The sequence below is a fragment of the Pipistrellus kuhlii genome, unplaced genomic scaffold (assembly GCF_014108245.1).
Source record: "Pipistrellus kuhlii isolate mPipKuh1 unplaced genomic scaffold, mPipKuh1.p scaffold_m20_p_25, whole genome shotgun sequence".
Lineage (NCBI taxonomy): Eukaryota > Metazoa > Chordata > Mammalia > Chiroptera > Vespertilionidae > Pipistrellus > Pipistrellus kuhlii.
The window spans coordinates 10370197-10442285 of record NW_023425524.1 but is presented as its reverse complement, the minus strand read 5'-3'; the positions used below and the strand labels follow the sequence as shown (position 1 = coordinate 10442285).

Genomic DNA, 72089 nt, shown 5'->3' with positions numbered 1-72089 from the left:
GTTCCTGTTATTAGAGGGAATGATTTTAGTTTTTGCCCATTGAGTATAATATTGGCTGTGGGTTTATCATATATAGCTTTTATTATGTTGAGGTATGATCCTTGTACTCCCACCTTGTTGAGAGTTTTTATCAGGAAAGGGTGTTGGATTTTATCAAATGCTTTTTCTGCATCAATTTATATGACTATATGATTTTTAACTTTCAATTTGTTTATGAGATGTATCACGTTTATTGATTTGAGGATATAGTACCATCCTTGCATTCTTGGAATAAATACTACTAGGTCATGTTGTATGATCTTTGTGATGTTCTTCTGGAGTCGATTTGCTAGAATTTTGTTGAGGATTTTGGCATCTATGTTCATGAGGGATATTGGCCTGTAATTCTCTTTCATCGAGTTGCCTTTATCTCGTTTTGGTATTAGGGTGATGCTGGTTTCATAGAAGGAGTTTGGAAGTGTTCCTTCCTCTTGGATTTTTTGGAATAGTCTGAGGAGGAGAGGTTTTAGTTCTTCCTTGGATGTTTGGTAAAACTCTCCTGTGAAGCCATCTGGCCCTGGGCTTTTGTTTGCTGAAAGCTTTTTGATGGCTGTTTCAATTTCTTCCCAAGTCACAGGTCTATTGAGATTTTTAGATTCTTCCTGATTGAGTTTTGGAAGTTTGTATTTTTCTAGGAATATGTCCATTTCCTCCAGGTTGTTCAGTTTGTTGGAATAGAGTTGTTCGTAGTATTTTGTAACAATCCTTTGTATTTCGGTGGGGTCTGTTGTTATTTTACCTCTTTCATTTCTGATTTTGTTTATTTGAGTCCTCTCTCTTTGTTTCTTGGTTAGCCTGGCTAGAGTCCATCTATCTTGTTTATTCTATCAAAGAACCAGCTCTTGGTTTTGTTGATCTTATGTATTGTTTTTTTTGGTCTCCATGTCATTTATCTCTGCTCTGATTTTTGTTATTTCCTTCCTTCTGCTTACTCTGGGCTTTTCTTGTAGCTACTTTTCTAACTCTTTGAGTTGTAGAGTTAGATCATCTGTTACCATTTTTTCTAGTTTTTTTTTTTTTTTTTTTTTTTTTTTTTTGCAATAGGCTTGTAAGGATATGAACTTCCCTCTCAAAACTGCTTTTGCTGTGTCCCATAGATTTTGGATTGTTGTGTTTTCATTGTCATTTGTTTCCAGGATGCTTTTAATTTCTTCCTTGATTTATCTGCTAACCCAGTCCTTGTTTAATAGCATGCTGTTTACTCTCCATGTGTTTGATTTCTTTGGATTATTTTTATTGTAGTTAATTTCCAGTTTCATGCCATTATGGTCTGAGAAGATACTTGATATGATTTCTATGTTCTTGAATTTGCAGAGACTTTGCCTATGTCCCAAAATTTGGTCTATCTTTGAGAATGTTCCATGTGCTCTTGAGAAGAATGAATATTCTGTAGCTTTGGGGTGGAGTGTTCTGAAGATGTCAATTAATTCATCTGGTCTAGTGAGTCATTTAGGATTGATATTTCTTTGCTGATTTTTTGTTTAGATGATTTGTCGAAGGGTGACAGTGGGGTATTAAAATCTCCTACTATGATTGTATTGCTATTATTCTTTCTCTTAATGTCCTCCAGCAGTTTTTTTTTTTTTTTTTTTTTTTATTTGATTGCTCCTGTATTGGGTGCATATATATTTACCAGGGTTATATCTTCTTGTTGAACTGTTCCCTTTAGTATTATGAAGTGGCCTTCATTATCTCTTATTATGTCCTTCACTCTGAGATCTAATTTGTCAGATATAAGTATTGCTACCCCAGCTTTCTTTTCATTTCCATTTGCCTGGAAAACCTTTTTCCATCCCTTCACCCTCAGTCTGTGTGCATCTCTTTTTCAGAGGTAGGTTTCTTGTAGAGAACAGATGTATGGGTCTTGTTTTCTTATCCAATCTGTTACTCTATGTCTTTTGATTGGAGCATTTAATCCATTTACATTTAAGGTTATTATTGATAGGGATCATTTGACGCCATTTTTATTCTATACTCGTGTTCCTTCTTCACTTCCTATTTATTTATTTTTACAGTAGACCTTTTAGCATTTCTTGCATTGCTGGTTTGGTGGAGATAAATTCCTTTAGTCTTTTTTTGTCTGTGAAGCTCCTGATTTCCCCTTAAATTTGATTGATAGCCTGCTGGATACAGTATTCTTGGATTCAGACCCTTCCTTTACATGACTTTGTATATTTCATCCCATTCCCTTCTGGCCTGATAAGTTTCTGTTGATAAATCAGTTGCTAGTCTGATGGGGGTTCCTTTGTATGTAACTTTCTGTCTCTCTCTGGCTGCTTTAAGATTCTTACTTTGTCATTGTTGTTTGCCAATTTAATTATAATGTGCCTTGGAGTCTGTCTTCTGGGATTCATTTTGCTTGGGACTCTGCGAGCATCTTGGAATTGTGTGGGCTTTTTCTTCTCTATTTCAGGAAAGTTTTCTGTTATTATTTCTTAAAATATTTTTTCCATGTCTACCTCAGTTTCCTTTCCTCCTGGAACCCCTATTATTTGAATATTATTTTGTTTTGTTTTGTCCCAACGCTCCCTTAGGCTCTCCTCCTGCTTTTTAATCTTTTTTTCTAGAAGCTGCTCTACTTGGGTATTTTTTTCCATCTTATCTTCTAGATCACTGATGCGGTCCTCTGCTTCATCTAGTCTACTCTTGATGCATTCTATTGAGTTCTTCATGGTAGCAATGTCATTTTTCATTTCTTCTTGGTTCTTCTTCAGTTCCTCACGGCTCTTCTTCAATTCCTCATGGTTCTTCCTCATTTCTTCTTGGTTATTGTCAAATTTCTCTTCCATTCTTTTTAGCCATCCTATGATCATTACTCTGAATTCTTGCTCTGGTAGGCTGCTTGCCTCTGACTCGTTTACTTCCTTTTCTGGTGATGCCTGCTTTTCTTTCATGTGCGGACTATGTTTTTGTCTCCCCATGGCCTCTCTTTTCAGGATGTCTGGTTATGTGGTATTCCTTCTCCTGCGTTGATTTAAAGGTACCAAATACAACACTACCAGGTACAACATAAGAGGCACCTAACAGGAATGTATTTACAATATTAATAACCTCTAATAAACGTGACCACTAGAGAAAGGCAACTTAGGGGATAGGAGAGAAGGAAGAAAGGTAAAAATAAAATAAAGAAAAATTTAAAAACAATTAAGTAAATAAAATAAAAAAGAGGGATAAAGAGATAGAAAAAGAAGAAAAAAGTAATGACAAAATGAAGTTGGAAAACAGGAAAAAAAGAAAAGAGAGAGAGACAGAAAAAGAGAGAGAGAGAAGAAGAAGAAGGAGAAGAAGAAGATGAAGAAGAAGAAGAAGAAGAAAACTAAAAGAGAAATGGAAACAAACTATATATATATATATATATATATATATATATATATGTATATATATATATATATATATTGATAAAATTGCCATAGAACAACCACTGAACCCAGCCAATGCCAGTAACAATACTTGGAGATTAATACAAACTACAATATCCACTATTATTAAGTAAGGCTATGATATACAGAAGTAAAAGAAACAAACAAAAACAGAGGATTTAAAAAAAAATACAGAGCAACAATAACAACACAGGAATAAGCATAACAATTTCACTAAAATGCATAAAAATTCACAATAATCAATCTTCACACAAACAATGTGAGAAGGATAGAGGGGAGAAAAATTTTTTTTGTTTTGTTTGTTTTTTAACTAGTTAATATAGTGCAGAGATTGGTATTTATACACTTGGATCAGGGGGTGGAACTTAGGTCTATAAGTATAGTGAGAGCTTTAGCAGGGGGAATACATAAAGAATAGAGGAAAAACTAAAGCTGGAAAGGAATAGGTTAAACTGTAGACTAAAAGGGTAAAGTTTAGTAAGAGAGTGATGGTGTAAAAGTTGAGTTGAGATAGGGTTGAATGATGCTATAGTAGACATTAAAATAGAATGAATGTTACTCCCAATGTAAAATAAAGAAAAAATAAAATGGTACTGGAGAGGAAAAAAAAAAAAGAAAGAAAGAAACAAAAATTGCAAAATAGCAGTAGTAATAGTGATGATAGAGACTGAAAAATGTAATAATTGGAAAGGTAAAATCAAGTAAGGAAAAAAGGAAAAAAAATTGTTTCTTAAGTAAAAGATATACAAAAATGAAAATTAAATAAAAGATGTAAAAAATGAAAATAAAATAAAGAATAGTAAAATTAGCATTAAAATGTCCAGTAGTGGTCATTCACTTCCTCTGTTATTGTATTTGGCATGCCTGATTCTCGGACCAGAGAGTCTTGCAGTTCCCAGCATTCCACTGCACCTCAGTTTTGTAAGATAATCCTTAATTTTAAGTAGGCTCTATCTTAGTTATTTGCGTCCATTTATTTTTTATTAATTAAAAGAACAAAGAAAAGGGGGGAAAAAAAAAGGCAGTTTGTAATTCAGTTCTTAGGTGTCAGTGTTTCGGGTTTGACCTCCCAGTCTTTTTGGTTGCTCTGGTCTTCTTTCTCTATGGCTCTAGCTGGCAGCATGCCAGCTGGCTCCCAGACTATCTCTTCTGGCTCTGATCCCTTGTTTCCAGGAAGGCAATTTCCCCCTTCAATTTCCCTGGATATGCCCAACTAGGCAGACCTTCCCTAGTATTTCAAAGCTAGGGGGTGAAGGGGATCAGGCGCCAAGGTGTCCAGATGTTCCGCCCTTGGCGGAACAGCAGCAATTCTTAACACTCTGTCCCGTGTCCCTGGCGTTTTAAAAAAATTCCCGCTTCTGGGGAAGCTTACGTCAAACCCAGCAGTGAGTGTTGCTGCAGCCTTCTTTGGGCTCAGCTCAGCGTGCGGTAGTGCAGTGCTCCTGGTTACAGTGGAGGCGGGGCCTCGCCGGAGCTCTGGCTAAGGCTGCCTGTGCAACAAACTCTGACCTTTCCATGGGTGACTGAAGAACTCCCTTGAATCCATGTGTTTGCGCCGATTCGGCATCTCAGCTGCTCAATGGACCTCTCTGCTGTGTGTTTTCCAGGCCTCAGAGAAGCTCCTCCTTTCCTGGTAAGATGGCGCAGCCTTCCCACCAAGCCATAGCCAACAGCTCGCCGCTGCTGCTGCCGTGGCAGTGCTGGCCACCCGGCCAAGAAATCCTGTCCAGTGGACTGCTCCCTACCTTCCTTGAGAATCCCATTGCCCCTCAGCTGCCAATAAACATTCCCTGAGGGACTCAGACGCTACTTCTATCTGTTCTGGGACCAGAGTCATAACAAGTCTGACTGTTTGGTTGCCATCTTCAAGCTCCGCCCCCTCATTTAGAGGTTGTTTCTTTGTCTGACTATCCGTTTGAGTTTGTGACTACATATTAGGGGGGGTCCTCTACACCTCTCAATCTCTACTGTGGGGCAGTGTTAAAGACTGCTATTGACTAATTAGATCAGGCACAGACTCAAAGCCTCCAGAGACCATCTCTAACTATAGACTGATAGGATTCTGACTTGAACTGATCCTCAGACAAGCATCCTCAGGTATGATGATAGGTGTGTTTTTTTTGTTGTTTTTTGTTTGTTTTTTTGTTTGTTTGTTTGTTTTTGTTGTTGTTTTGTCCAGTAGTGTGAGGAAGTGGCTTCTGCCTGTAGGCTAATTCTTATTTTTAATCTCTTAACTGTTATCAGACCAGGTGTTTTCCAATAGGGTGTGTTTACAATTGTCCTCTCAGGCAAGGCAAATTTCTATGTGGGAAAGATGTCCTCTGCTGCTTGAGGGAATGACAGCCCAGGAAACTTGGAATGTTTGCCTTTTGAGCTCTATCTCCCAAGACCTCTGCTTTCAGAGCTCCAGTCCATTTCACCCTCTTGTGCTGGAGCCCAAGGTAGGTGGCTCTACAGGGAGTTTAGTGTGTTGACCCTTTAAGAGGGTGCCAGAATTTTTAGCTGTTACTCCCTGGAAGACAGCACTCCACTGTATTTCACAGCCAGATGTCATGTGGGTAACCTTCTCAGTTTTGGTGCTCTCTGCTTTGTGGCCCAGGTTGGGGTTAGATCCCAAAGTTCTTAGTGTCAACCTCCCACAGCTGATATATCTCTCCAAGACTTCAGTTGCTGTCTGTAAGTGCCTGGTTATCCCTTTCACACCTCTAGCCCTCCTACCAGATTCTATGAAGTCTCTACTTTCAGTTCTTGGGTATCAAGGTTATCTTCTGCAAATTTTCCTTTGACTATTCAGGACTTTTTTCTGTATTTTAGGTGTAATTCCAGTTTGTTCCTGGGAGCATGACTGTGCAGTAAGCATTACTCTGCTGACTTTTTTTTATCTCCCCATATTTGTAACTTTATGTCGGAAATTATGTGACTGTGTCTATAGCTTCTTGTGCAAAATCTTTGATGTGCAAGCCCATAGCCTATGGCAGAGACCCCAAACTAATTACATGAGAGATAATAATGGCTTTAAGGGTAGATGAAACACAGAATAAAAGCAGTGATCATAAATAGGTACAACTAAAAATCATTCATATGTTGAAATGATGATACAAGGATTTTTACCTGTTTTCTCAGTCTAGTGTTATCAGAGGGATCCAAAGGGAGGTGAGTGAAGAGAATTCCTTCCATAGAATTCCTCACAGGAAAGGACACTTCAACATAGGGAGGAATATCTCACTCCCCTTCCCCTGGAAGGTCAATGTAGTCACAAGGTACAAGGCTCTCCCACAAACATATAACATCCTTAATGTGTAATTTATATATTCTCATATCAGACATATGATTTAGAAATCTATTCTTTATATTTATGTTTGTGTTTTGTTTGGCCGAACAAAAGTCTAGTTTAAACCAAATCTAATTTAATGATATTTTCTTTAATTGGCTTTATTTTGGGTGATTTTATGAAGAACTCCCCAGAAAATGCAGAACCTCCACTGTCCATGTGGATTGGCTACAGCAGCCACAGGGACTAGAGCAGGTTCTGGTTCCAGAGCAGAATGTTCCTGGAAACTACCTGTAAATATGAACATGACCGAGGAAATGGGTAAGGGGACAAAGCTGGACTTATTTTGAATCACAAGAAAGAAATATGCCTGATGTTCATAGACAGAGAGTTACTGGAAAAATGGATTTAAAGCCTCCTCCAGTGAAGACCCAGAAGTCAGTACAGGGCATGATAGAGACAGCTGAATAATGATTATAAGGAGTTTGTTAGAAATTGAAATGCTAAAAATTCTGCAGGTAGGGATCAAGAGATATAAGGAAATATCATTTCAAATTAGTGGGAAGGGAGCCCTTTTTTCATACATAAACACTCACATATTGTCTGTTCTAGAAGGTAACACCTTCCCAGGTCCAGAAGATCTGCACTTGAACAACCTGGGGATATTACTGACGTGGTCTTACTTTGAATCACCCAAGCTACCTAATGCATTGGGGTCCCGATTATGAATATCATAACATTTACAAGGAAGAGTGGACAACACTCACCTAGGAGCCATGGTGATAGTGTGTCTGTATGAGGAGTCATAATTTCATTGGATCAAGACCCATTCTCAGTCCGTTGCCATCATCTCAATTATCATGATCATCCTCATAATCATCATCACTATTATCCCATTTATTTATTTACAATCATTCTTCTCATTTTCTATATACATGATGCTTCTCTACACACAATGAATTTATATAGGAAAATAAACTGGGCATCTCCTATTTTGATATCATTGGAAAATTGAAATCCTAAAGGTTCAACTCTGTGTTGACACAAGGCCTTCTAAAAACTGTTAATCTTGAATTAACTAAAAACTCTGTCCAAGACATTGGACTATGACCTCTGTCCAAATTTATCATCACCATCATCACCTCCACCACTATCATCATTATGATCTCATTTATAATCATCATCCTCATTTACTTGCTTATTATTATTCTCATTTTCTGTAGACCTGGTTTTCAAACATACCTAATGACATTTTATGTAATGTTTGTTCATTTTGTATAGTTGTTAAGTAAAATAGATTGTCATACTCTATTTCAATTTTTGATTGACTGCTGACAACTGATGGCTTACTCTTGCCTCTTCTCCATTTACCACATGTAATAAATCATGGTTTTGCCATTAGAGATCAAACAAGTTTGAAACCACAGAAGCCCCTGGAAACAGAATTTCTCCCCATTCCCCATCAGCTCAATAAAATAAATTCCCTGAGCCAGCCTCTTTCCTGGCTCCATTAAAGCAGGTCTGACTTGCTGGAAGGCCTTTCCTGTGCTTCTCAGAGATTTTAACTACCTGTGTAATAAGCATTGCATGTCCCCTTAGGGTGAGTGTTTCTCATAAGTCTGGACATCTGCACCAAGCTGTCCTGGTATCTTCTACTCTCAGTGCTATGAACATGGTAAGTCAATGATTTTCACCATCAGGGTCCTTCTTCTATAGCTTTGGGGTCTCATGTCCTGGGTGTCCCCTGTCCAGGGCACTCATGTCCTGATGGCTGGCTGGGCTCCAGAGCTGTGTGGGGCTGAGTCTGCAGAGCCTCTGGTCAATAGATTTGTAGGACTTTGGTCAGAAGATGTGATGTTTATTATTTGGGCACCAGAGTGTCTGAAAGGGACTTTTTGCTATTGGTCCAGCTGAGAAAGTTGCCCCGGTTTACAACATTCTTTCTAACTCAGATACATCAGAGGTAAGTGCAGAATCAGGAGTACAGAGAGGTTCCCTGAGGGAAACTGTTACATGAAGAGGAAACCACACAGGAAACCAGCCCAAACCTCCAGCTGCACTTGCTACTGTGATGGTCCTTGTGTTCATGGACCCTGAGTGTCCCCTCGTGGTCATAGGTCCTAGCTCCTCCCTCAGGGAGGTTTGTGTCTGAGCTTAGGGAGATTTTCCCCTCACTGTGTTTGTTGCATAGTAATAAACAGCTGTGTTCTTGGTTCTCAGGCTGTTCATTTGCAGATGCAGTGTATTCCTGGCATTGTCTCTGGAGATGGTGAATTGGCCCTTTATAGATGGTGATTGGCACAATTTGTGGTACCACCATTAGTATTAACTATAGTCACCCAGTCAAGTCCCTTCCCGGGAGCCAAGTGGACTCAGGTTATATGGAAGCTACTAAAGGTGAATCCAGAGACTGCACAGGAGAGTCTCAGAGACTCCTTATGTGGCACTAGGCCTCCCCCAGATTTCTCAAAGCTGCACCTCACACTGCACACTTGCAAACAAAAAGATGCCCTGGTTAGGAAACTCACACATCCACTGTTTCTTGCACGCATATCCACTCATATACTCATTGTCTCTTGTTCTCCATGAATTGCCTCTTAAAATAGCAACAAGGAAGCAAGTTATAAAGTTAGATAATTTATTACTAGTTTTTCTTGTTGTTTGAGATAGTCCTGTAGTGTTATGAACTACACTCTAAGGATTGCTCTCACAGTTTCCCAAAGATTTTGGATTGTTGTGTTTCCATTGTCATTTGTCTTCAGAATGTTTTTTTTTTTTTTATTTCTTCTTTGATCGCTTTGGTACCCCATTCATTGTTTCATAACATGCTATTTGGCCTCAAGTGTTTGATTTTTTTAATTTTTATTGTAGTTTATTTCTAATATTATGCCATTGTGATCTGAGAAGATGCTTGGTATGATTTCAATCTTCTTGAATTTGAAGAGACTTTGTCTGTGTCCAAATATGTGGTCTATCTTTGAAAATGTCTCATCTGCACTTGAGAAAATATCTATTCTGAAGCTTTGGGGTGTAATGTTCTGAAGATGTCTATTAAGTCCATCTAATCTATTGAGTCATTTGGGATTGCTGTTTCTTTGCTGATTTCTTGCCTAGAGGATTTACTGAGTGATGTCAATGGGGTATTAAAATCCCCTACAAATATTGTATTGCTATTTATCTCTTCCTTGATATCTTCCATAATTTTTAATGTATTTGGGTGCTCTTGCATTAGATGCATATATATTTATCAGAGTTATATGCTCTTTACGTACTGATATTTTTAGTATTACGAAGTGGCCTGTAGAAAGATGCAGGAGAGAAAATTGTGAAACAAATTAATATAGAAAGGTGTAAAATTATAGATGCCTTTGACAGTTACCAATCTTGACAACCAAGAAAAATCAACCCTCACAAATTCACAAATCGAGTAAGTAAAAGTGCAAGAGGTTCATGTTCAGGAATCAGGAAGATTCATCCTAAACTAAGAACAGAGTGTGAACCTGGAGCCAGTGGAGTAAGTGTTGTGGGAGATTGGGTTGTCTGTATGGGTCCCTGGGCACCAGAAGCATGAACTATAGAGACACAGACAGAGCTACTGGGTCCTATTTCTTCAAAGGTTTTTGGTGCTGAAGGTATAGCAGCTGCACTGCCTCGCCTGTATTTATTCTCTAGTGTCTGTTGTAGATTCAATTTCAGATTCAGTTTCATTGGGAAATAGAAGAATATCTGTCATATGTGTTTAGTGGAAGATGTGGGTAATGATTTAGGAATAATTAAGTTTGAGGTTATGAAAGTCTTTCTATTGGAAATTGGTGTCTGCATGTGACCTTGGAACCACTATTACCATGTCCTCACATGATGGAGTCAACTATAACCTGCACCAAGTTACAATGCCACATTGGGGGGAATCTACCTAGAAACATGTTGGAGGATTAACAAGACTAAGGACACACACGTCCAAGGTTCTTGCTTCATTAGGTTGTCATCTCCTTGTTGTTAAGCTCATTCAAGTTTTCTTTCATCTCTTTCCTCTGAAACAGCCCCACATATTTCCTAGAGTTATGAAGGCACTTTATTGTGTTGCAGAAAGACCAGAGAAAAATCAAGCCATGTTTAGAGAAAGGTAGTTACATTTTATTATGCACAGGCACAGAGAAAAATGTGTCTTTCAAATGCTGGACACCCAATATGTAGGCAACTCTTTTTATTGTATTTATACTTTTTCTAGTTCTTTGTCTCCCAAATTTGAAATGAGACTTCCAGACTTTCTCAGAAAGAAGGCCTGCATGCTGGGGAGGGGCCATGAGACCATATCTCAAGGCCTGGCAGATGCCAGCACAGACAACTCTGTCTAGGGCAGAGTTTATGGTCTCTCTGGAATTGTAGTAGTCTTATTTTCCTTATTATTTAAGCAAGCAAGTGTTTACAGAAGCCAAAATAGCAGTGTGAAAATTTCAAACAGCAGTTTTTATATAAGATGGATGCTTCAGTTGAGCTAGTGCAGGGGCACAAGACATTTGTGTGTAGATTTTTTACATTATGTCTTTTCTGAGTTCACTTCCTAGTTCTTTCAGTTATCTGGTGCAGTTTTTAAGGTTTTCTTTAAATAAGATTGTGTCATTTGTATACTTATAGAAAGGGGCATTTTAACTTGTTTTTTTCTCATATTGATAGTTTCTATGTTTTTCTTGCCTAATTTTTCAGACAAACACTTGTATTTTTTTATAATAAATGTATTCATGTGTTGGTCCTGATATTAGAAGAATAATGTTCAATGTTTTCTGTCTGTTATTATGATACTTGTAGGTTTATCAAATGTGGCCTTTGTTATTTTGAGCACATACCTTGTATAACTACCCTGTTTGCCTGAAAATAAGACAGTGTCTTATATTAATTTTTTCTCCCAAAGTTGCGCTAGATCTTATTCTCAGGGGATGTCTTATCTTTCCATGGGCTAAGTTTTATTTTCGGAGGATGTCTTATTTTCGGGGAAACATGGTATTTATTTTTACTATTTAGTAATGAAATGTTTTTGGATTTCTTTTTCTTTTTTATTTCTATTTATATGCAATATTTTTTGTTCTTCGTTCTAAGGGCGAAGTGTATCTCAGTTATTAGTTACATACCTTGAGCCATTCTTGCTTTTTAAGATGATATCTCACTTCATGATAAAAGAGCTTTTCAATGTGCTGTTAAATTTTCTCACATATTGTAAACTTTGGAACTTTGTTAGTGGAGGATGCTAGCTAGACTGGTTTTGAGACACAGGATAGATATATGGTTGATTTTAATAAAAAGAGTGTTACTAGACATATGGCCTTAAAGCCTCCTGCAGTGAAGGCCCAGAAGAAAATATAGGTAATTATAGGTAGAATTTATATAATCTTTGAAAATACCTACATAACTATGAATAGAAGGTAGTTAGAAAGAAAAACATTAAAATCATGCAGATAGGGATCAAGAGTAATAAGGAGCATGTCATTGCAAACTGTTGAGAAGGGAACTCCTTGTTATGTACATGCACATTCTCATAGCATCTCTGTTCTAGAAGGTAACATCTTCCCCGGTCCAGGGACTAGAACTAGAATACCTTTGAGATCATTATAATTCTAGTCTCAGCATGAATTTCTGAAACTTCATAATTCATTGGGGTTCCCACTATAAAAATCTGTCCATACTTAAAGGGAAGGGCGGACACTCCTCACAGGAGGAGCCATGGTGATGATGTGTCTAAATGAGGAGTCAACATTTCATTGGACAAAGGCCCATGCCTCAGTCCATCCTGGCCATAATCATTTCAATTTGCTTACTTTAATTTTCTTTTTATTTCCTGTAAACATGGTGGATGTCCATACACAATGATTTTTTATTGCAAAATAAAGCTGGCATCTACACTTCAGATAACATTGGGAGATTGAATTCCCATAGATCCAACTATATATTGACACTAAGCCTTCACAAAAGCTGATGATCTTTAATAAATTACCTATTTCCATCAAGACATTGGACCAAGACTATTTATAATTCTATCATCACCATCACCACCAACACACCATCATCATTATCATCATCATCATCACCATCATTTGCTCACTTATAATTATTATTCTAATTTTCTTAGCCCTGGTATTTGTGCGAACATAAGGACTCTTTACCTCAAATTTTTGGACATTTTTTTTTTTTATGGTTGTAAGAAAATTGGTAGCCTCAGTCTATTTCCTTTTTGTTCAACTTCTGACAACTGATGGTTCATTGCTGTCTCTTCTTCATGCTTCCCACATGGGAAATTGAGCAATGCTAATAAGTCATAGTTGTGAGTGTGTGTGTATGTGTGTGTGTGTGTGTGTGTGTGTGTGTGTGTGTTTATGTCATTGTGCAATTAAAACCAAACAAGTCCCTATAAGCAGAATTTCTACCTCTCACAACCACAACCACCTTGACAAAATAAAAGCCCCGAGCCAGTCTCCTTTCCTAGCTCCATCAAAGCACATCTGACTTGTTGACAGGCCTTTCCTATGCTTTTCAGGGATTTCAACTATGTGCAGAATAAACCATGTAAACTTGATGTGTGTATTTGTCATCAACCTGGATATCTGCACCATGCTGTTGTTTTCTCTAAATGATCAGGTGTGTTTAGATGAAGTTGTTGGTAAAGATCAGAGAGGGTGCCCTGACTGGTTTGGCTCAGTGGCTAAAGTGTCAGCCTATCTGGTGTCAATATGGTATCAACTATTCTTGTTTTGTTTTGTTTTGTTTTGTTTTTTTGTTTTTGTTGTTGTTGTTGTTTTATTGTTTTTTTAATATATTTTATTGATTTTTTTTTTTTTACAGAGAGGAGGAGAGAGGGATAGAGAGCTAGAAACGTTGATGAGAGAGAAACATCGACCAGCTGCCTCTTGCACACCCCCTACCGGGGATGTGCCTGCAACCAATGTATCAATACATGTCCTTGACTGGAATCGAACCCGGGACCTTTCAGTCCGCAGACCGATGCTCTACCACTGAGCCAAACCGGTTTTGGCTGGTGTCAACTCTTCTTGGTGCTATGACCATAATGACAATAGAATGAGTGTCACCACTCGGGGGAAGAGGGCCTTTCTTATTTTGCTTTGGGTTCACATACTTATGTCCGCTGTCCAGCATTTAGGTGAGCTGCACTGCTGTGTCCGCAGAGTTTCTTGTTAGATTTAGGTGTTGTAGGTTACAGGATTTGGTGATTAATAGTCATTTAGCACAAGTGTGTCTGAGATTCTCTGCCATATGTCCCCGTGAGAAAGTTATCTGTTTACAACAGATGTTTCTATCTCAGAGACTTCACAAGTACATACAGAGTTAAGAATCCAGAGATTCCTGGATTTTCCCTGATGGAAACTGTGACATGAAGAGGAAACCACACAGGAAACCAGCCCAAACCTCCAATTGCACGTGCTGTTGGGATAGTCCTTGTGTTCAGGGTCCCTGAGCATCCCCTGGTGGACACAGCATTTTCTGCAGGGAGGTTTGTGTCTGGGCTCACACTGAATTACCCTCACTGTGTGTGTGTCTCTTACACAGTAATACACAGCAGTGTCCTGGGATTTCAAGCTGTTCATTTGCAGATACAGCATGTTCTTGGCATTGTCTTTGGAGATGGTGAATCGGCCCTTCACAGAGTCAGCGTAGTATGTGCTACTTCCATCCTCATTAATGTGTGAGACCCACTCCAGCCCCTTCCCTGGAGCCTGGCGGACCCAGTTCATCCTGTAGCTACTAAATGTGAATCCAGAGGCCGCACATCTGAGTCTTAGAGACCCTCCAGGTGGCACCAAGCCTCCCCCAGACTCCTCCAGTTGCACCTCACACTGGACACCTGCAAACACAGAGATAACCTGGTCAGGAAACTCTCACACATTAACTGTATCTCTCACTCATATCCACTCACATACTCAGTGACTCTTCTTCTCCATAAATTAACTCTTAAAAGAGCCGCAAGAAAAATCCAGCTGAGCCCAAACCCCATGGTGAGTGGTCTGTGCTCAGTCCTGATCAGGGAATGGGGGGAAGGGCTTCTGTCTCAGAGCTGAAGGGTCAGGGCTGGGCTGGTCTTTATGAGCAGAGGGGATCCAATTTGCATGTCTGCCTGCTATATAGGGAGCTCTGGGTTTTGACACTGACATAGGATATGTCCTGAGTGTGACATGTCTAAATATACTGTCTGTTAACGATTACTTCCCATATATTGGCCTGTGCCCTCACCAATAGACTCAAATGCTCTAGGAGAACCATACAAGTACTTGGGAAAGAACATTTTTCATAAAAAGAAAGATAGTGGAAACTGGTTTGGCTCAGTGGATAGAGCGTCAGTCTGTGGACGGAAAGGTCCCAGGTTTGATTCCGGTCAAGAGCATGTACATTGGTTGCAGGCACATCCATGGTAGGGGGTTTGCAGGAGGCAGCTGGTCGATGTTTCTCTCTCATTCATGTTTCTATCTCTCTACCCCTCTTCCTTCCTCTCTGTAAAAAATCAATAAAATATATTTTTAAAAAGAAAGATTAAATTGTGTAAATGAGAGATGCCTTTTATAGTAACTAGTAATAACCCAGATAAATCAACCCTCACAACCCAAGAAAAAAGTAAAATTGCAGGAGAACCATGTTCAGAAGACAGAAAGTTTCATCTGACATCATTTCCTCTATAAAGTGATCAGAGGATAAAGGAAGACCAGAGTGTGAGCCCAGAGACAGTGAACCAACTGCTGTGGAAGAGAGGAATGTTTGTGTGGGTCACTGGGAACCAGAAGTAGAGACACAGAGCTCCCAGATCCTCTTCCTTCAGGGGAGTTTGGTGGTGGACTTGTAACAGTTGCACTGCCTCCTTTGTGGTGTTTATTCCCTAGTCTCTGTTGTAGATCAAGTTTCATACATTGGGATACAGAAGAAAATAATCATGATCAGGAGGTGTGTTTAGGTGAAGCTGTTGGTAAAGATCAGAGAGGAATTATGTTTAAATTTTGGACATTTGATTATGGAAAATTTTGTTTCAAATCACTGATATGAAATAACAGATATAAATAAAATCATTTTTTCTGTCCATTGATTACAGAATGAATAAATCATTCAGATAACCTCCCATTCCTGGAGCTGATGTATCTAATTTCTTAGAATACTGGTCAGTATTGGCTATTCTGCCTTGTATTCATTATCCTGGTCTGTGTCCATGAAAGCATGTGACATAGTTCTAACCTGGGAGCAGAAAAGCATGATGGGCTTTCCTGCTTCATCAGTAGCTCATTTCAGAAGCACCATTTGCTTCTTCTCAAGTTCCTACTCAAGTTTACATGTAGTCCTTGGCAGTGCCTTCACTGTGTCCATTAATGATGGACATCCTCTTTAACCTGAAGTCCCTTCACTGGATGGACCATGGGCCCAGGATATGAGTTACCATGGATGGGAATTCATCAAATCTGAGCAGACGTATCTGTAGAATTTTCCATTTATTGTGTTGTGATTTCTTCATTGTTTACCCAGTTCAATGTGTCTCCTTTTTTACTGAAATAGCAACACATAATATCACAGAGAAGTTTGTGTCTGGTCTCACAATGACTTCCCTTCACTGTGTCTCTAGCACAGTAATGCATGTCTGTGTCTTTGGTGGTCACAGAGATTAGCTGCAGGGAGAATTAGTTCTTGGACACGTCATTGGAGGTGGGGATTTGACTTTTCATGGAGAGACTGTTGTAAGTGTCTCCATCATAATACTTGCACCCCATTCACTCAGTCTCCTTACCTTGGGGCTGGCAGATCCAGCTCCAGCAGTAATTACTGGCGATGGAGTAACCAGACACAGTGCAGGTGAGGGAGAGGGTCTGCGAGGGCTTCACCAGTCCCGGGCCTGACTCCTGCAGCTGCACCTGGGACAGGACACTTGGGGACAAGGAGCATCAGTCTTCAGTCACCTGCACTCACAGCCATCCCATGACCCCGGTCTGACCTGTGAGACCTTCACCTTGGGGGGGCTATCACCAGGCATAAGAGAAGACCCAACAGTCTCTTCTTCTAGACTACAGCTCTGCCTTCCCACAGACCTCAGCCCTGTGTGAGGAGAGAGCTGTGAGGCTGCACAGCCCACTAGAGGATTTACCCTGGAGCTTGAACAAAAATTTGCATGTGGGGCAGCACTTTTCTTATAAGTCTAGGGATTGAAGTTAGTCTGCCCTTGTCATTCTGAGGATCCTCTTTGGGTATCTCTTCCCTTAATCTCACTCAGCATGTAAGTCAAGGACAGGGGAATAGCTGGATCATGAAACACATTGGAATTAGGTCAAAATATGGCCTAAACTTTCTAAGCATAAGAAGAAATGGTGGACTAGATGAGTATGTTTCACTTTTAATTTTTCATGCATGTTTAAAATAGAATTAAATTGAATTATAATTTGTTCAAAAATTTATGAATGTCACCTCTCTTAGTGTGTCCATAAGTTTCAAATTTTATATTATAACTAGAAGCCTAGTGCACACAATTTGTGCATGGATGAGGGGTGTCCCTCAGCTCAGCCTGCACACTCTCCAATCTGGGACCTCTCAAGGGATGTCTGACTACTCATTTAGGCCCAATCCCACTGGCATCCCTCTCACAATCCAGGAATGCTGACTCCCAACTGCATGCCTGCCTGCCTTCCTGATTGACCCTAACCCCTTCTGCCTGCCAGCCTGATTACCCCCTAACCACTCTCTTGCCAGCTTAATTTATGCCTAACTGCTCCCCTGCCAGCCTATTTGCCTCTAACTGCCCTTCCCTGCAGGCCTAGTCAACTCTAACTGCCCTCCCCTGCAGGCCTGGTCCCACCCATCTGCACTCCCCTACAAGCCTGATCCCTCCCCCTCCAACTGCACTCCCCTGCAGGCCTGGGCTGCCTCCCTCACCTGCCCTCCCCTTCAGGCTTGATTGTGACCAACTGCTCTCCCTTTCAGGCCTGGTCCCTCCCAACTGCTCTCCCCTGCAGGCCATCTTGTGGTGGCCATCTTGTGTCCACATGGGGACAGGATCTTTGACCACATGGGGGCAGCCATGTTGTGTGTTGGAGTGATGGTCAATCTGTACATAAGTCTTTTATTAGATAAGATAGAGGCCTGGTGCATGGGTGGGGGGCAGCTGGTTTGCCCTGAAGAGTGTTCTGGATCAGGGTGATGGTTCCCTTGGGGTGTGAGGTGGCTTGGGAGAGGGATCTGTGGTGGTTTGCAGGTGAGCCACCCTGCCCCCCCCTGGGTAACCCCAGCATAGGCTGGAAGTAGTTATCTGGGATTTATGTATCTTCTAAATGATTGAAATCTTGAGTGGAGCCAAACCTCCATGCTTGCTCCATGGTGGCAGCCATTTCTGTTGGGATTTATGTATCTTCTATAATTGAAAATTTGTAGCTTTAAGAGGAGGCCAAGGCATGACAGGACTTCAAAAACCTAGCTTTCTCTATTGCCAGTGGCAACCCAAGCCTCCTGTTCTTTCCAGCTCCATGGATGCCACCATTTCTGTTTAGATTTATGTATCTTCTATCATTGAAACTTTGTAGCCTTGAGTAGAGGCCTAGGCCAGCAAGGGCAGGCAGAAAGCTTGGCTTCCTCCATTTCCAGGGAAATCCAAGCCTCCCTCCTGCTCTCTGTGGCCATAGCCATCTTGGTTGGGCTTACTTGCATATTCATTCCTGATTGGCCTGTAGGCATGGCTTGTGGGCATATTTGGTGGGTGTAGTGGAGGTGTGGTCAATTTGCATATTACTCTTTTATTAGCTAGGATTTCAAACAAATGATTTCTACTATCTTGCAAAATATTAAAAGTTATAAACATCCACTATCAATATCTTATATATTAATTTATGATGTTATTTTGACCTGTGAAACTACCTCCCAAACACAGGTAAATAGGACATTCTTGATATTGGAAATTTTGTGACTTTGTATACAAACTCTTCCATATTTATGAAAGAGAACCCAAACTAGTTACATCAGAAATAATCATAGTTTTAAATGAAGAAAAGACAAGAAATAAAAGCAGTGATCATGCAGGTGTACAACTCAGAATCATTCATATGTTGAAATGATGATGGAAGCAGATTGACCTATTTTCTCAATCTAGAATTATCAGTGTTGCCAGGGTTCAGAGGGAGCTGAGTAAGAGAATTCTTACTATATAATTTATCACAGGAAATTACATTTCAACACTGAGAGGATTCACTCATCCCAGCCTCCCTATACACTTCCCTTGTGAAATCTCTGTGGTTACAGCATGCGGGGTTCTCCTACATAATGTAATATGACCTTAATGTGTAATTTATTAATTCTTCCATCAGACATATGATTTGCCAATGTGACATCTGATAAGGGTTTAATCTCCAAAATTTATAGGGAACTCATAAAACTTAATAAAAGGTAGATGAACAATCTAGTTTTTTTTTAAAGGCAAAGGACCTAAATAAATACTTTTTCAAAAGTGGACATACAGAAGGCCAAGAGATACATGAAAAATGCTCAAAGTCACTAATTTTAGAGAGATGTAAATCAAAACATCAATGAGGTACCATCTCGCACATGTCAGAATGGAAATACAATTTTTATGTGTATGTTTGCATTTTCATTTGTGCAATGGAATATTTGATGGGGAAAATGTCTTTAATTTTAACCAAGGTTAATTTAACAATATTTTTGATGATTCCTGTTTTGTGTGATTTTTACAAAGAACTTCCAAAAAAAAAAAATGCTGGGCCTCCACTGTCCATGTGGATGGGCTACAGCAGCCACAGGGACTGGAGCAGGTTCTGGTACCAGAGGGGAGTGCTGCTGGGAAACTACCCATCAATGTGGATGTGACTGTGGGACTGGGGGAAGGGAGGAAGCTGGACTTGATTTGAGTCACATGATAGAAACGTGTCTGATGTTTATGGACAGAGAGTTACTGGTCATATGGACTTTATCCCTCCTCCAGTAAAGGCCCCGTAGGAAGTGCAAGGAATGATAGAGAGAGCTTATATCATTATAGGAAATACCAGAATAATTATGAGCAGTGTCTTTTGAAATAGAAACCTTAAAGATTATGCAGGCAGGGGTTAAGAGTAATATGGAAAGCGTTCTTGCAAACAGGTGGGAAGTTGATTCCTGTTTCCTACAGGCACATTCTCACAGTTCTCTGTCCTAAAAGGTACTTCTCACATGCATGGGTCTGTACTTGGATCGCTTTGGGGACATTACCCACATGGTCACACCATGAATTACCTAAGCTGAATAATTCATTGGCTCTCATTTATGAAATCCCTCAACATTACATGGAAGAGTGTATACCCCTTACTGGAGAAGCCATGGAGATAGTGTGTCAATATGAGGAGCCTTCATTTATTTAGACCAGACCTCTATTTCTGTCCATAATCATCATCACCATCACCATCATCATCATCACCATCATCATCATCACTATCAATTGCTTACTTATAATCATTTTCATATTTTGTAGATATGGTGGTTATCCACACACATTGTCTTTTTATCAAATAATAAAAGCAAGAAATTTCTCTTTAGATGTCATTGGAAATTGAAACCACAATGGACACACGTAAAAGTTGATACAAGGCCTTCCAACCAGCTTATGATTTTAAATAGAGGAGATATCCCTTTTAGGACAATGGACCAGGACCAGGACCCTTGTTCAATTCTATGGTCATAAGAACCCTCATCACCACAACCACCATTTTCACCATCATTTTGTTATTTATCATCACTTCTCTCATTTTTTTATAGAAGTTGTTTTTGTACCCACATAATGACCTGTTTTCTCAATATTTGCTTAATTTTTGTAATTGTTGAGTAAAATAGGTAGCCATATTTTACTTTATTTTTTATTTATTTTTTAATACATTTTATTGATTTTTTACAGAGAGGAAGAGAGAGGGATAGAGAGTTAGGAACATCGATGAGAGAGAAACATGCCCTTGACCGGAATAGAACCCAGGACCCTCCATTCCACAGGCCAATGCTCTATCCACTGAGCCAAACCTGTTTCAGCTTATATTATTTTTTGATTGCTTGTTGGAGACCGGGTGTAAGCTGACATGGTCCTTGCACCTGAAGGGATTAGCAAGGCTGGTCCCCTACCCACACAGTTTTCCCAGACTTGTTTGGATGATGGTTGTCAGTAGAATGAGAGTAACCTTTGTAGAATGAGAGCAACCTTTCATGGCTTACTAAGAAGTCTGTAACTATTTACTGAGATTTGCTGTACTGAGAATCTGCCTGATTTGCTGTACTGAGAATTTGTCTTTCTGCTCTGTCTCTCCCTTAGAGATTAAGAACAAAGAATACATTCCTCTTGACAAATCTCCTGTTCAGTATTTTGTGTATAAAAGGCATTATGCAGTTGGTTCTCCTCTCCAAATGCCAGTAAGAGGTTGAATCTACCTAAAGCCTGGAAGAAGAATTTCTTCTCCTCCACCATCACCGAGACAAAATAAAAACCCTCAGTCAGTCTGCTTTCCTGGCTCCATCAAAACAGGTGTGATTTTCTGAAAGGCCTTTTCTGTGATTCCCAGAGATTTCAACTATGTGATTAATCAACATCCCATACTCCTTGGTATGCGTTTTCATTATCACTCTGGTTATCTATAACAAACTACCATGGTTCCCTCTGGGTCTGCCTGGTGTCACCCATTCTTGGTGCTATAAGCATGATGAGAAGGCAATGACCTTCCCTACCCACTTCTTTATTCTCTAGCTTTGAATTCATAGGATTCTGTTGCCCACTGTCTAGAACACTTATTGTGTTGCTGGTTGGCTGGGACCCTGAGCTGTGTGAAGCTGAGCTATTGAGTCAGGAGAGACTCTTGTTAGATTTAGCTGATGTAGGTTAGAAATTTGATGATTTGTCATTTGGGCTCAAGAGTCTCTGAAAGACACTCTCTAACTGCTGTCTCCATGGTGACGTTGTCTCTATTCACAGTAGAATTTCTAACTCAGAGACATCAGATGGAAGAGTAAAGTCAGGAATCCAGAGGTTCCCTGAGGGAAACTGTGACATGAAGAGGAAATCACACAATAAACCAGCCCTATCCAGCCCAACTGCACCTGCTGCTGGCATGGCCCTTCTGTTCAGGGACCCTGAGCATCCCCTGGTGGTCACAGCCTCTCCTGCAGGGAGTTTTGTGTTTGGGCTCACACTGCCCATAACAGTCTGATGTACAGAAATTCATGGCCATTTCCTTGGCTCTCTGGCTGTTACTTTGCAAATACAGCGAGTTCTTGATATTGTCTCTGGAGATGATGAATCTTCCATTCACAGAGTCTACATAGTATGTGCTCTCACCATTAGCAGCAATATCACAAATCCACTCCAGCCCCTTCCCTGAAGTCTTGAACTCCTGTGGACTCAGTTCATGTAGAAGTTCCTGGAGGTGAATCCAGAGGCTGCACAGGAGAGTATCAGAGACCCCCCAGGCTTCCCCAAGCCTCCTCCAGACTTCACCAGTTGCACCACACACAGGACAAGTGCAAACATGAAGACATCCTGGTCAGGAAACTCTCACACTTCACTGTTTCTCTCACTCATATCCATTCACATTTGCAGTGTATCTTGTTCTCCATAAATTATAGCCTCAAGGAAACCCAGCTGAGCCCAAACCCCATGGTGAGTGTCTGTGTTCAGTCCTGATCAGGGAATGGGAACATCTGAGGATCCTGGGGTTGGACTCCTGTCCCAGAGATACAGGGTCAAGGCTGGACTGGTTTTTGTATGTCCTCCTTCTATAAAGGAAAGTCTGGAATTGAACTCTGAGATAAAATACATGGTTCCAGAGTGAGTGTGATGCATCCAAGTGTGCTGTCTGTGAAGAATTATTTCCCACATCTGGAAATATGCCCTTCCTACCTGCTCCTGGAGACCTGTACAAAGATCCAGGTGAGAAAATTGTTGTACACATAAAAAAGAGAAAATTATAAATGACTTATGGCTTTGACTTTCATCAGTAACAATAACCAATATAAATCAATTATCACAACCCTAGAAAGTACTAAAAGTGCAAAAGGTTCATGTTTAGGAGACAGAAAGTTCCATCCAAACTATTTCCCCTATAAAGTGATCACAAGATAAAATAAGACCAGAGTGTGATCCTGGAGCCAGTGAACCATGTGTTGGGGAGAGATGAGCATCTGTGTGGGTTCCTGTGAATCAGAAGCATGAACTATAGAGACACAGACAGAGCTCCCAGTTCCTATTTCTTCAGGGAGGTTTGGTGCTGGACGTGTAGCAGCTGCACAGCCTCCTTTGTGGTGTTTATTCTCTAGACTCTGTTTTAGAACCAGTTTCATACATTAGGGTGTATAACACTATTAATCATAACCAGGTCTATTTAGGTCAGTGGTTCTCAACCTTCCTAAATGCTGTAACCCTTTAATACAGTTTCTTATGTTATGTTGACCTCAACCATAAAATTATTTTCGTTGCTACCTCATAACTGTAATTTTGCTACTGTTATGAATCATAATGTAAGTATCTGATATGCATGATGTCTTAGGCAACTCCTGTGAAAGGGTCATTCGACCTTCCAAAGGGGTCGAGATCCGCAGGTTGAGAACTGCTGATTTAGGTGGAGTTGTCAGTAATGGTGTAGGAGTACTTAACTTTACATTATGGAAATGTTGTGATTGGAAATCTAATTGTAAGTATAGAAAAAATGTCTTTCTTATTCTTTCCTGTGACCACCGCAATGTATGAGAAACACCTGATAATGAGACCCCAAAAACGTTATATTTTCCAGTCCAAATAGCCCCTCTGTTCAATCCAAGGGAGAAGATAGATATTCTCAACAAGGGTCTATTGTTTCATTTCCCTCCTCCCTGCTGTTTTCAGGGATACTTCACTCCAGTGAGTTATTTTTTTTTTTCTGATTTAGACTCTTTAAATTTTCTTTTCTTTTTAATTATTCTGACAAGGACCTCTTGTTTTGAGGAATAGAAGCAGTCACAGGGGAGCCCTTGTCTTGGTCCTGATGTAAGAAGAAAAACTTTGACATTTTCACTGTGTGGCGTGATGTCAGTTGGCTTTTCAAATGTGACCTTTAGTACACTGAGGTCCATCACTTCTTCACCTAGTCTGCTAAGGATTTTAATTCTGAAGCAATTTTTAATATTAAAAACTTCATTCTATTTCTATTTATATGATGTATATTTTATCCTTCATTGTGTGTATGAGGTGTATCACAGCTGCTGGTTTACATACGTTGAACCATACTTGCATGCAAGGATGATATATCTTTTTAGATCCTGCAAAATGATCCTTTCAGTGTAGCATTAAGTTTCCTAGTATACTGTTGAGGTTTTTGCATGTATGTTCAGCAGGGATATTGACCTGTCATTTTTGTATGCCTTACTTGACTTTTATATGAGATTAATGGTCACTTCAATAAATACGTGCTCAATTTCTGTAATGCTTGGAAGAGTTCAAGAAGAGTTAATTTTAAAATTATCAATTCTTATTTGAAATTCTGGTAGAATTTACCATTGAGTCTATTTGGTTTTTGGCTTTCATTTGATGGAAAATTTCCACTATTATCTCTTTTTCTTTTTTAATTTTGTAGCAATCTAGCAAAGTTTGGATCAAATTTCTAATTTGAGCTCCAAATAAGTGGGCTGAGAAATACAACTGTTGAATTCTATATGGTGTGGTTAATGTTGAAATAATAGTTGTCTGCAGACCACATATTTATGCCATATGGAATCCAAGAGAATGAAATATAACCACATTTTCTTTCATAGGATTTATAAAGTACAGTGTGTAATGAAATGAGTGGTTTTATATCACTGCACATGTGTGAATGCATGTCTTTTCCAGAATTAAAATATGCTACTTTGTGAATGCGTGAATGTGTATTGTGACAGTGTGTATGACTGCATGTGTGTGTTTGTGTGTGTGTGTTTGTGTGTGTGTGTTTGTGTGTGTGTGTGTGTGTGTGTGTGTGTGTGTGTGTGACTGTTTGTGATTCTGTGTTACCTGAGCAAATAGCAAGAGAATGGTGTGGATGCAGGGGTTCCCTGGATACTTCTCATCTTCCAACATGCTCCTGACACACATCTCACCACAGTGAAGCTATTGTAGAACACCTTGGATCCAGGAGGGAAGGTGGAGGAGGAGTTCAATCATGCACATCCCAGCACTCAGGGTCACCTGTCCCCACTGTGAGGCTAGCACAGCTTCCTCGTGTGGAAGGATGTGGGGGTTCCTTGTATTTGGTGCACTGAGCTGACAGCTCTTCTGGGGTCAATGTGAACTCAGAGAGGATGGGTGAGGTCCCTGAGACCTGACTGCACTCAGGCCTTTCAGCAGAAGTAGGGCCCTGTGATCTCCCTGCAACCAGAAGGGAGAGAGTACACAGAGTGTCAGACCCAGAGGGAGGCTGTGACCCCTGAGAGATGGATGCAAAGCTGTGCACACAGCCCAACCCCAGCAACCCACCTGTGGGGTTCACACTCATCAGTGAAAAACAGAAGCATAGTGAAAAAAGTCACTTAGAATTTGTGAAGGAGCCTTGGTTAAGGAGAAGCTCCCACACTGCCAGTATGTCACGTGAAAACAATGTCCCTTCTTTCTTTGTTGTATGTGGTGAGAACATAGAAAGAAAATGGTCCCTGGTTACAGTTGAGAACTTGAGAGGAAATCCCTGTGCCCAACAGGAAGCCCCTTCCTCCCCACCTACCTCTGCCCCTGCTCCTGGGGTTGCTCTCTGTGATTTGGGTCCTGAGCACTCCCTGGTATTCTGAGCACCCCCTACAGTCCAGCGCTGATGTCTCCTTCAGAGAAGTTTGTATCTGGGCTCACACTGACTTCCCTTCACTGTGTATGTTTTACAGCAATAGGCCACCGAGCCCTCAGCTTCCAGGCTGTTCAATTGCAGATGCAACATGCCTTTGGTGTTGACCCTGGGAATGGTGAATCGGCCCTTCACAGAGGCGGCATAGTTTGTGGTACTTCCATCAGGATTCATTTGGTGTAACCACTCCAGCCCCTTCCCTAGAGCCTGGTGGATCTTGCTCATCCAGGAGCTACTGAAGGTAAATCCAGAGGTTGCACAGGAGAGTCTCAGAACCCCTACCCCCCTGGGGGGAGGCATCAAGCTTCCCTCAGATCTCACCAGCTGCACTCACACTAGACAAAACACACATCCTGTGAAGGAAACTCTCACACATCCACTATTTCTCTCACTCATGTCCACTCACATACTCAATGTCTCTCATTCTCCATAAATTACCTCTTAAAAGAGCCACAAGGAAAACCCAGCTGGGTCCAAACCTCATGGTGAGTAGTCTGTGTTCAGAGCTGATCTGGGATTGGGAATACCTGGGGATCCCTGGGCTGGGCTTCTGTCCCTGAGTTTCAGGGTCAAGACTGGGCTGGTTTTTATGAGCAGAGGGGACCTTATTTGCATGCCCCCCTATTATATAGGGTGCTCTATAGAATTAGATACAGACATTAGGACATGGTTTTATAGTATAACATGTCCAAGGATGTTTTTTATTCAGAACTAAGGGTCCAGTGCATGAAATTAGTGCACGGTGGAGAGGGGGCGTGTTCCTCAGTCTGGCCTGCACCCTCTCCAATCTGGGACCCCTCAAAGGATGTCCTACTGCCTATTTACATGGATCAGGCCTAAACCAACATTCAGACATCCCTCTCACAATCTGAGACTGTTGGGTCCAGCCGCTCACTTGCCTACCTGTCTGTCTGATTGCCCCTAACCACTTTGCTTGCCGGCCTGCAGGCTTCAAACTGCCCTCTGCCTCCAGCTTGCTTGCCCTCAAATGTGCCCCTGCCAGGCTGACTCCCCCGAATTTCCCTTCCCACTGGCCTGCTCACCCCCAAGTGCCCCCCTGCTGGCCTGCTCAATCTTAACTGTCCCCCCTCACTGTCCTGATCACCTCCAACTGACACCCATTGTTGGCCTCCTCACCCCTAACTAGTGCCCCCCTGCTGGTCTGCTTACCTCCAATGCCCCCTCACCAGCATGATCACCCACAACTGCTATCCCATCAGGGCCTGATCAAACCCTGGTGACCCATACTCCCAACCCTCATTTTTTTCTTTTCTTTTCTTTTTTTTTTCAAGGCCTCCTTGAGTGGAGGCCAGGACTGGCTGGAAACAAGTATCAGGGATTTATTTATCTTCTCTAATTTAAACTTTATAGCCTTGAGTGGAGGCCAGGCCAGGGCGGGTGGAAAGCTTGACTTCCTTCATCTCCAGGGTCAACCCAACCACCTAGTCTCTCTCCAGCTCTCTGGCTGCCACCATCTTGGTTGGGTTAATTTGCATATTCTCTCCTGATTGGCTGGTGGATGTGGCTTGTGGGCATAGCAGAGGTATGGTCAATTTGCATGTTTCTTTTTTATTAGTGTAGATTACTCCACATATCTTTCTCTGTGCCCTCCCCTCTGGACTCATATGCTACAGGAGACCTGTACAAAGAGCCAGGAATAATTTTTTTTTTCATTAAAAAAAGAAAAGGTTTAAAATGAGAGATGCCTTTGACAAGTCACCAGTAAATATAACAAAGAGAAATCAACCCTCATAACCAGAGAAAGAAGTAAAAGTGAAGGAGGTTCTTGTTCATGAGATAGAAGTTTCATCTGACACTATTTTCCTACAAACTGGTCAGAGGATAAGTTAAGATGAGAATGTGAGCCTAGAATCAATAGATTAAATGCTGAGAGAAGAGGAGCATCTGTGTGAGTCCTGGTGAACCAGAAGCGTGAACTAGAGACACAGACAGAGCTCATGTGTTCTATTCCTTCAGGGCAGTTTTGTGCTGGATGTGTAGCAGCTGTACTGCCTCATCTTTCTGGCACCAGGTGTGCCTGTCAGAGGAAAATGTAGGGACAGACGGACCTGTCAGAAGGTAACAGAAACAGGTGGGCCTGTGGGGAAAGGGGGCCTGAGTTTAGCACACAGGGGCCTGGGCTGCGCTGGATCTCTCTTGGTGGGAGGGTTTCCCAGATCCAGGACAAGGAGAATGCTGAGGATGGTCTCCTTGCAGAGAAAGAGGAATAGAAATAGAAAATACAAAGACTTGCAAAGGAGAGACCTCATCACTGCTGACATGTCACCTGCAAACAGACAATGTGCCTTCTCCATTGTTGTTTGTTGTCTGCGGGGAAAATATAAGAAGGAAGAACCATCCCTGGATACAGCTGAGATCTTTAGAGGAAATCCCTGCTCCCAACAGGAAGGCCCTTCTTTCCCCCACCCCCACTTCTGCTCCTGTGACTGCTTTTTGTGCTATGGGCCCCGAGCACCCCTTGGTCTCCCCAGTACCCCCTTCAGCCCAGCCCTACTGTTTCCCTCAGGGAGATTTGTGCCTGGGCTTACACTGACTTTCCCTCATTGTGTGTCCCTTGCAGAGTAATAAACTGCTGTGTCCTCAATGGTCACACACCTCAGCTGCAAGGAGAACTGTTTTCTGACCATGTCAGCAGTGCTGGAAAGCTGGGTGGTACTATGTGCTCCTGAACAGTACCTTATTCACTGTAACCCTTTCCCCAAGGGCTGGCAGATTCAGCTCCAGTAGTAACAGCTGGTGACTCAGCCCCCAGACAAATTGAGGTGAGGAAAAGGGTCTGTGAGGGTTTTACTAGTCCTGGCCCCAACTCCTGCAACTGCACCTGGGACAGGACACCTGGAGATAAGGATCATCAGTTCCTGTCAGTCACCTTCAGTCACAGCCATCCCATGACCCCGGTCTGACCTGTGAGACCCTCATCTTGGGGGGCTGTCACCAGGCCCAGGAGAAGACCTAGCAGTCTCATCTTCTTCTCAACCACAGCTCTGCCTTCCCAGAGACCTCAGCCCTGTGTGAGGAGAGAGCTGTGAGCCTGCACAGCCCAGGAGAGGATGTACCCTGGAGCTTGAGCAGAAATTTGCATGGGGGGTTAGCCCTATTCTTAAAATGTAAGGCCTAATGGTAGGCCACCATGGTCATTCTGGAGCCCCTTTTTGGGCATCTTTTCCCTTGACTTCACCCAGAATGTAAGTCAGAGACAAGGGACCATCTGGGTCATGAGCTACATTGGAATTAGGTCAAATTCCTGAGTCTAAAAAGACATGTAGGAATTGATGAGTAGGTTACACTTTTTACTCTCATTCATCTTTCAAACGGGTGTACAAGGGATTAGCATTTGTTCATATCATTTCTGAATCTCAAAATCTTATTGCATCCAAAATTCCCACATTTTAAATCAAATTTAATAAAAATAATTCATAGCTTTGTAAAAAAATGTAATTACATCCATTTGCAATATCTTATGCCTTAATTTATTATCTTAATTTGATCCAAGAAACTACTTCCCAAGCACAGTAGGTGGCACATTTGTGATTTTTGATGTTAGACATTTTGTGATTGTGTCTACAGCTTCCTGTGCGAACTGGGTATGCTGAAACATCCATCATATATAAAAACTGATGTTTAAATTTTATCCCTGCTCTTTGGCTTCTATAAATGCTTACTTGCTTAAATAATAAGGAAAATAAGACTACTCCCACTTCAGAGAGGCCATTAAACCTTCCCTGGATGAAATTATCAGTGCTGGCACCAGGACAGGTCTTTGGTAGATGTCTCAAGGCCCCAGCACATAGGGGCTCTTTAAGAACTTGCAAAGGAGGTCAGAAACACCCCATATTTGGGAGACAAAGAAGTTAAAAACATATAAATAGGGAAAATTTCTCTATGTTGGGCCCTAGAATTTGAGAGACATTTTCCTCTGGACCTGCACATAATAAATGTAACTCCATCTCTCTAAGTGTTCCTTGGTTCTTCTCCAGTTTTATGTAACAATGCAAACTCATGGACTATGGCAGAGACCCCTAACTAGTTACATCAGAAATAGTCACATCTCTAAGCAAAGGAAAGACAATAAATAAAAGTAATGATCATGTATGTGTACAACTAGGAATCATTCATATGTTGAAATGATAATGGAAGGAGTTTGACCTGTTTTCTCTGTCTAGAGTTATCAGTAATGTTGAGAGGTGAGAGAAGAAAATTCATTCCATAGAATTCTCACAGGAAAGGAAACTTCAACCCTGAGAGGAATCCCTCCCTCCCAGCCACCCTCTGCCCTTCCCCTGGGAAGCCACTGTGATCACTGCAGGGCTCTCTCACAAGCATATAATATCTTTAATGTATTATTTATTAACTAGAGACCCAGTGCATGAAATTCATGCATGGAGGGTAGTTCCTCAGTCCGGCTTGCACCTCTCACAATCCAGGACCTTTCAGGGGATATCCACCTGCCCTTTTAAGCCTGATCCCACATCAGGTCTAAATGGGCAGTTGGACATCCCTGTCACAATCTGGGACCACTGGCTTCTAACTGCTATCCTGCCTGCCTGATCGCCCCTAAACACTCATCTGCCTGCCTGATCACTCCTAACCATCTTTGCCTACCTGCCTCATCACCTCTAACCATAGGTTGCCTTCATTGCCCCTAATCACTTGCCTGCATGCCTCATCTCTTCTAAACACTTGCCTGCCTGCCTTATTGCCCCTGTCTGCTCACTGGGGAGTGGGGCTTGCTGGGGCAAAGGGCCATAGTCGATCTGGTCTCTGGTCATTCTGCCATTTTGGTCACAGGGCTTTTATTATTGTATATAAGACTCTCCCATAAGACATTTGACAGAGAAATATTTATGTTTATGTTTTAATTTACTCAATAGAATCTTTGGTGGGACAAAACTCTTTAATTTGACCAAGGTTAATTTAAGATTGTTTTCTTTACTGGGATCTTTTTCTTTGGTAATTTTACAATGAACTCCCCAGAAAATACTGAGCCTGAACTGTCCATGGGGATTGGGGACAGCAGACACAGGGACTGGAGCAGGTTCTTGTACCAGAGGAGAGCACTGCCTGGAAAAGATGTTAAAATCTGGACGTGAGTGTGCAACTGAGTAAGGAGAGGAACCTTGACTTGATTTGAGTCACATGACAGAATTATGCCTGATGTTCATGGATAGAGAGTTACTGGACATAAAAGTTTAAAACTTTCTCCAGTGAATGACCAGAAGGAAGTACAGGGCATAGTAGAGACAGTTTGTATCATCACAGGAAATACCAGAATAATGGTGATCAGGAGCTATTAGAACAGAAACATTAAAGATCATGTAGGTAGGGATTAAGAAAGATAAGGAATATTTCATTGAAAACTGGTGGGAAGGGAATCCCTGATTCCTACATGCACATTCTCACAATGTCTCTGTTCTAGAAGGTAACACTTCCCTGGTCCAGGTAATTAGGACTTGGACAGCTTTGGGGTCATTACTCACATGGCCTCACAATGAATCGAAGCCTCCTCCCACTGGCTGCACTTCTGCGTGTCCTTCAGCTTCCAGTCCTCTAGCCTGGAGCCTGGCTGCACGCGGTCCTTGCCGTGCTCCTTCACCTGCATGTGCCCCTACAGGGACTCACTCTGTAAGTAATAATTGAGGAAGTCATTGTCAGTCCATCTGCACTCACACACATACAGAGGAGCATGGTTAAAAGGCCATGCCCTGCCAAGATGAGGCCTGGAGGTGTGGCCGCGAGCTCAGATCCAGAGCCTAAACCCTTTCTATTTCTATGGAGTTAGTTGTAACTTCTCTTCCCTTTCATATATATATATATATATATATATATTTTACATTTTGTTTACTAGAGGCCCAGTGCATGAAATTCATGCACAGAGGTGTGGGGATGTGTCCCTCAGCCCAGCCTGCACCCTTTCCAAATTAGCATACCTCTCACAATCCAGGCCTGCTGGTTCCCAACTGCTCACATGTCTGCCTACCTGATTTCCCCTAACCACTTCTGCCTGCCAACCTGATCATCCCCTAACCACTCCCCTGCCAGCCTGATCAATGCCTAGCTTCTCACCTGCTGGCCTGATTGCCCCTAACTTCCCTTCATGCATGCCTGATTGCCCCCCAAATGCCCTCCCTTGCAGGCATTGTCCCTCCCAACTGCCCTTCCCTGCTGGCCATCTTGTGGTGGCCACCTTGTATCCACATGGGAGTGGCCATCTTTGACCACATGGAGAAGCCATCTTTTGTATTGGAATGATGGTCAATTTGCATATTATCTCTTTATTATATAGGATTTGTGTGCACTATCTTTTTTTAAATATATTTTTTAAATATTTTCAGAGAGGAAAGGAGAGGGAGAGAGACAGAAATATCAATAATGAGAGGGAACCACTGACCACCTGCCTCTTGCATGTGCCCCACTGTGGACTGAACCCCTAACCCTGGCATGTGCCTTTGATCAGAATGGAAACCAGGACCCTTCATTCTGCAGGCTGATTCTCTATCCCCTGAGCCAAGCCCTCTAGGGGTGTGTGCTCTATCTTTTTTTTTTTTTTTTTTTTTTTTTCTTGACTAGTCTGTTCAAAAGTTTGTCAATCTAGTCTATCTTTTCAATGAACTAACTCTTTGTTTCATTAGTTTTCTTAGACTGTGTTTTGTTTATTTCCTCTATGATCTTCATTATTTCTGTCCTTGTACTCACTCCAGGTTTTTTATCCCAATTCCTTTAGGTGTAGTGTTAGATTGCTATCTTTGTTCCTCTTTCCTGAGGCAGGCTTGTGCTGATTTGGATTTCCCTATTATAACTGCTTGTACTGTGTCACTTAGATTTGGGTTGTTGTGTTCTCATTTTAATTTGTTTTATGGTAACTTTGACTTCTTTCTTGATCTCTTTGATAACCTATTTATTCTTCAGTAACATGTTCCTTAGCCTCAAAGACTTTGTGTGTTTGTGTTTTGTTTGTTTGTTTTGTTATGTTCTATTTATAATTTATAACATTATAGTCAGAGAAGGTGCTTGATATAATTTTAATCCTCTTAAACTTATTGATTTGCTCGTGGACTAACATGTTGTCTATCCTAAAAAATGTTTCATATGCCCTTGGAGATAATGTACATTCTGCTCCTTTGGGGTAGAATGCTCTAAAGAATTCAATTAAATCCATCTGCTCTAGTATGTCATTGAAGATGTGTGTTTTCTTATTGATTTTCTGTCTGGAAGATGTCAATTGGGTGTTAATGTTCAGTACAATGAACATAATACTGTAAATCTCTCCCTTTGTGTCCTTCAATATTTGCCTTCTTTAAATGTATTTTTTATTGATTTAAGAGAGGAAGGGAGAGGGAGAGAGAGAAAGAAACTTCCATAATGAGAGGAAATCATTGATCGGCTGCCTCCTACATACATGGTACTGGGGAGTGAGTCTACATTATGGACATGTTTCCTGACTGGAATCCAACTGTGACCTTCTGGTTAATAGGTCAGAGCTCAATCACTGAGCAACACAGGCCTGCCTCAAGATTCTCTTTATATATTTAAGTCCTCCTCTGTTGAGTTCATAAATGTTTACCAGACATATCAGATTTATAACCTCTTGTTGGATTGTTCTTTTTATTATTATGTAGTGTCTTTCTTTGTCTCTTCTATAATGTGTTTCAAAGTTTATTTTGTCAGATGTAAGTATTACTACCCCAATTTTTTGTTGTATTTTTTTTAATTTCCATTTGCATGAAATTTATTTTTTATCCTTTTACTTTTCTCTGTGTGTATTTTTCATTCTGGATTTTATTGGTTGTGGTAAGCATATATAATATGTTAGACTTGCTTTCTTACACAAATAGCTACCCTATGTCCTTTGATTGTGGCATTTAAGCTATTTACATTAAAAGTGATTATTGGTTGGTATATATTTATTGCCATTTTATGCTTTTGCTGTATTTTTTTTTTCTTAATTTTCTTTTCCCCCTCCTCTTCCTCTTTATTCCAGCAGACCCTCTAACATTTCTTGTAATACTAGTTTTATGGTACGGGGGGGAGAGACAACAAAACTCCTTTAGCTTCTTCTTGTCTGGAGAAATCTTTATTTCATCTTCAATTCTAAAAACATTGCAGGTAAAGTATTCTGTTTGTAGGTTCTTGTTTTTCATCACAATGAATATTTCTGCAAATCCCTTCTGGCCTGAAAAGTTTCTGTTGAGAAATCAGCAGACTGTCTTATGGGAATGGCCTTATAATTACCTACCTTAAAGTATTTAAGTAACTTTCTCTTGATACTCTTAAGATTCTCTCTTTGCCTTTAATATTTGTCATAATTATGATGTGTCTTGCTGTTGTCTCTTTGAGTTCATCATATTTGTGACTCTCTCTGCTTTCTGGACTTTTGTGTCTTTTTCCTTTACCAGTTTAGGTAAATTTTCTGTCATTATTTTATCAAATGGTTTTTTTATCACTTGCTCAGTGTCTCCTCATTCTGATACTGAACTGATGCAGATGTTTCATTCCATGTTGTCCCAAATTTTCCTAAAACAATTTTCACTATTTTTTTTATTCTCTGAATGACTGTTTTCCCCTTATATTTTCTCCTAAATCACTGATTCAATCCCCTGCTTCATCCAACCTACTTTTAGTTTTATCCACTGTATCCTGATGGCGGAAATGATATTGTTAATTTTCAACTGGTTCTTATCAGAGTCTCTATTTAGTATTCATGTCACTGTATTTCCCACCAAGTTCATTGAACATTCTTATAACCATTACTTAGAACTCTATATCTGATGAATTGCTTGCCTGCATTTGATTTAGCTTGTTTTCTGTAGATTCTTCTTGTTTGTTCTGGGCCTGTTTCCTAGCATCCCCAAAATGGCAGTCTCTTTGTGTTTCTTTTTATATATTAGATGGAACTAAAATAACTCCCAGTCTTTGTAGGGAGGCCTTATGTAGCAGGTGTCCTGTGAGCTTCAATGGTGCAGTCTCTTTGCTGTCTTGAGATGGGTGCTCTGGAATGTCCCTTTGTGGGTTATGTGGACTTTCCTGTTGTAATTGGGTCTTGACACCTACACCCAGGCCTATGCCCCTGACTCCTCAGCAGGGCTTATGATGCAGGGGGCGGGGGTGACAAGGTTCCAGAGGTGGGGGAATTGGTTTCCCCAGGCTGATGCCATTGGGTATGGAGTGATCTTCCCAGGAAAGATGGCTGCTGAAGGATGGATGAGGGCTCAGTACAGGGTCCTGGAAGCTCTTCCCCTGTGACAGTGGGCCCCATCTGCCCAAGATATAAGGACTCTGGAGACAGACCTAGCCAGGGGGGAAAAGTAAAAAAAAAAATAAAGTCAGTTGTAACTCAGTGCCGGGAATTCCTTTGTAATAAGATATGCAGACCTACCTCCAGACCTGGCTAGGAGATTGGCATCATCAAAACAGCAGCATCCTGCACTTCTGTTTGAAGTCAGAACAGACATTCTGCTTGAGGCAAAAACAGGCCAGGCTGTGTAAACTACCTGAGAAATAGCTCAGGAAGGCCAGGTCTTTGTCCTGAGGGGCCAATCTGGGAGTGACACACCAATGGTGGGAGGGGTGGGGAAAAAGAGGTATAAGAGGAGGGACTGCCCCTCCACTGGGGCTCTCACCTGGGTGTTTGCTGGCTGCTGTGTCAGCCAAGGTTTGAGCCCGGATTCGAATTTGTAATAAACTCTAGCATGCTTAATCAAATTGGCTCCGGTGGTTCATCTCTTGGGGACTCCCTTCGTAACATCCCCCACATCCCTCCCCAAAGTCTGCCATACTGACTCTTCTGAGACAACTTCTATCTGGCCACCCTTTTTCCTTGGAGCACAGCATGAGTGGTTGCTAAGACATATTTTGCTCATTGGCCCTGTTAACAAAAAACAAACAAACATTGAAACCTGTAAAGAATTTTTGTGAGTTTATTTGAGCAAACTGCCAAAATATGCTGGGAAGCAGAACCTCAAGGGATTGAGATAATGCTCCGGAGAATGGCGGGTTACATTTCTATATTTATACATTGCAGTCAAAGGAAAGGGACGTAGGTGAGTTACATGAAATTCATTGGTGATAGATTAGGGAGGTGGGACAGAGCGAAGGGGGAAACCTCTGAGTAGGGTAAAAGGTAAAATGATGGACATGAGCTTCTTTTTACAGAGATGGATACAGGATACTTTAATGTAATTAACAGTTGACAATTAACTTGGTAACAATAACAATGAGGGAATGTCTGGAAGCCATTTGTTGTGGCCTGAGGGGTCCGGGGTAAAAAGGAAGTTACAAAGTTACCCAGACATCTCACAGATATGTTATCTAGGCAGGAAGGCAGATGGGCTCAGTAAAGAAGATCAAAGTTGATCTTTGTCAGGTGAAATATCTGGGACATGACTACCCACTATAACCTGTTTGTAGTTAGTAGATATTTAATTTTCAAACCATCTTTTGTGGTTATTTTAGGTCTCTGAGTTAGCAGGACTGCCACACAGGCCTTCCCTGAGCTTGTTAGGTTAGCATGTGGCTCTTTTCTTTCACAGCCCTTTAAAGGGGCTTTGTCTCCAGTGGTCTCTACCTCTCCTTTGCAAATGGAAACTTCCCTGCATTTCACAGCTGGGTGCTATGTGAGTGCCTATTCACATCTCTGGCACTCCCAGTGGGGCCTAACCTAGGCTTCACACCTTTAGGGGAACCTCTGCAGCTGAGTTATTTCTTTATCATGTGGCCTGCCAACCAGGGGAATGTCTCCTCTTCAGATAGCCTTTAGTTGGTAATTCAGGGTGAATGATCCCCACCTTAGTTGTAATTTCCAGTTGCTTCTGGGAGGAGGTAAGAGAGATCCACCTACACCTAAGCTACTTTGTACTATCACCCTCTGCATTTCTTTTCCTACAAACAAGAAACTTCACCAGTGCTGCATGTGAGACTGTTCCTACTATTATAATAAAACTGCTGAAAGACAGAGCCATTAGTGGTAGTCACAGAGGTCTAGAGAGACTCTTGGTTAAAGTGTTATGTGGAGAGAAAACCCAGAATCATCAGAGGAAACTCCAACTGCTCCTGGGGCTGCAACACAAAGTCTATGTGCCCTGAGTGTCCCTGCTGGTAACAGCCTTGGCTAGAGGTAGGTTTGTGTCTGGGTTCACACTGACTTCCCCTCACTATGTCTTCTTCAGAGTAATACAAGTCTATGTCCTTGGCTCTCAGACTGTTCATTTGCAGGTAGACAGTGCTTTTGGAATCATCTCTGGAGGTAGTGAATCACCATTCACAAATGCAGCGTATTCTGTGGCGTTGTAAGGCCTGAAAGACCCCCGGTCCAAAGGATGAGCGGCGACCCCAAATCAAACGCAGAGCCCGAGTCTTGATGCAAAGAGCAGGAGGTTTATTCCAAGCGCTGCGCAGGGACCCACAAGCAGCAGTCCAGAAAAAGACTGCCGCTTGAGAGCCCTGAACAGAGGTTAGTTACAAGCTTTTATAGGCAGAAACCACACCCAGGTGGCCTGGGGAAATTGGCAAATTGGCCTGGGGAAATGCAAACATAAGGTTGAGATTGCAATCTCTTGGCCGTTTCCCGGGCAGTTAGAAACAGGCCTGACCTTACATTCCCTCCTCTTCTCAGGACTGAGTTTCAACCCTGGAACTCATATTCTGTTTCCCCTTGCCCAGTTACGATACAGGGCCCGAGGGTTAGAAGTAATCAAAGGCCCCATGAGGTGGAGATTAGGGTGGTGAGCCACGGGGAACGATTAAACCAATTTTCAAACCACCTCTGTTGAGCTTCTCTATCTCTTTGCCTCCTGTCTAGTCTCTTTCTCAGCTTGGCCATAGAGTCCTTCACCATGCCTGAATGACCTATATAAAAACAACACTCCTCTCTCAAAGCTGCACACAGGCCACCGTTCTTCAAGAACAGGAGGTCTAGCCCCCCCCCTATTCTGTAATACTACCGCAGACAGCGAGGTCAGGGATTCTTCCAGCTTACTGTGGGGTTTGGATTAAAGCTGCTGTCCCAGTCCCCACCCCGGCGGTTACCCCTAGCCCCAGCAAGACAGCTAGGGTTAGTGAAACCGGCTCTCACAAAAGAAAACCTCAGCCCCTCCACACCGCCGGGCCTCACTCCTTGTTCTCCCATAAAAGGGGAACTGATTGGGCGGGGCATCATCAAGACCCGCCGCGAGTAGGAGTCAGTGGCAGCCACCATCCCCAAAGAGTGTCTATAAGCAGTCTCCACAGTCCATCCATCGTCAGGCGGTGGTGCAGGTTTGGCATGAGAGGCATGGATCCAGGAGGCGATGCCGTCTACCTTGATGGCGGTGGGTGTCCCTTCCACCGGGGTTCCAAGTTGGCTGTCCAGTGACGATGAACGTAGACAAAGTCCCCAACCTGGAACTGGTGTGGTCAGCCAAAGGGACCCACACGTCCTTTTGGACCGTCTCCAACGCCTTCAACCTAGCGAGCAGGGATTGAGGGGCGTGAGTTTCTGTCCACGGGTCAACAGTGAGTGGTGGTGGGGCCCCGAAAAGGATTTCAAAAGGGGTTACTCCCAGGGGCCCGGGCGTATTCCGGGCACGGAATAGGGCAAAGGGAAGGAGGACTGTCCAGTCTGTCACGCCAGTTTCTAAGGATAATTTAGTCATAGCCTCTTTTAACGTTCTATTCATCCTTTCTACCTGTCCTGAACTTTGGGGTCTACATGAACAATGCAATTTTCAATTAATCCCCAGCACCTTGGCAATTCCCTGACTTACCTGGGCGATGAATGCCAGCCCATTATCTGAACCAATTATCTCTGGAACTCCAAACCGGGGAAAGATGTCTTCAATCTTGGCTACTGTGGTTGTCGTTTCGCTAAAGACTACCGGGCCGGCTTGACTTCCTTCCGTAAAGTCAACTTCCCAATAGCTGCCCGGCCTATTTCCCCTTTCCCTTTCGAGGGGTGGGAATTTCATGCCTTGCAGCATGCCTTGCAGCTAGCGACAGTTCTCTCGGCTAGGGAGGTGAGCTTTCGGATTTTGGACCCAGATGGGTGAGGCGGTGTTGCCATTTCTTCAGGGACGATTATCTTCTCACCTGCCTTATCCTTTCAGACCCCGTACTTATCCTTGACGTATTTGCCAGGCTTTCTGGCCATCTCCCCCTCCTCTTCTGGGGAGTAAGAGAAGGACTTAGGAGGGTCCAAAGAGACTTTTGCTAGCGGCAGGATGTTTAGTCCCAAGGCAGCCTGTTTTGCTTCAACATCTGCCTTCCTGTTCCCTTCCGCCACCTCAGACGTCCCCTTTTGGTGCCCTGGGCAACTTCTTTGGGGGCATGTATGGCCTCTGCTGTCAGTGTAGATGTTGACTCTTCAGCCAACCTGAGGGCTTGTGTTCTGCCTTCTGTGCTGAGGTGCCTTCTGGCAGACTGCTAGACCAGATTACCTCATCCGTGCTGACTACCGCGGTTCCTGCCCTCCTCTTCCTGTCCGAGAGGTAGCTGCTGCCATCTGTGAACCAAATGAGGGGGGACCCGGGTAGGGGTGTGTCTCTGAGATCCCGCCTGGCCCCCGTTTCTTCAGCCAATATCTTCTGACAGGAATGCAGAATCTCTCTCTTTTCCAAGTCTGCTTCTGGTAGCAGAGAGGCAGGATTCAATGTCACGGGGGCCCCGAATTGGACTCTCCCCTCGTCCAACAAGAGACTTTGGTCACAAGGAAAGAGTGGGTGACCGTCCCAGTCCCAAGATCTACAGTCCGGTTAGTCATCCACGGGTATTGCTCATTACCGGTGGCCCCAATGACCCAAGAAGTTTTCTTAGATATCGGCCCCAAGGGAGCTTTTATTGTGCTCCTGTGTCCACCAGAAATTCTACTGGTTTCCCCTCCACTTGGATGGTTACCCTGGGCTCAGGGAGGGGTTCCGAGCCCCGTCCCCCTCAGTCACTGTCCTCATGAAAGGCCAAAATGGTCTTGGCTTCCTTCTCCTTCCTCTGCCTTCTTGGGCATTCTCTCTTCCAGTGTCCTTTTTCTTTACAGTAGGCACATTGATCTCGGTCGAGTGGGAGGCGATCGCCCAGGTTCTACCCTTACCTCTCCCTTATCACCTACCACTGCTGCCAAGATGCGCGTGAGATTCTTCTCCTGTCTACACCTTCTCTGCCTCCTTAACTAAGTCCTGCAAAGTATAAAGCAGATTGGCCAATAAAGGCCATAGCCACCGAAGCCCGCTGCCCCTCGGTCGCAGGGTACCGCCTGAATGCTTCCATTAGTCGCTCAAGAAAGACCGAGGGAGGCTCCGTGGGTCCCTGAAGGACATCCCTTACCTTAGCCAAATTGGTGGGCCGACGCGCGGCTCCTCTGAGGCCGGCCACTAGAATCTGGAGATAGACTGTCAGTCGCTCCCTACCTTCTCATCACATGTACAACTTTTATAAAAACTTTCACTATTTTACATTAGCTCTTAAACCTTCTTCCTATGTCCTTCAAAAATCTATAACCATTATTTTAGAATATTTAGGAAAGGCAGAGGGAAGAGAGAGCAGGTCTAGCACTCTGTTCCCAATAGCCGCTTGAATTTTAAACTGCCACATTCTTCCTACAGATAAAGATCTCAGATTCTGATAAGACTGAAAAGGGGCACAGGAGAATTTTAACTGTGCCTTTAAATCCCCTAATAGAACACGGTGAAAAGTGTCCAAGCAGTTTCACATTGTTTTAACACAATTCTAAATAAATTATTGAAGTCTACTTAAATCTATAAAGTAGTCACACATGACTGAAACCAAAAATTATTCCCAAAGTTTAAACAAAATACAAGATGCAGGTACAAGCCCAAATTCAAGCTTACAATGCAATTAGAAATGATAACAATGGCATATGAGAAAAGCAAAACAAAACAAATTAATATGGCTATCACTTTTTCTACATTAAGAGAAAAATATATGACTTGGCCTACTTCTTCACAAGAGGCACACTATAAATTCCCAACAAATTTACTTAGGTCTGTATGAAACAACCTGGATAGGGCTCAAGCATCATATAGATTCCTCATCTGACAAATGAGAATAAACCAATCCTTGAGATCTTTGATCATTACTGCTTATTCTTATCACATGTAATACAATTTAGCCTGCCATATTCTAGGCATTTAGTTACTGCAATTAACTTTTCCTAATTCAATTTATACTTTGAACCTTTAAAGCTGGCAAGCAACATTACATTTCTCAATCACAATTCATACTTAAGTAGCTATATGACTCTGCTTAGCTGATACCAATGACAAAGACTAACCATTGTGGGCTGCTGGAGCAGCATTCAAATGCAAATGAACACATTCTTTACCTAAAGACTCCTGGCCATTCAGGGCCATTCACCACCATTCACATAAACTTGTTACCATTACCATCTAGTTTCCGCCTCATGGCGGGGAATTTCAAGAGCTGCTTACAATGACTTGGGAAACCAGTTTTTAATTTATCTGCTGCCTCCAGCTACTCAACTCCTGGAGGTGAATGGAGGCAGGGAGCAAACGGGTCCCAGGTGACGAAGGCGGTGCTGCCACCAGAGCACTCAGCTTTAAACAAATTAAAGGTTTCTTTCTTTCTCTCTGCTCGCCTGTGGCCGGGTGAGTAAGATGGACCTGGGAGGTCTCTTTCCCAATTTTCCTTTGTCAAGGAGACAACCACACTCCTTCAATCATTTGGGGTTATCAAAAAGAACATCAATCCAGATATCAGTGTATGGAATTTGGTCCGGATGCCCAGGGCTCCTATAGACTATCCGCCGGACTCCCGTGTAGGGCCCCATGTCTAGGGTCCCTGTTGAAGGCCAATCAACCCCAAATGTCGGCCACTCCAATTCACAGTCTCCGGAGAGTGAAGGCATCTACGGAAACACCATAGCCTTCACCTCGTTTTTTTGAAGTCCGGAAAATTTTTAACCATGCATTCAAGGGGACTTAGGTGACTCTCCTTTGAGTTTCCTTGCCCCATTTTTCTCTTTCTTCCCAATTTGTTAGGCAACAAATAATTCCAAAACAAATCCAAAAGAGTAAAAACAAAAACACTGCACTTTTACCAATTCCCACACACTCGATTGCGGCCGCACTCTCTCAACACTCACAAAACACTCACTCAGACCAGAACCAGGGAATCTCCAGACTCCAAACCCAGACAGAGCCAAGGAGTCTCCACTTGAATCTCTTCCACAAACACACGATTGGGGCAGACGGTCGCGGCTGCCTCACTGTCTCAGTAACCAAACCTATCCGATCTTCGCCGGGACTCGAACCCGACACCTGATTGCCGGGACTCGAACCCGACACCTGATTGCCGGGACTCGAACCCGACACCTGATTGCCGGGACTCGAACCCGACACCTGATTGCTGGGACTCGAACCCGACACCTGATAGGAGACCGCCAGGCGCCCCTGGCTCTCCTGCACCCTTGGGGCGTCCCCCAGGGTTGCAGCCTGTGGCCCTCCGACACGTCTACCGACCACTGTTCGGCCACTCTCACGAGTTGCCGAACGGCTGCGAACTCAGAACCAGATCAGATTGCAGAAGTGCGCACACAGAACCAGATCAGATAACAGAACACAAGACAAAGACAGACAACTTCGGGGTACCCCTTCTTACCTCCAAGATCGGTTCTGGGCTTGAGGGGGGGGCCGCTCGATCCCGGACGAGCCCCCAGAATGTAAGGCCTGAAAGACCCCCGGTCCAAAGGATGAGCGGCGACCCCAAATCAAACGCAGAGCCCGAGTCTTGATGCAAAGAGCAGGAGGTTTATTCCAAGCGCTGCGCAGGGACCCACAAGCAGCAGTCCAGAAAAAGACTGCCGCTTGAGAGCCCTGAACAGAGGTTAGTTACAAGCTTTTATAGGCAGAAACCACACCCAGGTGGCCTGGGGAAATTGGCAAATTGGCCTGGGGAAATGCAAACATAAGGTTGAGATTGCAATCTCTTGGCCGTTTCCCGGGCAGTTAGAAACAGGCCTGACCTTACAGCGTGACAGTCGGCTTTGTTATAAAACCTACCCACTCCTATCCCTTTCCTGGAGTCTGTAGGATACAATGTATATAATAGTCACTGAACATGAATCCTGAGCCTTTTCAGGAGAGTCTCAGAGACCCCCTAGGCTGCACCAAGCTTCCCCCAGATTCCACCAACTTCACCTCACACTAGACACCTGCAGACAGGAGAATTGTCATTGGGACCACACATACTCACACAAACTCACAAAGCCCAGCTTCTCCATAAAGTTACCATATAAGAGCATGAAAGCAAGAGCCCAGCTCAGATCACACTTCATGGTGCTTCCTCTGAGTTGATTCCTGGGGCAAATGGAGACCACAGGTCCCGGGGGTGAGGCTGCTCTCCAAGAGGTGCAGGGACAGGGGCTGGTTCTGGCTTATCAGCAGAAGGAACTCCCCTTTTGCATGGGCTCTTCCTCTTAGGGACAAAGGAGGGGAGTCCCTGGGTGGACAGTCAGTCCCCTGGGCTCCAAATGACTAGCACCTCCAGTTATCAGGAGGGTGGCTAGTCTGTGTGCTTCAGTGCAGCTGCTGTTGTTAATACCACCATCATCATTACACCCTAGATAATTTAAAATCATGTCCCACCCACAGGGCCAGGATATTCCAGCTCAGAGTAAATTATTCTTGTGTCCTGGTCCACGTGTCCATATCCAGAGAGAGCTTCCTCACCACCTCCAGCTCCCAAAACTAGGGCCCTGCAAGTCTGTTCTGTGCTTTCCAGACATAACCATTGCCCAAGTCCTTTGGTGGTTGTGGGTCTATCAGAGCAGAGAGAGAGGTAGGGGGAAAAGGAACCTGCATACTTAAGAGTCTTTTATCTGCCTCAGACACTCTCTGGGCTCAGCCTCTTCACCCTACCCCAGCAATGGGTGACCAACAGTTACAAGTGACTCATCCACAGGCTTACATCACAGGAATATCCAATGCTCTGTAGCGAGCCACTAGGATTCTAGTACCCACTGTCATTATTACAGACAATCTCTGGAAAGTTTGGAAGAATGACATCTTTCAGTTAAAATGGTCAAACCTAAATGCACCCTTAAAGCCATTTGGCCAAAGGACCTACCATGTGGCCTTGGTGTCCACAGCATCAGGAGGGCATCAGCCGTTTTCCTGTGACTTGGTGACTGGGAGGACCAGGCATTTACAGATTTCACCTCCAGTGACCCTTCGCCTTTCTCTGTGCTGATGTGGGAGGTACCAAAAGGGCTCATTCCTTCCTCCTGCTCTAATGCTGCCTTTTCACCACAGCTGTGTCAGAGCCTCCCCTGACCTTCTTCCAGGAAACTTTGTCTCTTGAAGGACACATCAGAGAAACGCTGTTCTGGTCCATCACTGGGGGGCACGGGGGGAGACACAGAGGATGTACTCTGAACAACCAATGCAGCAGTGAAACTCCAGGGTCAGACCTGATGGTCATATGACACCACACTCCATTGTTTCTAGGTCTGTGACACAGTGCACAGAGTGGGGAGTTCACAGGTATACAGGTTGGAAAATCCAAGACTTGATGGGGGCAGGTTGGGATTCTGGTGAGGACCTGGGTCCTAGTGGCTGATTTTTTTTTTTTTTCTGTAATCTCAGAAGTTGGATGGACGAAGAGAGCTTCCTTAGCCCACTTTTAAAATAAAATATAGTTTTATGATTTCATAAAGGAAGGGAGAGGTAGATAGAGATAGAAACATCAATGATGAGAGGGAACCATTGATTAGATTCCTCCACTACACACCACACTGGGGATCAAGCCCACAACCAGGACATCTAGCCTGACCAGGAATCAAACCATGACTTCTTGGTTCATAGATTGACACTCAAACACTGAGCACAACATCTGGTTCTCAGCCCTCTTTTTTAAGGGTATGAATCTCACTCATGAGAACTCCATCCTCAAGACCTAAGAAGATCCCCATATCCTCCCTCCTAACATCATCTCCTTGAGCATTGGGTTTTTATGTGTGACTATTTGAGGGATACATGCATTGTGCCCATGGCATCAACTAAAATGTCCAATCATGACCCTGCCCAATTAGAAGCCTGCTCCAATAGAGCCCCCCCACCTGAGAATACTCCTGGTCTTTGGAAGCACAAATTTTACCCAGGTCCTTCAGAACAAGCTGATGACCTTGCAGTGTTGTCAGTGTCTGCCCTTGACCTTGAACTATGGCATCTGGGAAATCCTGTTATTGTTTCTTAACAGTGCTTCCAGGTGGCCATTATTCTTCTGTTGAAAGACCTAAACCTATTTTCTACCCACAATGGTTGGTAGCACCTTTTTATTTACTAAAACTTTGTAGGTTTTAGTGAAATAATTAGTCAGAGTTTATTATTAAAAAAATATTGTTGAGAATATTACAGATGCCCCCCCCACCCCATTTCCCCTTTCCACCTAGGTTCTGCCACACCCCAGGCCTTCACTGTCCTACTGTCTGTCTCCATAAGTGAGACATTTGGTTAATCTCTTTCCACCTTCTTTCACCTAATCCCTCTGAGATTTTTCAGTCTTTTCCATCTTTCCATGTCTCTGATTCTATTTTTTCAGCAGTTTATTTTGTTCTTTAGTTTCTTGTTTATTTATTTTGATTTTATGATTCAACTAGGCACCTGTTGCAGGAATATTACTGCATGACTTCTTGCAGGCTAACCTCCTGCCATCCTCACCTCTCCCCCACCCCCACCTCTCCCACTGCGGCCACTCCTCCCACCCACCCCACTGCCCCAGTGGCCACCTCTGCTACCATCTCCATGGCCACATATGAGCTGCCACCACCGCAGTGCATGCCCTGCCCCACTCACCTGACCCACTGTGCTGCTTCTGGATGCCACTGTGCACCTTGCCCTGCCCTGCCCCACACACACTGCCAGCAGCCAGAGACACCTTGCTTTCCACTTTCCCTCTGTCTTCCTTCTATGCTGTCTTCAGTCTTCACTCCTACCACCCTCTGCATATGCAAATTAACCAATATCTTTGTTAGGTTAATTTGCATACTCATTCTGATTGGCTGGTGGGGGTGGTTTGTGTAGAGAAGTGGTGCTTAATTTGCATATTGCTCTATTATTATGTTAAATCGTTGATTTGTTGTCATTTTATTGTTCATATTTTACCTCTCCTCCTTCTCTTCTTCTTCTTCTTCTTCTTCTTCTTCTTCTTCTTCTTCTTTTTCCTTCTCTTCCTCTCCCTCTTCTTTTACCTTCTTAAAGAATATCCGTCAAAATGTCATATAATACTGTTTTGCTTGTGATGAACTCCTTTAGTTATTTTTCTTTTTTGTGAAGCTCTTTATCTGATCCTCAAATCCAAATGAGAGCTTTACTGGGTACAGTGATCTTGGTTTTAGGTCATTATAATTCATCAGTTTGAATAATTCTTGCCACTCACTTCTAACCTGCAAAGTTTCTGTTGAGAAATCAGCTGATGGGATGCTTTTCTCTTGTGCTTTTAAGAGTCTCTATTGGTCTTCAGCCTTTGACATTTTAATTATGATGTGTCTTGGTGTGGCCCTCTGTGGGTTCCTCTTATTTGGAATTACCTGTGCTTCTTAGACTTGTAAGCCTATTTCTTTCACCAGATAGAAGTTTTCTGTTATTATTTCTTCAAATAGGTTTTCAATATTTTGTTCTCTCTTCTCCTTCTGCTCCCCCATAATGTGAATGTTGGAACCAGTGAAGTTGTCCCAGAGGGTTCTAATATTATATTCATATGTTTTGATTATTATTTGTTTTTGCTCTTCTGTTGAATTATACAATAATATAACCATGGTTTTGAACTGTGTATCCAGTAGTTTGCATGTTTCCATTCATTTCATTTGTGAGGATGTTTTTTATCTCCCCATTTTGGCTCCTTCACTGTGCTTGTTTCTATGTATTGAGTAGAGCTGCTATGTCTCCTGCAGTTGGTAGAGTGGCCTTGTATAGTAGGTGTCCTGTAGAGCCCAGTGGTTCAGCTTTCCCAGTCACCTGAGCTGGGCACTCTAGGTGCACCTCTGTGTGGGCAGTGTACATAGTCTTGTAGTTGAGCCTTGATTTCTGTTGGCATCACTAAGAGGACTTGCCCTCCTGGCCAATTGGCTATGAGGACAAGTGGTGACTACAATAGGAGAGCTGCTATTCAGGAGACACTCCTTTGGAACAGGACTTGGCTTTAGTAGGACTCTAGTGCTCACTGAGTCTGTCCATTCAATGTGTCACCTGTGGCTGTGTAGAGTTGTAATCTCCTATGGTTTGAAACTGTCTACTGTGTTCACTGGGTCTGGGCATCCAGGGTGGTACAAAGTCAGAAACTGCCTAGGACCACCCAGCAGAAAATATAGAGGATCTGCATATGTCTGCTATTTGCTATTTGTATTGGACTTTGATGTGCCCAGGTGAGGCCTAACTGTGAGGCATGTCAGACTGGTGTTAGTGCCCTATCTTGAGCTTTTTATGTGTGTATTTCAGCATGCTGTCCTCAGCTGCAGCTTATTTGAGAGGTTTTAGTAAGCCTGAAGCCTGAGCCAGGACAGGCCATTCGCTTGAAAAAGCTGCTACTAACAGTTTGGTGGGGCTGAAAATTGGATGGGGCAGGATCTCAGGGGATCACAGGATGGAGCAAACTGTGTATTCTATGCTGATGGAGACTCAAGCATGGCTGCCAGTCAGCCTATGAACAGGGGAAGTCCCAACAAAGAAATAATGACCCCTGTGAACACTCCAGTCTTGGAGAAAGCCAACCCTGAGTTTCTGCCCCCAGGCCAAACAATCAAATTCCTTCCTGTATAAGTCTGAGTCCCCTGGCCCAGGAGCAGAGAATAAGTGGAACCCTGTGAGTCCCTGCAATGGCCCTTTGATTCCTGCAGCCTTCTTGTCACACAGCCACAAACCCTGATTGTTTTTTACAACCCAAAGTGACAGGGACTTTTCTTTCCAGCTCTGCAACCCTGAGCTGGGGATCTGGTGTGGGGCTTGGACCTCAAGCTCACCACAGGAAGCCTCCACAGAGACGATCTCCCTCCTGATTAAAATATGGGCACATGTTAGTGTTGGGCCATCCCATTCCTCATCTCCAGCCCTCCTACCAGTCTTAATGTGCTTTCTTCTTTCCATCTCTAGTTGTATGACTTCCATTCAGCCAGTATTCAGGCTGTTCTGAATGAGGATTATTCTGTATTTTAGTTGTAATTTTCAAGTGGTTGTGGAAGGTGGTGAATATAGGCTTTTACCTACTTCATCATCTTGGTTCTTTCCCAGACTCTATTTTTTATGTTTGATGCTGACAAGTTAAGGTTCATCCCTCATTCTTGTTGGCACATGAAAAACTAAGAGAAAATGAGGATGCTCCCTTGTGTCCTGCAGGTGGTACACTGAACCCACACAAGCCTCTCCTATGAGTAGGAACCTCCCTGCCCCCAGTATTGATCCACAATAAAACCAGTGTTCTTACCTGGGGTGTCCAAATATATTTTCTTTAAAAAATATTTTTATTGAATTCAGAGAGGAAGAGATGGAGATAGAAACATCAATGAGAGAGAATCATCTATTTTGTGCTTCCTGCACACTCCACACTAGGTTTCAAGACTGCAAACCCAGCATATGCCCTGACCAATAATCAAACCCTAACCTCCTGGTCAATAGTTCAATGTCCAACTACTGAGCCATGTCAGCCAGGAAACAATGTCTGACTGGCTGAAAAGCCAGCCCTGCTCCCAACAGAAACATCCATGAAGAGATAGCCCTTTTCAAGGTGCCTCTGTCTGTAGGACATCAGCCTGGCATCTATTCCAAAGCACTATGGGTCCCTCTACCTCCTCCTCATGATGTCACCTGTGATTGGTGCTGAGAGTGACGACAAGTCAATGCCAAGGGTCTTCTCTAGCTTTGTGTTCATGTGCCGGTGGTGGCCACTGTCCAGAATCCATGTGTCCTGTTATTGTCAGGCTGGGGCCCTGGACTGTGTAGAGAAGCACTGTTGAATTAGCACAGCTTCTGCTTAGATTTAGGGGACCTGATTTAGCATATTTAATTATCTATAGTCCTTTGGGCAAAAGATTTTCTGAAAGACACTCTGCAATATGTACACATGAGAAAGTTCTCTCTGTTTACAACAAACTTTCTAACTCAGAGACTTCAGAGGTAAGTGCAGATCACGAATCCAGAGGTTCCCTGAGGGAAACTGTGACACAGAGAGGAAACCACACAGGAAACCAGCCCAACCTCTCAACTGCACGTGCTGCTGGGATGGTTCTTGTGTTCAGGGACCCTGAGCGCCCCCTAGCGGTCGCAGCCTCTGCTGCAGGGAAGTTTGTGTCTAAGTTCACACTGACCTCTCCTCACTGTGTCTGTTGCACAGTAATACATAGCCGTGTCCTCAGATCTTAGGCTGTTCATTTGCAGATAGATCGCGTTCCTTGCATTGTCTCTGGAGATGGTGAAACGGCCCTTCACAGAGTCTGCGTAGTATGTGCTCTCACCATTAGGAGTAATAGCACAGATCCATGCTAGCCCCTTTTCTGGAGCCTGGCGGACCCAGTTCATGTAGTAGCTACTGGAGGTGAATCCAGAGGCTGCACAGGAGAGCCTCAGAGACCCCCCAGGCTGCACCAAGCCTCCTCCAGACTCCATCAGCTGCACCTCACACTGGACACCTGAAAACACAGAGACATTCTGATCAGGGAACTCTGGCCCGTACAATGTTTCTCTCACTCATGTGACTCAAGTACTCAGTGTCTATTGTTCTCCATACATTACCTCTCAAAATAGCTACAAGGAAAACACATCTGAGGCCAAACATCATGGTGAGTGGTCTGTGTTCAGTCCTAATCATGGGAGTGGGAACTCCTGGGGTGCTGGGACTGGGCTGATTTTTATGAACAGATGGGGCCCTATTTGCATGGCCTCCTGCTATATAGGGAGCTCTGAGGTTGGACACTGATATAACGGTCATCGTTTCAGAGTGTGACATGCCCAAGGGTGCTCCCCACATCTGGGCCTCTGCCCTCCCTACTGGGCTCACCTGCTGCAGGATACCTGTAGAAAGACTCAGGAGAGAAAATTGTTGTACATATAAAAAGAGAAGTTTTTTTTTTTGTTTTTTTTTTTAAAGCGATGCCTTGACTTTTACCAGTAACAACAACCAAGAGAAATCAATTCTTACAAGGCTAGAAAGTAGTAAAAGTGCAAGAAGTTCAAGTTCAGGAGAAGGGAAGTTCCATCCGACACTATTTCCCCTCCAAAGTGATCAGAAGATAAAATAAGACCAGAGTGTGAGCCTAGAGCCAGTGGGCCGAGTGCTGGGGACAGAGGAGCCTCTGTGTTGGTCCCTGGGTCCCAGAAGCATGAACTATAGAGACACAGAAAGAGCTGCTAGGACCTATTCCTTCAGGAGAGTTTAGTACTGAACGTGAAGCAGCTGTACTGACACCTTTGTTGTGTTTATTCTCTAGACTCTGTTGTAGATCCAGTTTCATACATTAGATATGGAAGAAAATAATCGCTACATGGATCAATGTGCAACATGGGAAAAGCAAACCCAGGTCTGGAGGATGAATTACCATGGAGGAGAATTCACCATGTCTGAGCAGGCACACCACCAGGATTGTCACTTCATTATGTGTTGATTTCCTCATTGTTCACCCAGTTCAAGTTTTATCCCTTTTTCCTGAAATAGCCACACACAATATCTGAGTTCATTCAGGCAATAAAGTATTGATTTGGAAATTAATGCAAGTTCCAGGTTCCAAGTGAAACCAAACTACTGTGTCCTGCATCCTAGATAGACAGATGTCATGGCTGAATTCCAAGAATGGGTGGTAATTGTTTTACTTCTATCATGGATGGCTCAGTGCACACCTTCAGTTTATTAGAGACTTCCAGAGAAAGCCTTGACCTAAAAGCATCTGAGGGATCACACAGCAGTATTATAACTGGAGGCTAGATCCAGCACTTCCTAATAAAGTGAGTTGCCTTCAGAATTGGTTCCTCTGTCTGATGTAAACTCACCCATGTGTCAGGAGGTTCTGCAGTCACCAGAGCTGTCAATTAGGAGAGGACCAGGGAAGACACACAGAGGTCTGGGGAGCAGTGCATGACTTGGAGAAGCTTTGCAGACAAAGTGATTTCTCATGGCTCTTGGAAACCCATCAAAAAAGCAAGGTGGGAAGTGTGTGAGCTCTCCTCTGTCCTTCAGATGTGAGTGAGGTGAAGGTGGGGCCATAGCCATGTCATTTGCAGGAGGCAACCAGTGGATGTGTTTCTTTCACATTGATGTTTCTCTCTGCCTTTCCCTCTCTTCCACTCTCTAAACCACATGTGTCAAACACAAGGCCCGCGGGCCAAATCCGTCCCGCCAGGCCTTGCAATGTGGCCCGCACCGCGCTGTCATCACTGCACTCCGCTGCGTTTCCATCACAATGACAGTTTATGACTGTTCAGTAAACCATTCGGCCAGCGATTTAGGCTGGATTTTAGATTTTGGCCCCTTCTCTGATTGAGTTCAACACCCCTACTCTAAACAAACAAACAAACAAACAAACAAAAGATTCATTCTTCTGGAGCAAACACTTCTAGTAGGATCTGTGAGACACATGTGAAGTACTTATTTAATTTCTTTAAAAACTCAATCTACTTTGTAAAGAAAAGATTTACTTGACATAAAGGGACTTGGTGAAGGGGAGTACCCCGTCACTGCTGATATGTCATCTGAAAACAGCAAAGTTACCTCCTTCTCAGGTGTTTACAGTGAGAATATGAGGAATTAGAGCCACAGAGAAAGAGAGATTATCAACCCTCAGTGCAGCTGAGAGTTTAAAAGGAAATCCCTGCCCCCAACAGGAAGGTCATAGCCCTCTGCCCTGCTCCTGGAGCTGCTTTTTGTCTTCTGCGTCCTGAACGCCCCCTGGTGTCCTGAGCATTTCCTGCAGCCCAGCCCTGCTGTTTCCCTCAGGAAGGTTTGTGTCTGACTTTCCTTTGCTGTGTGTCTCACACAGTAATACATAGCCGTGTCCTCGGTGGTCACAGAGCTCAGCTGCAGGGTGAACTGGTTCTTGGATGTGTCTCTGGAGATCAAGGTTTGGCTCTTGAGGAAGGGGCTGTACTTAGTGTCTCCGTTATGATTTATGCACTCCATCCACTCAAGCCCCTTCCCTGGGGGCTGGCGGATCCAGCTCCAGCAGTAACCACTGGTTGTGATGGAGTAACCAGAGACAGTGCAGGTGAGGGAGAGGGTCTGCGAGGGCTTCACCAGTCCTGGGCCCACCCCTGAAACTGCAGCTGGGACAGGACACCTGGGGACTAGAAGCATCAGTCCTGTCAGTCACCTGCACTCACAGCCATCCCATGAAACCTATCTGACCAGTGAAATCTTCACCTTGGGGGGCTGTCACCAGGCACAGGAGAAGACCCAGCAGTCTCATCTTCTCCTAGACCACAGCTCTGTCTTCCCAGAGACCTCAGCCTTGGGTGAGGGGAGAGCTGTGAGTCTTCACAACCCAGGAGAGGATTTATCCTGGAGTTGAAGAGAAATTTGCATGTGAGGCAGCCTTTCTTAAAAGTTAGGGCCTGAATTCTGGCTTCACTGGTCATTCTGGGGCCTGTATAGGGGCATCTTTTCCTTTGACCTCACTCAGAATATAAGTCAGGGAAAGGGGGCTACATGGGTCATGAAGCACATTGGAATTAAATAAAAAATAGCCCAAACTTTCTGAGCATAAGAGGAAACTGTGGACTAGATGAGTAGGTTACAGTTTTAATTTATCGTGCATCTTTCAAACAGATGTGAAAATGATTAACATTTGCTCAAACCATTTCTGATTTTCAAAACCTTATTGTATCCACAATTTTCAATTTTTTTCAATTTAATTTTATAGAAAAACTCACTACTGTTGTGAAAAAATATAAATAACAGCTATTATAACTATCATATATTTTGATTTATGATGTTATTTTTATCTGAGAAACTACCTCCAAGCACAGGCAGATGAGAAGTTCTTGATCTGGATTTTTTAAGTTTGGTGGGTTTTGTTTACAGCTCACTATGAAAACTCTTCCTTTTGCAGAGACCCAAATATTTACATCCAAAAAAGTAGTGGTTTTAAGTGGATAAAAGAAAAGAAATAAAAATAGTAATCATAAATGTGCACAACTCAGAATCATTCCTATGTTGAAATGATGATGGAAGGAGATTGACATGTTTTCTCAGTCTAGTGTTACCAGTGATGTTAGGGCTCAGAGGGAGGGAGTGAAGATAATTCCCACCATAGAATTTCTCACAGGAAAGGAAACCTCAACCCTGAGTGTAATCCCTCACTCCCAGCCTCCTTCTGTCCTTCACCTGGTAGGTCAATCTGGTCTGAGGGTGCTGGGTTCTCCCACAAACATATAATGTCCTTAATGTATAATTTTTTACATTTTCCCATCAGACTTAAGATTTAGAAATATATTCTTCATATTTATATCTGTGTTTTAAATTTCTCTATGGAATCTTTAGGAGAGAAATACTTTAATTTTAACCAAGAGTAATTTAACAATATTTTCTTTATTGGGAACTGTTTTTTTGAATTTTGCAAATAACTCCGAGAAAATGCTGAGCCTACAATGTCCATATAAATGGCGACAACAGCTGCAGGGACTGGAGCAAGTTCTGCTACCAGAGGGGAGTGCTGCTGGGAAACTAACCATAAATCTGGAGGTGTCTGTGGAACTGGGTAGGGGAGGAAACTAGATTTATTTGAGGCACATCACAGAAATATGCCTGATGCTCATGGACAGAGTTACTGGGCCTATAGGTTTAAAGCCTCTTCTAGTGAAGGCCCAGAAGAATGTGCATGGCATGGTGGAAACAGCTTGTGTCATTATAGGAAATACAAAAATAATTATGAACAGGAATTATCTATACTAATAAAAGGGTAATGTGCTAATTAAACCAGATAGACTGAATGTCTTCTGGATGTTATTCTGGACAAAGCAACAGTGGCAGGTGCCAAGGCAGAGGTAATTAGGGGTGATTGGGCCTGCAGGGGAGAGCAGTTAATGGTAATCAGACCAGCAGGGGAAAGTAGTTAGGAGTGATCAGGCTGGCAGGCAGAAGGGTTAGGGGTAACCAGGCAGGCAGGCAGAGTAGTTAGGGGTGATCAGGCAGACAGGCAGAGTGGTTAGGGGTGACCAGGCTGGCAGGCAGGTGAGTGGTTAGGAGCCAGTGGTCATGTATTATAAAAGAGATGTCTGACTGCCGGTTTAGGCCAGATCCCAAGTCGGACATCCCCCAGATGGTGCAGGTCAGGTTGAGGGTTCTCCCATTCCCTGTGTACAAATTTCAAGCACTGGGCTTCCAGTTAGAAATAAAATCATTAAAGATCATGCAGTTAGGGATGAAGAGAAATAAGGAACTTATCATTGCAAACTGGTGGAAAGGGGATCCCTGTTTCCTACATGCACATCCTCACAGTGTCTCTGCTAGAAGATAACACCTCCCCAAGTCCAGGAATCTTCACTTGGAAGACGTCTGGTCTATCTGGTTTAATTTTCATATTGCCTAATGCACAGATTCGTGCACTGGTGGGGTTCCTTGGTGTGCCCTGCAGGGATTGGGTCAAAACCGGCAGTCCTATGCCACCTGCTGCTCCTGCTCATTCAGGCCCTGCTATGCCTGTCACCACCATTCAGTAGTCTTGCGGCTGTTCTGTTGTGTCTCCAGACTGTGGCAGCCAGCCATGAGCCCCATGCCTGACATCTGGTGGTTAGCTAAGAGGCACTCCTGCTGTAGGAGCGCACTGACCACAGGGGGCAGCTCCTGCATTGAGCATCTTCCCCCTGGTGGTCAGTGCAGGTCATAGGGACTGGTCAAATGGACACTTAGGCTTTTATATATACAAATATAACTCCTGCTCATAATTATCCGTGTATTTTCTATAGTTACCCAAGCCTTCTCTATCACACCTTGCACTTCCTTCTTGGCCTTCACTGGAGGAGGCTTTAAATCCATACGTCCAGTAACTATTTATCCATGAACACCAGGCATACTTCTGCCATGTCTCAAACAAGTCCAGTTTCCTCACTTCACCCAGTTTCACAGCCATGTCCAGATTATGGTTAGTTTCCTAACAGCAATCCCCTCTGGTGCTATTTAATTTATGATAAAATAAAAATTAAATCTGCCTAATTCATTGGGGTCCCTTTCATGAAATTTCTCAATACTTAGAGGTAAGAGTGGACACCCCTCACTGGAGGAACCATGGTGACTGTTTGTCTGTATAAGGAGCCATAATTTCATTAGACCAAACCCTGTCTCAATCTGTGTATTTTCTATAGTTACACAAGCCTTCTCTATCACACCCTGCACTTCCTTCTTGGCCTTCACTAGAAAAAACAATGTTTTTTCCTAATGTGTGTGATTATTTTTTAAAGAAATGTATATTGTGCCCTGACAGTTTGGCTCAGTGGATAGAATTTCAGCTTGCGGACTGACCAGGTTCGATTCCAGTCAAGGGCATGTACCTTGGTTGATGGCACATCCCTAGGAGCAGCAGTAAGACTACTGAATGGTGGTGACAGGCACAGCAGGGCCTGGATGAGTAGGAGCAGCAGGTGGCATTGGACTGCCGGTTTTGACTCAATCCCTGCAGGGCACATCAAGGGAACTCACCAGTGCACGAATCTGTGCATTAGGCAATATGAAAATTAAACCAAATAGACCAGAAACAATGATGCTTCTCTCTCATTGATGTTTCTAACTCTCTATCTCTCTCCCTTCCTCTCTGTAAAAAAAATCAATAAAATATATTTTTAAAAGAAATGTATATTGTTTGAAGTATTATATAAGTCTCCCTATGCCCCATTGTGCATCATCTTAATCATCATCATTACCATTTTCTTACTTAAAATTGTTCCTCCCATTTTCTATAGATATGGAGGTTGTGCACACACAATGACTTTTTATATGCAAAGAAAGCAGGCATCTTCTCCTTGGCTGTCATTATAAAATTGAAACCCCAAAAGCCCAACTTTAAGTTGACACAAGGCCTTCTAATACCTGGTGACCTTGGATAAAGTACAGATTACAACAAAGAATTTGGAACAGAGAGTTACTGTTACCCAATTGTATTATCACTGTCACTACCTCCATCACCATCACCACCATCATCATCATCATCATCATGATCACCTTCATCATTCTCATCCTCATTATTTTACTGATAATTATTCTTCATATTTTCTGTAGATCTGTTTTTTTTTAACACACAAAATGACACTTTATCTGAACTTTTGCACATTTTGTGTAGCTGTTAAGTAAAATAGTCATACTCTATTTTATTTTTTTGTTTGGCTGCTGACAACTGATGGCTTATTTTGCCTCTTCTCCATCTGCTACACACAGGAAATATGATAAGAAATCATGGTTCTCTCTCTAGATGTTATTGGGATATTGAAACCACTCAGGCCCCTGGAAGCAGAATTCCTTCCCTCCCCCATCACCTTGAAAATAATAAAGCACAAAGCCAGTCTCCTTTTCTGACTCCGTCAAAGCAGGTCTGTCTTGATGAAGGGCCTTTCCTGTTCTTCCCAGATATTGTAATCATGTGCATAATAAATATTCTATGTTCCCGTGGTGTGTGTATCATCAACCTGGGCCTGTGAACCGAGCTTCTGTGGGTCCATCTGCCTTTTTCTGGTGTCACCTACTCTTGGTGCTATGAGCATGATGACAAGTCAATGATTGTAACCATCATGGATCTTTCATCTCTAGCTTTCGGGTAATATTCCTCTGGTGTCTGTCACCCAACATAATTGTGTGCTGCTGCTGGCTAGGACCCTGAGCCATGTGAAGATGAGCTGCACTGTTAAGTCAGCAGAACCTTTGGTTGGATTTAGCTGATTTAGGTCAGAAGATTTGATAGTAGAAGAGGGAAGTTACCAGTCCCCCTATTCCAGTGCTAACCCCTGCTGTAATGCCAAATGTTATAAGGAGAAGGGTTAGCTGAACTGCTCATTTAAGAGGGACAGGATGAAATTAAGCATTTGGTAGAGATAATGAGGACTCAGGAGGCTCTCAAGAGGTAGAGTGTAGACCTGAGAGTCCAGATTAAGAGAGTTCAGTAACAGTAAAAAAAAAAAAAAAATAGCCTTAGCTTCATATTATTCCTTTGCTGTGTAGGAAGCAGTAATTTTATGGTGCTTCTGTGTCCCAGTAAGGGCAGAAGAGTTCTCCTCCTGGGATTAGCCTTGGGTTCCAGGGGCACTCATAAAAAGACAAAATGAGAATTATTAGAAAGATAAAACCAATGATTATTCAGAAATACCAGAGCATCTTGTCTTTAAGAGAAGAAAGCAAGAACTGGACTCTAAAGCAGGGTGTCCCTTCCAAATTGGCTGAAGGGGCTCTTTTTCCATTCTTTACCCTAACCTGTTCTCTAGATTTTTAAGGATGTACAGCTGATCCAAAGAAATAGGTAGTCAGTCAGTAACTGATCTATGGACCTCAAAGACAGTTTTTCCAAGTCCTTGTAGTTGCTTCTGTATTTCTTAGTTTCCTATTTTCCCCAAATCCCCCTTTGGCTGAATTAAGGGAAGGGGTCCACCATATAGAATTTTAAAGGGAGAGAAACCTATTCTGGCTCTCATGGCACAGTGTACTCACCGGAGTACAAGAGACAAGATATCTGCCCATGGTAGGGTTGTCTCTTGGCATAGCTTAGCCACACCCTGCTTTAGAGTCCAAGTCATGCGCTCTACTTTCCCTGAACTCTGAGGCCTGTAAGCTGTATGTAGGTTCCATCTAATTCCTAAAGCCTTAGCTATCTGTTGTACTATTTCTGCTACAAAGTTTTGACACAATCAGACCCTATGGTCAGAGGCATTCCATACTGATGAATTATGTTCTTTAGAAATGCCTTCGTGACTTATCTCACCTTTTCCGTGAGAGTGGAATATGTGTTGACCCAGCCTGAGAAAGTACAAACAAAGACTAGTAGGTATTTATTTCCTTCTGTAAAGTCTACTTCTAAGTCCTCAAAGGGAGTTTGCCCACAGCGCTGAACTTCTATCAGTCCCACAGGACCCTGTTTGTCATTGTTCTGCACACAGAGGAGGCAACGCTTAGAAACTGTGGCACACAAGGAGGGAAGATAGGCAATTAGGTAATATCTACCTAACAAAATTCTACAGCAGTCTTCCTAAATGAGTAAGTTCATGCTGCTGGAGGACTACCTTATGGGTAACTGTTCTGGGACATAGACAACTATGATCTGGGAGTATCCACCAACCTTCTTTTGTTCTTCTTGTTGGGCCCATTCCTCCTCCTGAGGAGTGTATTTTGGAGGTTCAGGTAATTCGGGGGCCAACAAGAGACAGAGGGAGGCAGTGTTTCCAGACTTTTCAGATCTTCTAGGCTAGTAGGAGGAGCACTTGGTGCTGCCTGTGGCTCAGATGGAGGTGGTAAAAGTGGTGAGACTTCCTCAGGAGGCTTAACTTCCTTCTGAGGGACCTGCTTCTTTTCTCCTGTCTCTTTTTTCTTTGCTTGATCCTACTCTACCTGCCTCTCCTTAGCCTGCTGCTGCCCTGCCTACCACTTTACTTCTGCTACTAAAACTTTTCTCTGCCCCTTATTGCACACTCAGAACCGAACCCAAGGTGGAAAGGTTTGAGCAATTTCTAACCATCAGTCTATGTAGAGAAACTGATCTGGGTGTCCAGGGTCTCCTGTGACTACATTCCAGACCGCCCAGACCAATCCTTCATCTAAAGAGCCAGCTGACCTCGAAGGCTGGCCATTCTATTTCATAGAATTTCCTCAGTGTTTGGGGTTCATTTTAATACAATAGTCCCCATTGAAACCCCTTTTAAAATTTTTTCAACATGCAATTGAGAACAGTGGGTTTACTCTGCCCTGAACACATGATGATTGGTGGCTAAAGACAGACAAGGGAGATGACCCTGCTAGCAGTTCTCAACCCACAGGTTTAGAATCACTGCTGTAGTGCCTAAGACCATCAGAAAACACAGATATTTACATTATGGTTCATTAACAGTAGCAAAATTACAATTATGAAGTAGCAACAAAAATAATTTTATGGTTGGGGGTCACCACAACATGAGGAACTGTATTAAAAAGGTTAACCACTGTTCTAGAGCCTCATGGTTAGGAGAATACTGTCTCTGATCTGTATGAGGCTTTCTGCAGGATCAGGAAGGCATGGGAAAGGAACCACTTACCCAGACTACACCTTAAAAGCTGAGAAAAAGATCTCTTTCTTGGCTTCCCAGACATGCTAATAAGGGCTACAGCCTCTGAGGATGGTTTACCAGGGTTTGGGAGGAGTACAGAGAAGGTGGCTCCAGCATCAGGGAAGAAATTAATTTCCTTTCCCCCCACTGTCAGTCTTCCCTGGGGCTCCTAAGTGGGGGTGGCAGTCCTCTGAGGAGCGGGATTGAGAGCCCCCGAGCCTCATCAGTCCTGTTGGGCCAGCTGGTTGACAGCTCCACCCCAAGGGAAGGGACCTCCATCTCCAGGGGAAGTCTGACTTACAGTGGTCTCCTTGGCAGGTAGAATAGGACTTCAGGAGTCTACCATGCCCCTTGGAATAATTCCGGTGTGTAAGTCCAACCTGTCTACAGTTGTAGCAGTTGACTGGGACTGACTGCCTCTGGGATCTAACTGAAGACTACAGCACAAAGAGCCTTGGTTCTGGCCTGGCTTCCTCTGTTTATCCTTTTTCCTCATTCTGGTATTTATTATAGAACACAGAGGTGGTAACTTTCAGGAGATTTTTAAAGTACTCTTGAGACCAATAGCCAATTCTTGTAACCTCCTGATGTCTGGGATAGCCAGAGTGATAAATTTGTCCTTTAAAATTAGTTGTCCCAAGTCTGAATTGGGGGTAATGTTCATATGCTTAACCAAAAGCCTCCCCAAGCCTTCCAAAGAGGCCTAGGCATTTTCATTATTCCCTTGATTAATGGTGGTTAATTTAGAGTAGTTGACAGGCTCTGTTCTACTCTGTCTGAAGCCTTCTATAATACAAAACTAGCAGTGCTTTATTTTCTGTTTTAGGATCTCATTGAGGGTCTATGGAGGGAATTGTTCCTTGTCCTATTAAGAAATCTCTATTTCTTTCCTCAGAATTCTATATTCCCCTGGCATAACCAAGAAGGTGATCATTCTCAAATTCTCTTTCTTTTTCTAGTATACCCTGCCTTTCAGTGGCTGAGAGGGTCAGGTTTAATATGAGCATGATGTCTCTATATGAAAGATCAAATACTTGAATGAGGTTTTTGAAGACCTCATTATATTTGTCAGGCCCTTCTGAGAACTTTTCTAAATAGTTTTTAATTTTCCTCAAGTCACGGTGTGAGAAGAGGAGCTGGACTAAAGTATGACCTGGCCCTTTATCCAGGACTAAGTCAATCTTATGGCAAGTTAAGATTGACTTAGTCCTGGGCAGGGACATGGCCTCCACCTTCTTCCTCAGTAGACTTGGTTTGTTATTGCCAGGTGCAAAGGATTAAATTTACAGTTTCCCACCTGTCTTTAGCTTGTCCCCATAGAGTAAAGAAAGCTTGGACTTATAGGACTTCCATTACTTTCTATTATTTTTTCCTATTGAAAACTTTTCTCTGGGGTTAGGCTTTACTAATCCATTCTTCTAGTTGGTACTTGAGGACAAACGTAAGTGTCAATCAGGCTCTATTTCTTTAAGGTTTGTAGGTCAAACTTATATGGGCTCCTTTTTGTTGTTATTGTTGTTTTTGTTTGTTTTTTTGTTTAATATAATGTGGATGGCACGCTTCCCATTAAAAGAAAAGAAGGAGAGAGAAAACAAAACATACAAGGATGTTTCCTATATCCCTTGTGCTTGCAAAGAAGTCCTTACCAGTGGGGCATCCCCCACTTGGCCAAGGCTGAAGGGAGTCCCCACTCTCAAACTAGGAGTGAGGGGTACCTTGCCAATGTACAATCGCAAACAATACTGTGGGGTGGACTAACTGCATACCAAGATGGTGACGACCTGAGCTCAAGCAGAAGCCACCCTCCTGCCTCCCTATCTGTGGAGGAAGTGTGCATAAACCCGTGTTCTGTTCCATCATAAACAGTTCTCGGTAGTTGGAAGTGTCTGAGATGGTTCTCATGTTTCTGAAGTACTCATTGAATTGGATGGTTAAGTATCTTCTGACCTGAATTTCTGAGGTGTTTACTCTGGGATGAGAACTTAAGATGGTTTACACAGTACTCAGAACCCTGGTTTGGCCAATATCCAGTGATCTGAGTAAAGTATAAGCAGTTCCAGTCCCCTTCCTTATATGCCCTTCATCCTTAATGGATTTATCTTCTGCCTGATTCTTAGGGAAAGGATGAAATCTCTTTCTGGCCAAATTCAGTACTTTAAACTTTCTTCTCACTGGCTTAACTATTTATATCTGCTGAATCTTAATTTCTCTTGTTTTACTTTCAAACTTTACAAATGACACCTTATATATTTTACTTTCTTTTACACTGGGCAACCAATTTGGTTTCTTTCCTGCTGAGAGAGGAACATGTTAGTTGACTTTACAGGAAAAAGGCACACCTTTTTAGTTTTTATTAATGGTGAATATTGTTTTATATATTTTATTGATTGTTTACAGAGAGGAAGGTAGAGGGAGAGAGAGTTAGAAACATCGATGAGAGAGAAACAGCAATCAGCTGCTTCCTGCACACCTCCTATTGGGGATGTGCCCACAATCCAGGTACATGCCCTTGACTGGAATTGAACCTGGGTCCTTTCAGTCTGCAGACTAATACTCTATCCACTGAGCCAAAAATGGTCAGGGCAATGGTGAATATTGGTAGAAGAGATTTTTAAACTTTCCCTTTTAAGCTTAAATTTACCCCTTAATTTTTAGGACTTATCTATATATTTTACTCAGGTATGCTGGAAGGGGTTACCACCTGCTATATATACTTTATAATTCCCTGGAGTTCTGCAAACCCCTTTTAGTTCAAAGAAACTAGTTCAAATTTCTAGTCAATGATTTGGGGGGGGGGGGGGGGAGCAAGAAGACATTCCTCCGCAGAAGCAAGAAGACAATAGAATCCAGAAAGTTGAAGATAATGTAAGAAACCCCTGGGGCAACTTCAAGCGAACTAACATCAGAATTATGGGGATCCCCAAAGAAGAGAGAGAGCAAGATACCGAAAACATATTGGAAGAAATAGTAACAGAAAACTTCCCCCACCTGGTGAAAGAATTAGACTTACAAGTCCAGGAAGCACACAGAACCCCAAACAAAAGGAATCCAAAGAGGAACACACCAAGACATATCATAATTAAAATTCCCAGAGCAAAACACAAAGAGAGAATATTAAAAGCAGCAAGAGCAAGGCAGGTAGTTACCTATAAAGGAGCACCCATACAATTGTCAGCTGGTTTCTCAACAGAAACCATGCAGGCCAGACGGGAATGGCAAGAAATATTCAAGGTGATAAATAGCAAGAAGGAGAGATAAAAAGCTTCACACACACACACACACACACACACACACACACACACAAAATTGCTAAAGGCTGTTCTTTAGGAAGAGGAAGAAAATAAAGATAAAAATTATGAACAACAAATACATTACTATCAACAAGTGAATCTAAAAATCAAGGGAATTAAAAAAATCTGATGAACAATAGTAACTGGTGAATACAATAGAATCAGAGGTATGGAAGGGGAGTGAACTGACGAATCTGGAGAAAAAAGGGAGTGGGGAGTGTGGGAAGAGACTGAACATAAACTGTGCACCTATAGATGAGGTCAATGGAGTGTGGAAAGGGCATAGGTAGGGTGGGAACCTGGTGGAGGGGAGCAATGGAGAAAAAAATAAGGAACATTTGTAATAATATAAATAATAAAGATTTATTTAAAAAAAAATTTAAATACCAGGGATAGGCCGTTATTGCGGCTCCTGGTCACCCACGTTTGTCCCACTAAGTCTAAACAGATAATCAATTAATTAGGGCATAATTGGGATAAAGAGAGAGAAACATTAATGATGAGAGAGAATCATTGATCAGCTGCCTCCTGCATGCCTTCTACTGGGGATCCAGGCATGTGCCCTGATCTGGCATTGAACTATGACTTCCTGGTTCATAGATCGACATTCAAGTGTTAGGGGCAGAAATAGAATACTAGGGACTAATTATCCTATATAATAAAATAGTAATATGTAAATTAGCCATCACTCCGTGACAAAAATGGCAGCATTCATAGCACACGCTGGTGGCATTGCCCAGGCAATGGGAGTCCAGTATCTGCTTCTTGGCTATGGAGGGAAGGGAGGGGTCTCTAGCCAGACTTAAGGCTCTTTGTAGATTTATTACTCCTGTTTCAAGCATGTTCTTAGACATAACCCTAGGTTATCATTCTTAATTTCCAGAGTTTGATTCATCGTTTACAGTGGTTCAATCTAATTCATTATGAAGTTCAAGTGTGTACTCATTCAGACAGGAAAAATAAATGAAAATATTATCACACTCACTTCTCAGCTCTTTGAACACAAGTACCCAGGGACAAAATTGCGTCCTTTAGAAGTGACACCCATTTGAACATTTATTCTAGTGATTAAGCACATTTCTAAATATTTTCCTAGTCTGTCCTTGTCTGTCTCAGTTTTACTCACAATTTTAGTCTATTGAATAAAGCTCATTCATTTTCAATCTCAAGTGTTAACACACTATAACACTTACCTGTACCTTAACGCCAAACCTAAGCCTACTCTAAACCCTAACCCTATCCTCAGTCTGATCTCTAGCTCTAACCCCAATGCTTACCATAATGCTAGACCTAATTTTAACCCTAGCCTCAACCCTAACCCTAACCCTAGTGCTTTTCTTGATGACATTAGCACGCCCAGTATGTTCCCTGACCCAAAGCATTTTCACTTGAACACTTGAGGTTGTCCATATGACTCCTCCTTCTGAATGATGTCAGCACTTCCGGTTTAGATGCTGAACCAAAATTCTTTCAAAAACGGCAGTACATTGGCCAGAAATACATATGTAATCAGTATCCAAGTAGCCTCTCTGGTCTTTGAACATGATTTCCTGTATTTAAACATTATGTAACTGATATTAAGGCTCTTTGTTGATGTATTCCTTCTGTATCAAGCATGTTGTTAGACATTACCCTAGGTTATCATTGTTAATTTCCAGAGATTGATTCATCTTTTCTAGTGGTTCAAGCTCATTCATTAATGATAACATTATCACACTCATTTCTCAGCTCTTTGAACACTTACCTGTACCCTAACGCTAAACCTAAGCACTATCCCTAACCTGAGCTTGATCTAGCCCTAATCCAAATGCTAACTCTAATCCTATACCTAATGCTAACCCTAGCCCTAACCCTAATCCTCATCCTATCCTTGATGACATCCACACTCCCAGAATGTCCCCTGTCTCTAAAAGTTCCTACTTGAGCACTTGAGGTTGTCCACGTGGCCCCTCCCTCTGAATGATGTCAGCACTTCCAGTTTAAATGCTGAACCAAAATTCTTTCAATAATGGCAATACATGGCCAGAAATACACATGTAATCAGTATCCAAGTAGCCTCTCTGGTCTTTGAACATGATTTCCCTGTATTTAAACATTGTGTAATTGATATTAAGGCTCTTTGTTATCATTGTTAATTTCTAGAGATTGATTCATCTTTTAGAGTGGTTCAAGCTCATTCATTGTACTCTCCAATTGTTTACTCATACAGATGGAAATAATAAATTATAACATTATCATACTCAGCTCTTTTAACACAAGTACCCAGGGACAAAATGGTGTCCTTTAGAAGTGACACCCATTTGAACATGTATTCTAGTGATTAAGCACATTTCTAAATATTTTCATAGTCTGTCCTTGTCTGTCTCAGTTTTACTCACAATTTTGTCCATTAAATGAAGCTCATTCATTTTCAATCTCAAATGTTAATTCAGTATAACCCTTACCTGTACCCTAACCCTAAACCTAAACCTACTCTAAACTCTTACCCTAACTTGAACTTGATCTCTAGCCCTAACACAAATGCTAACCCTAATCCTAGACCTAATGCTAACCCTAGCCCTAAACCTAACCCTAATCCTAGTGCTATCCTTGATGACATCAGCACTCCCAGCATGTTCCTTGGCCCAAACCATTTTCACCTGAGCACTTGAGCTAGTCCATGTGGCCCCCCTCTCTTGAAACTTGCAATTTAGAGTATGCCAGGATCCTTTACATGGGGTTTTCTAAAGACTTATATGCATGAAAGTAAAGCAGTGACTGTCTAATATGACAAAATTCAAAAGTGACATGGTTATCAATTTGTTTAAAATGCAATTGACAAAACCTTTACTTTATAATATTCTGAGACAACAGCCTTCTAGTACAACAAACATTTTGCATATAAAATACATGTGTTGCATTGCTTATTACCGATGGTGTATAAAACATTGAAACAATTTATAAATCCCAAAAAATGAAAGGTAAAACACCAGAGTGTCACTGCCAGACACAGAGAATTATCATCCTTGCCCCTTTTCCCTTACTGGATATGTGCTATTTCTAAAAATTTCCTGTTTGAACTTGGCTGTGAATTTGTGTAAGTCATTTTCTGAAGCAGACTGAAACTTCTTATAATATTCAAAGTATATGTATCTAAACATAATAGTATTGCTATTAATTTTATTTAGAAAAGTTTCCTTAAGCAATTTATAGTATATTGAATTAATCTAATTTAGTTAAAAAATATTTCTTTGTAAAGAGAGAGAGTAGATCTTTGTGTAACATCAAGGCCCTTGAGATGTCACAAAGTTATCTCTCAGTTAATTCCTTGAAATATTACACTCAAATAAAGCTTCCAAATATACCCAATTTAAAGATTATCAAAGCTTAAACCAATTTTAACATAAAGATTTGGTCCAGACCACAGAATTAATTATTTTCAATTTGGCCACAAATATTTCTATCTTAGTAATGTTCCAGATATAATATTCGTTGAACTGTAGAGAAAATGCTGTGGGGGGACTTAAGCATTTAAAGGTAAAAATTGGCCTCCATGACGAAATCGGTTTGGCTCAGTGGATGGAGCTGGCCACACCTCATGCAGGGTGGGGAACCCCACTGGGGTGCCTGGCCAGCCTGGGTAAGGGGCTGAGAGCTGTTTTCAGGCTGCCCAAGCTCGCCAGTCACCCAGGGTCTCAGCCCCTCCTTCAGCTGTGTTCAGGGCGAGTGGGAAGCTTGGCTTTCTCCATTACCAGGGGCAACCTAAGCCTTTGCTTACTCCAGCTTTGTGGCCGTTGCCATCTTTATTGGGTTAATTTTCATATGGTACTCACTTCTGATTGACTGGTGGGCATAGTGGAGTGATGATCAATTTTCACACTTCTCTTTTATTAGTGCAATCTTGAAGCCTGGTGCAAAAAATTAATGCATGGGGGGGGGTAGCGGGGGGGCAGGGGGGAGTCCCTCAGCCTGGCCCATACTCTCTCCAATTAGGGATCTCTTGCAATCTGGAACTGCTGGCTCCCTAACACTCACCTGCCCACCTGCCTGATCACTCCCTAACTGCTCCCTTGCCAACTACTCCCCTGCTGTCCTGTCTGCTCCCTTTCTGCTCCCCTGCTTGCCTGGTCAACCCCTAACTGGCCAGAAGGAAGTCAGATGCCTGGAAGATGTCTGGAAGATGCCCGGTCTAATTAACATATTACCCTTTTATTACAATAGATTGACATCAGAGAGGAAGGATGAGGGAGAAAGAGACAGAACCATCAATGATGAGAGAGAATCATTGATTGGCTGCCTCCTGCACACTCCACGTGGGGGATGTTGCCTACAACCTGGGCATGTGCCTGCACTGACTGGGAATCAAACAATGACCTCCTGGTTCATAAGTTGATGCCCAACCCCTGAGCCACACTGGCCAGGCTGTTCCTCCACTTTTAGGATTCACAGAGCTCCTGTATACCTGGGCTCTGGTCAGTGGGGCACTGACAACATTATAGATGACTGAGCTCCAGCTCTTTCCTGACTGCCCTCTGACCCCAGTGGCCATGGGCTTATACACCACAATTCTCTGGAGCTCATGGCCCCCTGGAGGTTTCCTCAGCACAGGTGTGAGATGTTGAAGGTGCTCTGAGGACAGTGGTCAGCTGTGTCTCCACCTGACATAGGTGGAGCCCCAATAGCCTGACATAACACTTGAGTACTGCACGTGGGCTCATCAGGGTGGCTGAGTCCAGGTTCAGGTCACCTGAGTGTCTCTGGCCCTGGTGTCTCAAGGAGGGTCTGGCAAAGGAGATGGTTATGAGGGGATGGCATGAGGGTGCATTTAAGGCAAAACCTATTAGGTGGGAAGGAGAGGGCTGAGTGCAGCCACACAGTACGTCCTACCTAGGCCCGATGGGATGAGATTGTGGGTGGCAGGGGAAGAGGCTGAGGATAAGATGGTGTCTGTGGAGCCTGGAGGCACAGCAAAGGTGGGTGGGGAACATGTCTTCATCAGCAGGCTCTAGGATCCAGTGGATTCTCCACAAAAAGAGACAGGTGTTGGGACCAGGTTCTGAGACTCATGGGGAAGAGGGCTTTTGAGGGCTGTGACAGGCTCCATCACTGGGCCTGCTTCCGGCCTCCATCCCACAACATCCTGAGAGCTGGGCACTTCTACCAGGTTCACACAGTGGCAATGCCCACAAATTATGATCCTAATACACCATGTGATTCCAAATCAGTGAAAGGCTCATGATTAACTGCCCCAAAGGGCTCCTCCTGGCTGATGACCCTCAGGTGAGGTTTGGGGCCTGGAGCCCCTGATCCCGGCTCAGCACTACATGGGAGGCTGGGGGACATCCCTCTCAGTGAGGAGGGCATGCATACTTACAATGTTTTCTTTGTCAACCCAGAAAGTGACCAACAGGGACATGGTCAGAAGAAGGGCACATATTAGAAGTCGACCAGATCTGAAAACACAGCCACTTCCTACTTTTTTGCCTGCAGAGAATCTAATTAAAGACACAAGGAAGCAAGCAGGAACTTTCACAGGGACAATAGGAGGGAAGAAAGCATTGATCCCAATAGGAAACCTACAAAACCCTTCCAAGGACAGCTTCTGAACTGGGACCTGGGTTTGCTGGTCATGAACGCCCCCTGGTGTCCTGAGCGCCCACTGCAGCCCAGCCCTGCTGCCTCCTCAGGGAGGTTTGTGTCTGGGCTTACACTGACTTCCCCTCACTGTGTCTCTTGCACAGTAATACATGGCTGTGTCCTCAGCTCTCAGGCTGTTCATTTGCAGATACAACGTGTTCTTGGCATTGTCCCTGGACATGGTGAATCGGCCTTTCACAGAGTCTGCATAGTGTGTGCTACCACCATTACCAGTAATAGCACAAATTCGCTCCAGTCCCTTCCCTGGAGCCTGACGGACCCAGTTCATATGGTAACTACTGAAGGTGAATCCAGAGGCTACACAGGATAGTCTCAGAGACCCCCCAGGCTGCACCAAGCCTGCCCCAGACTCCACCAGCTTCACCTCACACTGGACACCTGCAAACAGAGACACAAGATGGACTTAGAATCACATGAAAGCAAAAGCAGGCCCAAGAACAGGTCTCAGCACTCTCCATTCCTGAGAATGACCTTGGAGAATGATCAGGAGGAAAACAAAGCTTGGCACCAAGTCCATGGTGGAGCCACTGGGATGCTATCTCAGGCACATCAGTTCTGGGTGTCTCCCAACATGCCAGGCAGGGCCCTCCTTTATGAGCAAAAGGAGCACCCCATTTGCATGGAGTCTGGATATAAGGGTGCAGCCGTGAGCCTGGGCTGCATGCCTGACCTTGTCACCCTAGGAGTGACCACAGATGGGATAGGACTCAAGGATACTAGTGACAAGGGTCCTGACCCTTCTTCCTTCCCTGAGACCAGTCACTTTGATCCCATACCTTTGGGCGAAGCTTCCAGGATTAAGAGTCTTCAAACATTTGGATTTTGATGAGGACTCAGAGATGCTGCCCCAGAGGCACGTGGATGGGGCTTCCTCTCGCTCTCCTTCACCCGCCGTGGGCCATGTTGCCTTTCTGGGGTTTGGGAATAAGAATTTGCTTTGGAATGATGCTTTTATTTGATAATTATTGGCCCAAAATTCATGCACTTTAAAAGGAAACTAATTAGAGGAAATATTTTAATATTGCTAGCTTCCCTTTCTTTATAATAAAAGTGTCAGAGATGAAAATTAGTAAAATGTATATGAAAGTCTCCCTTCTGTCAGAATCAAGTCTCTACCCATTTGCATGTGCTTCAAAATCACTTGAGACCCAGACTCGGCCGGCCTCACCCCCATCAAGCCTCACAGGGTGGGGATGGGGGGAGTCTCAGGTCCCTTGGTCCAATGCCAAGTGGGAGGCATGGCCTGAGGTCCCCTGCTGCAGCCTCAGGGGGGGCATAGCAACAGGTCTCCAAGCCCCCATGCCAGCTGGGGTGTGGCCATAGGTCCCCTAGCCCCAGTGTTACAGAGTTCCTGAACAATCAAACAATGCAGGAGGAGAGTTTGGAGAGACCCATTTTATTCATTGCGTGATGGGCTTAGAGAAAATGAATTCAAATTCAAAGCAAGGCTACAAGCAGAACTTCCCTTTTTATTAAAGAGCCAGCCTTATGTGCACTTAGTGATTACTTCAATGCTGGCCTTGAAAACAATACAGTTCTGTCCAATTAAAAAAAATGCACCTGGCATGGCATTGAAATTATGGGCATATCTAGTCTCTGGCCTACAAGGTCATACAGTTAAGTTTATCTTCATCATTCCTCAAACAGGCTAGAGCAGACTAGAAAGCAACATTTTATCTAAGAAAAACAGCAGAAAATTCCAAATAGCAGTTTGTTACAAAATAGGGGTTTTTCTTCTCACCAGCATAATGGCATGATGGCATGACAACCATTTGCATATTAGCTCTTTATTATATAGGATGACAGATTGTCTTTGTTATTTTCCCCAATCACATATCACACACAGGAATATGTAACAGGATAATGCATGGGTCCCTGCTGCCTGTCACTACTTGAGCCAATTAGGCAGAGACATGGTTGGATCATATTGTATATGAGCCTTTATTCCAATGCTCCAGGCAATATGGGAGAGCAACTGGTCATTTATAAAAACCTGCTATGCATCCCCCATAAGCCAGCTGTTTCTCTCTATATATAAAAGCCTAGCAACTGGAATGGTGGAATGAATGGAAGGACCAGAACAACCCATGACTATGATGTACATTGTGGCCACCAACCACTCTGACCTGAGATCTAATCACCCCTCCAAACCCAGCTGGCTTGGCCCCCAATTATCCCCCAACACCCTGATCAGGAGTGGGGCTGGCCAGCCAACTGCTCATGGCCCCTCCCCACTGCTGGCTGGGCCAAAGGGGCCGCAATCCTAGAAGGCCTATGGGACCCCACTTCTATGAGAATTCCTGTACCAGGTCTCTAGTATTGAATAAAATGAACAGGACAAAAGCTTACACGGGAAGTAGCCAAAGGCTGTGCTAAAGGGGCCTTTGACAGGGAGAAGAGGGCTGGGGTCTTCCACTGGCTGGCAGACTGCTTCCCACAGCGAAGTCGTGAATCTCTCCCTGATAATCGGCAGCTCCAGATGGGAAGAAGGGCTGCACTTGCAGGTGAGCTCCCAGGAACCTGTGGGCTGCCAGCCAGGTGAGAACGTGCTTTTTCAATCAGAATGAACATTGAATGTGTGCAAGTGATGAGAGAGGAGAGGCTGAGCTGGAACCTGTGGCCACAGCCTCCGTCTCAAACCTGCTGTCCCTGTCACAAGCCCACAGCTGCATGCCCGAAACCACAGATTTCACTCAACTTCCCTGTTATTCGTGTGCAAAAGGCCTGTATTTCCAGCCTCTCAACGTGAGAGAGTTTCCATCCTTTAAAATGGAACCCTGGCTGATGTGGCTCAGTGGTTGGACCATTAGCCAGTGCATCAAAAGATGTGAACTCTTTAGAACTCATCCTGGCAAGTTGGCAGGTTTTTAATAACTGTGTGCCCTTTCCTCTGCACATGAGGAATAAACATATATGAGTGGATGTCTTAAATGAAAAAAAGTTAATATGTTGATGTAAGAAATGTGCAGAAATGGAGAGAATATATTATAAGACTTTTTTGGAGCCAAACTGATGACAACTGTTGGGCAACAAGACCTCAAATGCACGAAGAATAACCATTTGAAGCTGCATTTGTGCATTTGTAATTCAGGAAGGAAGGTGAGGAAGGTGACAGGGAGGACTGAGAGAGCTAGGCGGGGAATGGAAGACATGATCCTTTACAAGGTTTGCTCTCACTATCTCTCTATTAACATCTTTATTGTTAAAAGTATTACACAGGTTCCCCTTTCCCCCCATTAACTCTTCCAGCCCACTCCCATTCCCCTCCTCCACACTCTCCACCCCATTGTCTGTGTCCAGGAATTAGACATCTTTGCATAAAGTTCATAGGTTGATCTCTTCCCAACCACCCTCCCCTGCCTTCCCTCTGACATTCCATAGTCTGTTCCTGCTTCTATGTCTCTGGGTCTGTTTTTGTTCATCAGTTTATTTCCTTCATTAGAAATGCAGACTGGTGCAATTATACTGAAAACATATGGAGGTTTCTTAAAAAATTAGAAATGAACTCCCGTGTGGCCAGTGACCCTACTTCTAGGAATACATCCTAAGAAACCTCGACACTCATCAGAAAGGACATATGTCGCTCTCCCTCTCCTTTCCTCGGCCTCCTGCTGCTCATGTGCTCTCACAGGCGCTAGGCTTGGGGAACAGTTGTTTTGGGGGGATAGAGAGGGCAGCGCCTCGCTGCCCTCTCTAGAGCTCATCAAGCATCCAGAGTCCAGCACTGAGTTTCAGACCCTCGGAGCTGGGCAGAGAGGTCACAAGGAGTGTGTGGTGAACCGGAGGAAGCGAGGGGTAGGGTGGTTTTTGCATTTGTGAAGTTTAGGTCAGCTTATGCGTCTATGAATATCTACTGCGCGTAGGAGCGGGATCTGCTCAGACCTTTTGGTCCGAGATCCAACGGAACAGCATTTCTTGGGGAACCTCCAGGTTGTGCGCTGGCGGTGTGCGCACTGGGCCTTTCTGTGCGGCTCCTGGGAGAAGCTTGCTCACGGTCCAGTGGAGCAGAAGCCGTTCATGACCACAGCTCAGCAGCTGCCCCAGCCCGGGGCTTGGCACTGCCCCCCTGATGGGAGGTCTGAGGCCCCATCTGCTGGGTTTCTGTCAAGGTCCTAGGGGGCCACAGCCCTCGCTGCAAGCACAGCCTCCACCCCACAATCCCAGTGGCATGAGGGGCTGCAACGTCAGCCTTTTATGTCACCAGATACGCAGGCGGCCCCAGGCCCCAATCAGAATGGGAAACCAGCCTCCTGAGGAGTTTCTAGAACACAGCCTCAGCTGCCCACCCCCATGGTCCCCACAGGACCAGGGGGCCCCAACATGGAGGACAATGCAGTGGATGAACCCTCCATAGGCAGGGGGCCGATGGGTCCCGCCCACAGAACTAGGGCAGCGGCCAGAGACCACCGCCTGCTCCCTGCGCCGCCACACCAAGGATGAACATG

The 72089-nt window shown here is 43.3% G+C and overlaps 3 long non-coding RNA genes and 3 gene segments (V, D, J or C); 1 reads left to right on the top strand and 5 right to left on the bottom strand.

The window, feature by feature from the left end:
* Positions 1–13967: 13967 nt before the first annotated feature.
* On the bottom strand, positions 13968–42896 carry LOC118727606. The segment is given in 2 exon segments: positions 13968–14539; positions 42759–42896. Coding segments are annotated over 2 exon segments (618 nt in total).
* LOC118727738 lies at positions 16433–24950 on the bottom strand. The gene is made up of 3 exons (XR_004990646.2): positions 24937–24950; positions 17622–17627; positions 16433–16593 (listed from the first exon to the last, which is right to left on the bottom strand). It is a non-coding gene; the product is annotated as an uncharacterized LOC118727738 (long non-coding RNA).
* A 5861-nt stretch (positions 42897–48757) lies between the features above and the next one.
* LOC118727605 lies at positions 48758–49339 on the bottom strand. The segment is given in 2 exon segments: positions 48758–49146; positions 49250–49339. Coding segments are annotated over 2 exon segments (450 nt in total).
* Positions 49340–51612: 2273 nt separating this feature from the next.
* LOC123653011 lies at positions 51613–52002 on the bottom strand. The gene is made up of 2 exons (XR_006742636.1): positions 51867–52002; positions 51613–51783 (listed from the first exon to the last, which is right to left on the bottom strand). It is a non-coding gene; the product is annotated as an uncharacterized LOC123653011 (long non-coding RNA).
* LOC123653012 lies at positions 51698–68505 on the top strand. The gene is made up of 3 exons (XR_006742637.1): positions 51698–51802; positions 61115–61122; positions 68496–68505. It is a non-coding gene; the product is annotated as an uncharacterized LOC123653012 (long non-coding RNA).
* Positions 67467–68203, bottom strand: LOC123653010. The segment is given in 2 exon segments: positions 67467–68022; positions 68116–68203. Coding segments are annotated over 2 exon segments (399 nt in total).
* Positions 68506–72089: the final 3584 nt, after the last annotated feature.